This window comes from Leuciscus leuciscus (genome assembly GCF_965113295.1).
Source record: "Leuciscus leuciscus genome assembly, chromosome: 1".
Classification (NCBI taxonomy): Eukaryota; Metazoa; Chordata; class Actinopteri; order Cypriniformes; family Leuciscidae; genus Leuciscus; species Leuciscus leuciscus.
In genome coordinates this window covers 76865217-76937305 of record NC_138725.1, presented here as the reverse complement: position 1 = coordinate 76937305, position 72089 = coordinate 76865217, and the positions used below count along the sequence as shown (strand labels likewise).

At 37.2% G+C, this 72089-nt stretch overlaps 5 protein-coding genes and 1 long non-coding RNA gene across 10 annotated transcripts in view; 3 read left to right on the top strand and 3 right to left on the bottom strand.

The window, feature by feature from the left end:
* Nucleotides 1-724, bottom strand: part of LOC309497039 — a 5725-nt gene extending 5001 nt beyond the window's left edge. Inside the window, exon 1 of the long non-coding RNA XR_014205317.1 lies at nt 1-724. This exon is cut by the window's left edge and continues 4834 nt beyond it. This is a non-coding gene — a long non-coding RNA (uncharacterized lncRNA).
* The window catches only part of LOC309505717 (uncharacterized protein), a 9276-nt gene extending 5772 nt beyond the window's left edge, over nt 1-3504 (top strand). The window contains exons 4-5 of the mRNA XM_082179178.1: nt 2512-2705; nt 2793-3504. Of these exons, the coding sequence (XP_082035304.1) occupies nt 2512-2705; nt 2793-2961 (363 nt within the window). The 3' untranslated portion in view covers nt 2962-3504. The remainder of the gene's footprint in view (nt 1-2511; nt 2706-2792) is intronic.
* Nucleotides 3505-8441: 4937 nt separating this feature from the next.
* On the bottom strand, nt 8442-15278 carry LOC309511832 (inactive serine/threonine-protein kinase 19-like). Of its 3 annotated transcripts, none has more exons than XM_082187158.1 (6): nt 14591-15278; nt 12557-12705; nt 10252-10487; nt 8933-9030; nt 8762-8850; nt 8442-8630 (listed from the first exon to the last, which is right to left on the bottom strand). In XM_082187158.1, the coding sequence occupies exons 1-6, from the start codon at nt 14679-14681 to the stop codon at nt 8535-8537; spliced, it is 759 nt and encodes a 252-aa protein (XP_082043284.1). In that variant the 5' UTR covers nt 14682-15278; the 3' UTR covers nt 8442-8534. The 3 variants fall into 3 exon arrangements, with proteins under 3 accessions (XP_082043284.1, XP_082043282.1, XP_082043283.1); XM_082187156.1 differs by having other exon boundaries at nt 8703-8850; nt 14591-15249; XM_082187157.1 differs by having other exon boundaries at nt 8703-8850; nt 12557-12702; nt 14591-14905.
* Nucleotides 15279-15542: 264 nt separating this feature from the next.
* Nucleotides 15543-24221, bottom strand: LOC309510671 (uncharacterized protein). 2 transcript variants are annotated; one of them, XM_082185543.1, is made up of 11 exons: nt 23792-24221; nt 23317-23434; nt 22089-22320; nt 21445-21721; nt 21192-21369; nt 21007-21083; nt 19763-19943; nt 19429-19677; nt 19176-19347; nt 16064-16200; nt 15543-15964 (listed from the first exon to the last, which is right to left on the bottom strand). In XM_082185543.1, exons 1-11 carry the CDS (start codon nt 24065-24067, stop codon nt 15822-15824), a joined length of 2040 nt encoding a protein of 679 aa, XP_082041669.1. In that variant the 5' UTR covers nt 24068-24221; the 3' UTR covers nt 15543-15821. The 2 variants fall into 2 exon arrangements, with proteins under 2 accessions (XP_082041669.1, XP_082041670.1); XM_082185544.1 differs by having other exon boundaries at nt 21445-21718.
* Nucleotides 24222-26882: 2661 nt separating this feature from the next.
* Nucleotides 26883-40342, top strand: LOC309511169 (5-hydroxytryptamine receptor 3A-like). Its single transcript, XM_082186277.1, has 10 exons — nt 26883-26971; nt 27057-27119; nt 32355-32506; nt 32604-32648; nt 33609-33715; nt 36959-37128; nt 37390-37508; nt 37922-38132; nt 38390-38560; nt 39658-40342. Exons 2-10 carry the CDS (start codon nt 27065-27067, stop codon nt 39936-39938), a joined length of 1311 nt encoding a protein of 436 aa, XP_082042403.1. The 5' UTR covers nt 26883-26971; nt 27057-27064; the 3' UTR covers nt 39939-40342.
* Nucleotides 40343-48079: 7737 nt separating this feature from the next.
* LOC309511093 (5-hydroxytryptamine receptor 3A-like) lies at nt 48080-58098 on the top strand. 2 transcript variants are annotated; one of them, XM_082186140.1, is made up of 10 exons: nt 48080-48146; nt 48245-48307; nt 48435-48568; nt 48707-48751; nt 48934-49040; nt 50899-51071; nt 51223-51347; nt 54059-54269; nt 57233-57379; nt 57489-58098. In XM_082186140.1, the coding sequence occupies exons 1-10, from the start codon at nt 48134-48136 to the stop codon at nt 57812-57814; spliced, it is 1344 nt and encodes a 447-aa protein (XP_082042266.1). In that variant the 5' UTR covers nt 48080-48133; the 3' UTR covers nt 57815-58098. The 2 variants fall into 2 exon arrangements, with proteins under 2 accessions (XP_082042266.1, XP_082042265.1); XM_082186139.1 differs by having other exon boundaries at nt 57486-58097.
* The last annotated feature ends 13991 nt before the right edge of the window (nt 58099-72089 follow it).

Here is a 72089-nt window from a genome sequence, read left to right as displayed (position 1 = left end):
CGCGAAGCAGCCCATTCAGGTAGTTTTTGAACTAACTTCTGGTTTTCGTCACAGTCATTTAAGATTTGTAAACTTGCAACATGAGGTATGGCATCTTGACAGGCGTTAAGAAAATCCGAAAATTCTCTAAGTCCAATAGCATCCTTTGATTGAATTTTTGGCCAATTTGCAAGCTTCTGGCGAAAAGCACGTTGAATCACAAATGATTGACCATACCGTTGATCTAATTTACTCCAGGCATCCTTATAAGCTTCGTCGTCACTCCTGTAGAAGGTACCATCCAAGGTCTTGCGTGCCGATCCACCCACATACCTTTTTAGATAATAAAGTTTGTCAGCAGCAGATATATTCTTTCGATCAATCAATGACATGAAGGAAGCCTTCCACTCAACATACTGAATGGGATCACCATTAAACACAAAGGGCTCTGGAGCTGGCAATCTGTTCAAATTTATGCTGTCTTGTAGGGCTTGAACAAGAAAAGGCAGTTCATTTTGAGATGGTAATATATCGTTAGCAGGTTGGCTAGAAAAGCTTGGAGGCAGGCAATGTTGTTCTCTGTTAACCCGGTTTGTTGAAGGATTATCAACTTCCTGCACTGCTATCCGATTATAGGCCTCGAACCTTGCCTGTGCTACTTTTAAATCCTTTTCCGCCTGTAACTGCTCTAGTTCACGTTTCTGAGCATCTAGGTCTCTTTCTTGTCTCTCTTGCAACTCGTGAATTTTCTCCTTCCGTTTATTTTCTTCCATCAGCATTTTGTACTCCACTTCCTTTGCCGCCAATTCTGCAGCTGCTTCGGCATGTTTTGATGCTACACATGAAGATGCAGAACGATGACTTGACCGAGCACTAGACTTATGGCTAATTCGAGAAACAGTAGAGCCATAGATAGAACGAGCATGGCTAGATTCAAGCAAATCCTTCAAGTGATGTTTTACTTGTTCTACATCAAATTCATCAATGCCTGATATTCTTTCATAAGCAACTTTTATTATTTCTGTTGTCACGGCCTCACAAGCATCAATACGACGTCTCATTTCAGTAGATGGCGTGACATAATTTCTAACTTCAACATAGATATGCATAACTTTCTCCTTTTCCTCTTCCAGAGTGTCAATTAAAGTTGCTAGCTGGCTCTCAGTAATATCAGACTTGAGTTGATCTCTAGCCTTACGTGCCGACATTTTCCATTGTTCATACATGGAAATAAGCTTTCTTTCTTTCTTCTGAATTTCATCTTTTTGAAATGCAAGCATTTTTTCTGTAGGATTTCGTGGACGAACAGAACGTCGAGGACCTTGAGATTCTGCTAAATCTTCTTGAAGTTTACTTTTAAGTTCACTCAAAGTTTGTTCTTTAGCCTCAATTGTCTCTATTATCTGTTGTCTCTTTAAACTCGCTGTTGATGTTTGATACTCATGATTAAGGGTTTCAATATCATGTTGGAGACTATTAATCAACCCTTCACATTCAACAATATCAACACAATTATTTGACTCAGTCATTTAAAAAATTACCAGATTAACACACACAATAATATGTCCAGCACAGTTAAAAAGTCATTTAAATTACAAAACAGTAATCATGTAGCCTCAAACATTAATATCAAGTTATTGTTTTTTAAATAACCCCTTTTAAAAACAAATATTTCCTTTAAAAATCGTATTATCTCTTCTTCAAACACAAAAAGGGATTTGGTCTTTCAAAATGCTTTAAACATTTCAACCCTTGTATTAAACTTGAAGAAAATGTCTATCGTTGGTTAAATGTTTCACCTTAATATCCTTTTACTGCTGTAGAAGTGCGTAGAGGGATAAATGTCACCTGAAGAAGAGCACAGTCTTTCGCAATCCGTAGTGTATCGTTTAGTCCTTGATTTCAGCCGTAGTTATCCATAAACGAACCACATTTGACCATCGGAAATCGACCTGCTGCCCGTGAACATCCACTTAAAGACCCGTCGGCATGGACACCAGTCATTAACGCAGCAGAGTCGAACGACGAATGGCCAAGCTCTTACTGTAGCTACCCCACTTGAATGATGATCAAATTACTCCTTAAACTGATGTTTCCATTAGCGTTTTATTCGTGACACTCATGTAGACACCGTAAGAGCTACAGCAAAAACACAAACAATAAAAACAAACAAACACTGTCACTCCAACACATTAACCAACATCACAATAAAACTATACAATTACAAAAATGATAAACATTACACTTAGTTTACCTTATAACCCTCAAATGGGATGCACAAAACTTCATGGGGGGGAAGAAAACCGTCATGCAATAAGCTGCGTCCTTCACGAAAGTGTGCGCACATACACATAGCGGAAACAGAACGTGCTTTATACACATGTTGGTGCACGTTAAGGCCGTATCATAATAAAAGTCCTTCAAAATAACTATACACATAGATCGGTACAGACCTTATAAATTCAAACAAATTAGCAATCATTTACATGCATGCTTTTTTTTCTGTACATTATATTTCTATATTATTTCTAGGAGCTGTGGCTTGGGCTCCTACATCATGTGACAAATGAACACAGGTGGGTGCTGGGAAGCTGCCAGCATGCAGACTTAAAATCTGGTGGAACTCAACAGTGGCTTGAGCGAGGCTCCATGACACATGAGGCCCTGAAGAGCATCGTTAGAATCAAGCGGTGGCTTAATGAGGTCCACAAATATCTCAATTTTAGGTAATTTTTTGAGTATATACACATACTGTAGATAGAAAGTTATTTTCAAAATCCCACAAAATGTCTCTTCTCACACACACCCCACAGGTCCACTGCTGATCTGGAGTCCTTCCAGAACCATATTTTAATGTACGCTAGCAAGCGCACAGCATTTAGCCCTCCTGTCTTTGAGGCCAGGATGCTCCTTGCAGCGATGGACTATAATTACCACAAGGACCGCCCAGAGTTGTGCAAATCTGATGGAAGCAAACAGTAAGTGACTTGCTCATATCTACATGCTATTGTTTTATACCAGATTACAACACCATTTAAGGGATACTCTACCGAAAAATGAAAATTCTGTCATCATATACTCACTCACCCTCATGTTGTTTCAAACCTGTATGAATTTCTTTCTTCTGCTGAACAGAAAGGAAGATATTTAGAAGAATGTCAGTGATTTTCCATATACAGCAGCTGGGAATAACACGACGGTTACCCAGACCCAGTGACCCATGCTGCCAAAAGATGTATTGACGATAAACAGCATGCCTAAATTGTGTGTTATCATCTCCTGGCTCTCTAACTTCAGCTACCACCAACACATCATTTCTGTAATCTCTGTGAATACGCAAATAACCATCTTCCAGACAATACAGATCAAAATGTGCCAATTTGCTGATGCAGTTGTCAGGCCCCTGGCCACAGCATTTCCTTTCAGCGTCTGTGGCCATTTCCCTGCAGTTCCCACAGGTGCACCATGAAAGAGCAGCATTAGGTGGGGTTGTGCTGTCCAATGGAGGAAGTGCATCAAAAACGAATCCAGGATTCCGGGAGAAGACCTGGGTTGCTAGTGCTCGTATAGCCTCACTTCACTCATGCCCTGAATGAGTGCCTAAGTAAACAAACCACAAAAGAAAATGTGTTATTTACATTTGATTAAAAATAACAAAGATGCTAACATTGATTCAAATGGTGACTACTTATTACAAGCCATAATTTTACTAGTCTATCAAATGTGTAGCATATTCTGGAAACAAACCTCTGTCCGGACCCTTCGGTCATTTTGGATCATCTGAACTCTGTTCTCTTCCTCTGCATCTCTGCCTCCTCTCCCTCTCCTTCCTCTGCTGCCAACTCCAGCACTTGGACCTGCATTATCTCCTCTTCCACCTCTCTGACCTCTTCCACCTCTCTGACCTCTGTCACCTGGTCCATCTCCTCCCTCTAGATTCTCCCCTTCTCTCTGCTCTGTGTCTCCTGGACCACTGTCACCTGTCTCTCTCCCTTTTGCTCTTCTTTTCCTTTGTCTGCGCCTCCTCTCGCCTTCCCAGCTCTCATCAGCCTCACTTAGGACAGCGGGCACCTCATAACTGAGGTCTGAATCAGGCTGCAACAAGTGAGAGCAGTACAAGTGCTAACTCAAAATAAACATTCTCTACCTTTTAGGCTATGTACTATGTTAGTGTTGGTTTGGAAGCACTAGGTGCAATTCCAAGAGAAAATAACTTTTTCTAATGTCCATAACACTAATGAAAAGCACAGTGTAGCCTATGATGTGAAAAATTTGGGCCACTTGGAACGTTTTGTAGCCTACTTGTTTTTCATGCAAGTTCTACAGCCAAAAATAATAGAATGTCATGTAATCTTTCACATCACATATTTTAGCGTTATGGACGTGTGATGCAGGGTAAGTAAAAAAATACAGCTGGCCACTTTCACTTATAGCATCAGCTAAATGAATAGTTGTATCTTTGATATTGGTTACACATAGTGACATAGGCTTGTGCTTGTACTTACATTAATGACAGATACATAACGTTACTAGTTAGACTAACAGCTACCGTTCTGTCTGTCACATACGAGCATACATCTTTACGATTATATTTAACTAATGACAATTAGTACATTTTTTAAATACATAATTACTTATCAAAATATCTCTCATGAAGCATAAACATAATTAACAGAAAAAAAACTTACTGTGTACGTCTCGACGTCACTTGCCATTGGAAGCTCATTGAAGCAGCCTACGTTTCTGCTGAATCCTGCAGCTTATCTGGCAACCTCGAGTCAGGGGGTTATGGCAAGCCGTTTTAACATTTAATCATTTAAACCGACTAGTCTCTATTTTCATGCTACTAGTACTTATTTTTTAGATACTAGTATCTATTCCATTAAGTACTAGTACTTATTCATTAGCTACTAGTGCTTATTCTTTAGGTACTAGTGCCTATTCGTTAGATACTAGTGCTTATTCTTTAGGTACTAGTACTTATTCAATAGATACTAGTACTTATTTATTAGATACTAGTACTTATTCATTAGATACTAGTACCTATTAAATAGATACTAGTACTTATTCATTAGATACTAGTACTTATTCATTAGATATTAGTTCTTATTTATTAGATACTAGTACTTATTCATTAGTTACTAGTTACTTATTATTAGATACTAGTACTTATTCATTAGATACTAGTACTTATTCATTAGATACTAGTACTTATTCATTAGATACTAGTACTTATTCATTAGTTACTAGTTACTTATTATTAGATACTAGTACTTATTCATTAGATACTAGTACTTATTATTAGATACTAGTACTTATTCATTAGATACTAGTACTTATTCATTAGATACTAGTACTTATTCATTAGATACTAGTACTTATTCATTAGATACTAGTACTTATTATTAGATACTAGTACTTATTCATTAGATCCTAGTACCTATTAATTAGATACTAGTACTTATACTACAGGGCCGTTGAATGCTTGAATCTGATTGGTTGACGAACGTTCTAAGGTGTGCATTATTTTCAGGGAAACGCACGGCTAAAGTAGTTCCAGGCAGGTCTCGACCGCATTACAGTTCCATATCACTTCGCGTAGTCAACTCTAATATCGGAAAATAGGATACAATTCATAACAAGAAAAAGCATTTCGCCCCATGCGCTTGATCTGCAATCTTCAATGTCTAGCTTCACAATCAATAGAAACATGCAGTTTAATTTTAATAAATAAAGTATATAGTCCTATCTATAACCAATAGAAAATTAAACTGAATATAGGCTAAATAAATGGATAGTCCTGCAGCACGGATTTTTATTGCAGATAATATAACAAATAAATAATTATTGATAGGCCTACTTGTTAAAAGGGCTTTGTGTTTCATTTATTTGGCTATAGTCTACTGTCATCTGTCAATAATGAAAAAAAGAATGAACGAATTAATTACAACGAATTGAATTAATAAATAAATAATAATATTGACGCACATGCTTTTCTGTCTCATTATTGCAACATCTCTCTCTAATAACTGCATTAATAACTGCAAACTGCAGCGGCTCAAACCTCCATTACTAACTCTACCTAACCCTAACCCTAACTCAGCATTAGTCTGCTATCAGCGGCTCAAACCTCCGTTACTAACTCTACCTAACCCTAACCCAGCATTAGTCTGCTATCAGTGGCTCAACCCTCCGTTACTAACTCTACCTAACCCTAACCCTAACTCAGCATTAGTCTGCTATCAGCGGCTCAAACCTCCGTTACTAACTCTACCTAACCCTAACTCAGCATTAGTCTGCTATCAGTGCCTCAAACCTCCGTTACTAACTCTACCTAAACCTAACCCAGTATTAGTCTGCTATCAGCGGCTCAAACCTCCGTTACTAACTCTACCTAACCCTAACCCTAACCCAGCATTAGTCTGCTATCAGCGGCTCAAACCTCCGTTACTAACTCTACCTAACCCTAACCCAGCATTAGTCTGCTATCAGTGCCTCAAACCTCCGTTACTAACTCTACCTAACCCTAACCCTAACTCAGCATTAGTCTGCTATCAGTGCCTCAAACCTCCGTTACTAACTCTAAAATGACGTTTTGGAATTAGCAACGGAGGCATGGGATTAGATGCGTAAGAAATTAAGTCCTACATACAAGAGCATTTTAATGACAAAAACTTTACAAACGTCTTGAAATACTTAATCTGAACAATGTTTCGAGGTGTGGTAACTGTAGTATAAGCGGAATAATTGACTTCAGGCCGTTGAATTATTAGAAAATTCAACGGCCTGTCGTCAATTATTCCTTACTTATAAATTAGCTACTAGTACTTATTCAATAGATACTAGTAACTATTTATTAGATACTAGTATTTATTCCAAATGTTACTAGTAAGATTTTTTATTTTACTAGTAAGATTTTTTATTTTACTAGTAAGATTTTTAATTGAACTATCCAGTGGCCGTTCTGACTAGTCATAACATAAGACGAGTAAAAAAGCAGTTGTGACTAGTAAAATAAAAAATCTTACTAGTAACATTCGGAATAAATACTAGTATCTAATAAATAGGTACTAGTATCTATTGAATAAGTACTAGTAGCTAATTTATAAGTACTAGTATCTAATTAATAGGTACTAGTATCTAATGAATAAGTACTAGTATCTAAAGAATAGGCACTAGTACCTAAAGAATAAGCACTAGTAGCTAATGAATAAGTACTAGTACTTAATGGAATAGATACTAGTATCTAAAAAATAAGTACTAGTAGCATGAAAATAGAGACTAGTCGGTTTAAATGATTAAATGTTAAAACGGCTTGCCATAGTATGAATGTAGTTGCGGATATCTGAAATGTTCTTTTTGACTAGGCAAAACTGAATTACAGATATCTGCAACACATATCCAGTCTAGCTGTTAAATGTTAAAATGGCTTGCCATAGTTATCAAGAATTAGCATTGTTACTAGTAGAAATCTAATTCCTGATATCAATAACTATCATTTTAACTAGTGAAAATGTAGTTGTTGATATCAAGAATTCATATCCTGCGAATGATTAAAAGTCAAAACGGCTTGCCTATTGCCATTCCCAGGATATAAATTGTTAATACCAAGAATTATAGTTTTTACTAGTTGAAATTCAATTGTTAATATCAAGAATTATAGTTTTTACTAGTTAAAATTCAATTGTTGATATCAAGAATTATAGTTTTTACTAGTTAAAATTCAATTGTTGATATCAAGAATGAACATTTTTACTAGTTGAAATGTAATTCCTGATATCAAAAATTGCCATTGTTACCAGTAGAAACATTATTCCTGATATCAAGAATTATCATTTTAACTAGTGAAAATTGAATTGTTGATATCAAGGATTCATATCCCGGAAATGAATAAAAGTTAAAACGGCTTGCCATACTAGGCTGGCTTGAGGGAGAGTAAATCATGGGAGAATTTTCAGTTTTGGGTGAACTATCCCTTTAACAGCAAGTGTTCATCACTAATGCACAATCATCACTTAATTATCTCATTAACTTTAACTCTGAGGGCCTGTTTACACGAAAAAATTTACCATTCGTTTACACGACAATGGTGTTTTGGGGCCTGAAAACGCAAACTTTTGAAAACGAATTTCAAAGTGCAAGTTTCTGAAAATGGTCTCCGTGTAAACAACAAAAACGTGAATCTCTGAAGACGATGATGTCATGCACATGTGTATTACGTGTCCAGTCTATAGTGTTTCATCGCCATCTACTGGCCTGGCAGCAGAATGCAGCGTTTTTAGCCGTTTTCACAGATCTGTGTGAATGGGGATCGTTTTGATAAAGTCTGTATACGAAAAACTTCTCTGTTTTAAGCATATCGTTGTCATGTAAACGTGCCGATTCAGAGTTACTTTAACACTAATTTAACTGGGGATTTTGCCAAAGACAGCAGACATATGAAAAAAAATTTCATTTGACAATTGCGGTTTGGCAAACTTTTATTAAATATATTGTGCACCATTCATTCTGCTGTTTGTAACCAAAATAATATGGCAATAAATACATTATACAGTTTATTCAATTCTGTACAATCCAAGGCAAGTGGGTGAAGCTGTTAGTTGATGTTTCCGTCCACGTATCGTAATAACGTCCCTGATGTTGTCTGTACGCTACAAACACACAAAACAATAATCAGTCATCAGATTACAACTCATATCTATTGTTTCATACAGCGGTCTTACCATTCTACTAACTCTGCTCCAACTATATCATGAATGTGATACTTCATCTGGAATTTAACCTGTGAAGTTGTGCGGCGTCCCTCAAGTTCAGTCTTCAGGATTTCACCGTATCTGGATTTCTTCACCATGCCCAGAACAGTTTTCCGCCCTGTTGTAAAATCGGATATAATCCAGTAGTACTTGTTAAAAGTGCTGATCGTGAGTCTTGTGGTAAACACACACACACCTACCCTTAATGAAGTACTTAATGAATTTGCCAGAGTTAGGGATTGAAAGCCACCAGCTGCCAGCGTCCCGCACCGTGAGGACGCCCGACTTCACCAGCTGCCTGCGAGACAGAAACCATCTTTAGATGAAGTGCCTGAGACAATGAACGACACTTGTGTGCTTTTGTTAACTAGCTTGAAAATAAGAAACTATAGCTGCGTTTCCACTGTTGGGCCTTGAGATCTCTTTCGCGATTCCAAGCTCAAAACTCACGTTTCCACTGTCACTTCCGGGGCTTGATCAGGCCTCGTCAGGGCTCCTCTGGGCCAACGGCCAGGGGTTTTTGGCCCGTCGAATACCTTAGTCCAAAGCGGGCCAACTCGGGCTTGAGTTTACCTGAGTCTGGAGACGGCAGTGCCGGATGATTCCATATACCAGCTAACATCAGCTTTAAAGACTTTCAAAATCACTTTAGCTCAAAACTCACTTTCATGTTTGAATACCTTCTGTTTGTGATCCGATGTGGATTCTTGATCACCGCAGAAATATTAGACAAAAGACTATGTGCAATAACCATTACCATAGTAAACATGGTAAATATGACCACGTGAAGAAATCAGACAAATCATATAGGCTATCACAATCATGCATTTATTTTATCTATCGTCTCTTTATACAGGACTGTCTGATATCCATATTTAGCTCCACATATGTCGTAAAATAACTTTATTGGGAGAGAGAGCTAAAGCTCCTCAGGTCGTATTTTTGGTGGCATATTTGTAGAAATGATCATTCTTTCTAAATGTGATATAAATACACTGTCCTGTGACTAAATAAACAGACACGACTGAATAAGTAGCTACGCGTGTCCTCTTTATTGTGTGACAAAGGTAAACCACTTTATTTCAGAGTGACTAATGTGCAGTCTTGACACAAATTAATTCATTATGATCAATGTATCACTTTTTATTGTAAACCTGTGCTTGGGTTTTTAAATCTTTAAGTAAACCAAATGCCAACAAACGTTAGCTTTTATCATGATTGATTTGCGATCTCGTTAGTTTCCAGTGATTTCTTTCTGATTAGTGTTCTGATAAAACTTCCATTTGTTGGTGAAATGTAAGGGTTTGTGTGTCGTTGTTCCAGAGAGGCGTGTTACGAATGGGTTTTAGTAAAGCGCTGAGGAGCTTCAGGCCCGACTGTGGAGACGCAGTGTGTTTTGGGCCTGGTGCTCCAGGTCTGAGGCTATTGGCCCCGCCCGGCCCGTTTAAAGCCCCGGCTCGCACTGGCCCTGCAGTGGAAACACGGCTAATGAACAACATACCAACATTTGTGTCCTTACGTGATCTCAGAGTCCGTGAAGTGGAACTCCTTCAGCATCTTCTCTTTGTTGAAGCTCAGATCGGAGCAGCCGGGAATTAGTTTATCCAGGAATTTCTCCACAGTTTCCAGCGTTTCTCTTCCTGCTTCCCCCTGCTGGACTTTGGCTCTGTAGTCTTCAGCGAACACCAGAGCGAAAGCCTCCGAGTCGAAGCCCAGCTGGAACATCAACAGCTCGCCGCTCGCCCTCAACTCATTCTGAGCAGGAAAAGGAGAAACACAGCTTATTAGTCTGGCCAGCCAGCAGTTAGCCAAGGGGTAATCAGGCTTACTTTTCAGATTCAAATTAGACCAATCTACCTGTTTGAGTGACTTACTTAAACCTCATCCTTCCCTCGGGTCCTTTTGACCCGAAACAAACTCTTAAAAATTGTTCATTAAAGGGGTCCAAGACTTTTGTTGCACTTAAACCATGAATACACACAAAAAACAAAACAAACAAAAAAACGAATGGATTTGTGGTTGAAATGTAAAAAAGTAACAAATCCTTCCCTCACAGGTCAATTTGACCCCCTTAGGAATGAATGGGACGCGAGGAATGCTTCAGTACATAGAAAAACCTAAAAATGCTAAAACTTTATTAAAAGATTGTTGTTGTTTTTTCACAAGAGGTCGGCAAAGACACCAGATATTTTAAAGGTCCCATGACATGAAATTTTCACTTTCTTAGGTTTTTTAACATTAATATGAGTTCCCCTAGCCTGTATATGGTCCCCAAGTTTCTAAAAATTTCAATCGGTGTAAATCGAGCTTTTGCTATCTTTCTCTGCCTTTGAGTAAATGGAGGCTCATACGCGCTGATCTTGAATCTCCTCCTTATGACGTCATAAGGAGGAAATGTTACCTCCCCTGTCTCTGCTTTGCCCGCCCAGAGAATATTTTCCGCCCATGAGAAAATGCGCTAGGAAGTAGGAACGCGCGCGCGCGATTTTAGTTTGTCCATGAGAGATATCATGGCTTTTGAGCGAGCGAAGCATAACAATTGCTCAATAATTGGATGTACAAATGAACACCGAAGGGTCAATACAGAGCTGGGCTTGCTGAACGTCTGAAACTAAAGTCTGGATCACTCTCTTTGGCTCAGCTACACACCTCGGACAAGTAAGTCAACTAATGATATATAAGTGTGTTGCTTTACTGTTTATGGTTACCTAGATTTTACACGTAGAATGTGGCTGTAACATTAGCTATGCAGTTTATGTGTGTGAATACACACTCTGTAACGCGAGTGTTGTACACGTCTTTGTTATTTGGATAACCGTTTTCCTGTTGGTTATATGGTGCGCGCGATATCCGCTTTTCAAGATCGCAGAGCTTGATGTAATTGTAATAAGATAAATACAGACGTTACAGATCTCTCATGAAAAGGCAACAGTAGGTTCGCGTTAGCTACATGATGATAACTGTAAACCATCCAAATAAAATACCGTATCCAGACATAATATTTTAAACTGACCATTCGGAAACGTCCTGCTGGAGCCGCTGAGTTGCAACTTCTTCATCCATTGCTTCTCCATCTGGATCAGATTCTGTGTCAAACTGAAATGCTTGAAAGACTGCGTGTCTTCGTGCCATTGCAATATATCCAACGTAAACATGCACGCCACGGTACCGTTGCGGAAGATGGTCAAGGCCACACCCACCCTCCACCTTGCGCCGCCTTTCTCCTCCTCATTAGTATTTAAAGCTACAGACACCGAAACGGCCTGTCTGAAGGAAGCTCATTCTGGGACTGGCTTGTAGTGGCTATAATTCTGCACCGAGGCTGAATTTTTGGAAAGAGATTTCAGATACAGTACTAGGGACCACTAAGGCCTATATTAAAGCCTACAAAAAGTAGCATGTCATGGGACCTTTAAGCTTAATTAAAAGGGTTATGCATGAAGTTGTGTTATTTTAAATTTAAGTTGAAAGAATGTGATGAATGTGCTTAAATTACTGTATTTCTACTATCAAATCTAGTCATTTAAAGGTAAAAAAATATATATATCTTCCAAAAATATTGCATTAAAAAATAGAAAACATCTATCAAAATGAAATAAAATAAGCTGTCTGGACAAAAAAAAAAAAAAAAAAAACATAATTTGAGGCTTCGGGTCATTTTGATCCGCGAGAGAAAGATGAGTTACAAAGTGCGAGGGAAGGATGAAGGTTGACCAGTTTAAAAAAAAAAAAGTGCTATTGGCCACATAATTTATGATGGATTAAATAATCTAGCACAGCGTCTACTGTGCGAAGATGAATACTTTAGCACGAGCGGATCTCACCAGCTGCTTGTCCACGGAGGTTCTGTCGCTGTGTAAACTGTACAGCTGGTGTTTCAGGACCACTGGAGGGAGACTGTCGTTGAAGAGTTTGCGTGGAAACAGTGTCATGAGGTTCTGCAAGCTTGAGCGGATATCAGCTGCTCCTTCTGCTGAACAAACACCTTTATTTCATTACTTACATCAGATTCACATATTTGTGTTCATTTAACTCAGAAATAGGTTGTATAAAATGGACCCCTGGTTTCACAGACAAAGGATTAAGAAAGTCCCAGACTAAAATTAGCAGTTTTAACTGAAAGCACGTTTATAAAAGCTACTTAAATGTCCTAATTGAACTAAAGCCTAATCCTGGCTTAATCTAAACCCTGTCTGTGAAACCGGAGTGGAATGTAGTATTTCAAGCCTGTAATAGCATGTGTATCATACAGAGATGGCAAAAGTACTCACTTCTCGTACTCAAGTAGAAGTACAGATACTTGTGTTAAAAAATACTCTGGTAAAAGTAGATTGAACTACTGATTTAACTTAACTCAAGTAAAAGTAACAAAGTACAGGCTTGGAAATTTACTTAAAGTATAAAAGTAAAAGTAGCCTTGCGAATGATAACCATTTTTTTTTTTATGCAAAGCTACCTGGACCACACAAATGTTACTAGAGTGCAAGCTGAGAAACTTAAGTGGATATGGAAAAAAGGTTCTTTATATGCCACTACCTACATTTTAAATGGATGTCTGCCAATAGGCCTAAAACATCACATAGCCTATATGATTATTGTGACAGAGACTGGGACTCCAGGTTAATACGATTCTGACTGAGTAACGTTAGCAAGATATGAATTCAATCGTGCTTTGTCGGACAAAATGGCGGATTATGATTGGTAAGATCGCCTGTCAATCAAACTCCTTTCGAAGGGTTGATGACGCAAAAATAATAACGACTCCACTGAAATTATTTGAAACTAAAGTAACGAGCCAATTTTTTAAAATGTAAGGAGTAGAAAGTACCGATATTCATGTTAAAATGTAAGGAGTAAAAGTAAAAAGTCGGCTCAAAAATAAATAGTAAAGTAAAGTAAAAATATCTGAAAAATCTACTTGAGTACAGTAACGAAGTATTTGTACTTCGTTACTTCCCATCTCTGGTATCATACCATATTATTATAAATATAAAGAAATTTACAACGGCTTCGAACGCGGCTAAACCAATCAGAATCAAGGACTGGAACTATCCGTTTTATACATTTATAAAACGGATAGTTCCGGTCCCTGATTCTGATTGGGTGAGCCGCGTTCGAAGCCGTTGTAAATTACTCAACTAACACACAGCTGTGACCGCATTACATTAGTGTTACTGCGCAACTGCCGTTTGTGATTCTTTGTTGCTGCATGTGTTGCTTAGCAACCTCTTTGGAACTACATTGCTTGGCGGAGGAATAAATGTGTTATAACGTTATATAATTTTGTTGCTGGTGTTTATTTTATGAATAAAATAAATATTAAAATGAATATTTTTATGGAGTAACCGTTTTATAAAAGCAATAAGCCCATTGAAGCCGTGTTTTACAGTGGATTTAGAACAGCTAAGGGGGTTTTACTCCGCTCCGCGTCGTGCCTAACAACGCCCCTTAGCTGTTCTACATCCACTTTGCTTTAATTTACATGCTTTAAGATGCTGGCAAAGCCATTAAAATATTTACTTTTCAGATAGTCATATGCGTTCATACATTATATTTAAATGTAACTTAAAGTAGGGCGGGGCTTGATTTTTGATTGGATGGTTGTGGTTTGCTATTGGTGGATCTCATGTGAGTGACAGGTTTGCCGCGTCACACTCACATTTTCACAAAAACAGTTGGAGAAACATTGGCCGAGTGATGGTGTACATAATCAGTGAAACTGATTGCATATATTCATATTTATATCTGGAGCCTAACAGAAGTAATATATTAAGGAGGACAGACGTTTTTATAATTTTATAATGTCTGTTTAATGTTAAGTGTTTTTGATCTGCGTGAGGGTAAATGACAGATCTTACCATGACTGTCTCCGGGAACAGTGTCAGCTGCGGGTCTGCGTCTCTTCGTCAAACAGAAAGTGTCTGCGATCAGCGCTCGCTTTCTGCTCATTTCTCACTCTTTACAGAGATCATTTATCTGTTTTCACTCATATAGCGGCTGTTTACTCACTGAGAAGAGCGCTTAACCGTCTATACATGACATATACAAACACGGGTTTGTTCTCAAGAATATCTTCTAAGAAACTCTACTGTTGTAACTCGAGCTCGCATGTTTGTTCCACAGTTCATCTAACACACACACATCAGCTGACTGAGACTCTTCTTCGTTGGTTTTAGGATGAATGAGCGCGTCTGCTGCCCTCTGGCGGACTGTTTTAAAACAACACGCTCACGCACAGATCTGATTGTTCCAATAGTAGAATATCCTAATATATATTGAGAAGAAACCTGTGTTTCGAGCATAGGCTGTAAATCTCTCTCTCCAGCGACTGCGAGTTTGATTGCGCACTCCTTTCTTTTAATTTCCCGGAAGTGATGTAGTCGATGATGCATGGTTTACGTCATGATTGCTTTTTAATAATAAAACCCAGTGAAAAACGATATCTTTCAAATAGTATACCCAGAAAAAGGTGAATTGTTTAACCCTTTCTTTCGAATTATGTTTCAATACTCTTATTATTGAGTTCTTAAATTATGATTTTGAACATGTTGTTCCATTGGCTGGTGGACGCTTTGTGTTGCATCACGGGAAATTGTTCGCCACAAAACTTTAATGGAAACACACGGCAACATGAATGTTCATCTAGATGCCGTTGACTCGTGTGGAGTGACGTGTCCCTCACCGTCACTGAGACTCACCGAGTTACTTTTACTTCCCTGATTGCTCAAGAATTGATATGAATATTATAATAATAATATATCTTAAAGTGATGGGATGTTCGGATCAGTTTACTAACGTTTTTTATCGATCTCATTCTTCAAAATGAACGTTTATTTTTTAGAGTCGTGACAATCTTTATTCTGTATCAACACAATCATCCAGTGTTTAACTCTGAAATGTAAAATAAAAAATAGTAAAAACAAAGTGTGCTTTTCAACCCAGCAGGCAATGCAGACACTTGGTCAACAGGACTTTTGTGAGCTGGTGCTGGGGTTTCCTTGGAAGAAGTGTCCGTGTCGGGAGTTTCCGGATGCGTTCAGGGCAGTACGTCGGGTTCAGACCCCCCCTCGACTGAACCGTGACATATGCTCAGTAACAGCCTCCTCCAGGGAAGGCCTGTCGAGCTGAGCACAGGTCCTGGGGCACTGGAACCCGCTGGACGGCATCCACATAAGGAAGGGGGTCATGGATGATCTCCTCGAACACCAGTCGCATCAGGTCTAAGACATAGCCTGTTGTGTGTGAATCGATAACAGTTACATTTAGTGCCTATACAACTGCACATTTTGATTTGTTGTTTGTAATAAAATATATATTTATTTTAAACTTACAAATTGTTGGCTCTGTCTTCACTTGTTTGACCCTTTTTGCCTTTGGGAACACGAGTCTGTTCATCCTTTTCCCCATGGCTGTCTTCCGTTGTGGGCGCTCAACATTCTCATTGAAGTGCATGGCTGCAAGGTACAACCTAAACCAGACAAAAGACATTTTGTTACGCAATAGCGAAAGTCACGTTTGTATACACACACTCCTGTTTACTCACAGCAAAAGTATTTGCTAAAGCTGTAATGCTGTGTCAAAGCGGTCCTCTAACCAGAGTATTTACAAGTGCCTTTCAGTTAGAGCAGCCTAAGTCCTTGTGTCCAACAAAGCGGTTTTTTTACGCGGCTGGCTGTTTTTTACAGGTCGCCAAGAGTTGAAGAATGTTCAACTCTGGGTAAAACGCAGCGCTCATCACTAGCCGCGTTTCCATTACCCTTCAAATTGCGCAAATTGAAATTGCGAATTGAAAATAGAAACACGTCAATTTCGCCAAAACTCCCATTTATCGCAAAAAGTTTTCCCGCTCGCATGAGGTGGTTTTTCAGGCAATTCGTAAAATAAATATTTAGCAAAACTGCAATGGAAACAGTTTTTGCGCATTTACAGGTCAGCTGACGTTGATGACGCGGTGTGTTTGGACAGAATACGAGACAGATTTCTTAAGAATTCATATAAGACAAAAGAATGACAGGATTAATGGATTCTAAACCTCAAATAAATGCCACCACAATCAAGACCTCGAAGCAGAAATGAGGGAGAAACACCCAGAAACTCCTCATATGTGCCGCTCACAATAATTCATTACATTTATATAGCGCTTTACATAGAAGGGGGGAATCTCCTCAACCACCACCAATGTGCAGCATCCACTTGGATGATGCGACGGCAGCCATATTGCGCCAGAACGCTCACCACACACCAGCTTACTGGTGGAGAGGAGACAGTGATGAAGCCAATCAGTATATGGGGATGATTAGGAGGCCATGATGGACAGAGGCCACTGGGCAAATTTGGCCAGGACAAGTATAATAAGGCCACACAAGTATAATAAGGGTCGTTCCTTACCATTAATGCTTTGAAAACACACACACATCTCCTTGGATTAATAATAATGGCGAGTGCAGTGGCTGGGATATAGTACATAATCCTACCAACGTCCGTTACCATGATTTTCCGGGTCCGGTGACATGCCCCCACGGAAGAAAATGTTGAAAAATAACCCCTGAAATGATGACTTCTGGTGAATATTGTGGAAACTAATTGATACATTTAGATAAATATATTTCATACATTATAGCATATTATAATACAACTTATATAACTTATTAGGCCTATATATTTATAGAATAGCAAAGTAGGCCTAATCAATATACAATCAATATACAAGACTGAACCACATAGATGTGAAATATAAAGGCTATCATGATCATTCTGCCAACAATGAACCATGGATTTGTTTAGTTTATAATACGTTTTATTTTTAACTTAAACAAATACAACATATAACATTCAAAACTCACCGGCTTAGACTGCATTTGAAGAAAAATAAACACAACAGTATTCATTGTCCCTCACGCATTCCAGCCACGGGTAGTCATTTTCCCATTCAATTCTATATTTTTGTGCTCTTTTCTTTCTCGCCGGCTGCTCGGAGGCGCTCGGAGGTAGTCATTTTTACATTTCCCGCTGTTGTCACTTGTCGTCATCGTTGCTACGATACGTGACTCACAATGACTGAAACGACCAATTAAAAGGGCATTCTCTGATGATGTTTCAAGATGTTAAAAACGCTACGCTGATCATAGACAAACAGAGGGAGAAATTAGTATCTACCGCACCGTCTGTTTTTTTTTTTTTTTCTTATCATAGCCAACAAATGTCTTCGTTCATAGTCTGACTTATTAGAAGCTATGTGTCTGTCATGGATTTGCACTGAACTGATTCTCAAAAATACGGAACAAAGTGCGTTACGTATCAGTTCAATACGGAACAAGACTTTTATGTGTCAAATACGGGACGATTCCGTATTATACGGAACGGTTGGCAACCCTATCCATATCATAACAAGCAAAGCGAACTCAACTGAAAAAATGAATGTGCTCGTGCGCTGCCAAAACGCTCTCAAGCGCCCTTACCTAGGTGTTTTCAGCTTTGGTGGACACACGGCCTAAAACTGAAATGATTTTCATTTTGATGGCCGGCAATTAGGCCTAATGTCTTTCACACCAAATGCGAATAGCGCGTCAAATTCGCATCTACCGCGTCTAGTTGGACGCTTGAACATTTTGAATCCATTTGTGCGTCCAGGCGAAATCCGCTTGTCTGTTTGCAAGATGGCTGATCATGGTTGATCGAGCATTCATCGAGAGAGTTACCGCATCGGAGCGAGGATCACCCTTCAGGACACCAACTACAGGCTCTCTATCCCAGCTGCAGAGTGCCTGTCCATCTGTCTTCGGTTAGAAAATTTATATGAAACTTTAAATACAGTATATTAAATATTCAAAAACGATCAATGTTTTTCAAACTGTGGTACGGGTACCACTGTTGGTGCTCTTTCTAGTGAAATTCACTAGTATATACTCACTTTCTAGTGATACTCAGTTACTTGTTATTGAATATTATATTATGCTATATTGCTATACTCCGGGCGGGAGTTTATCCCGTCACTTCACCACGTGACAGCAGTAAGCAGGCTCCTGATTGGTTAACGCGGCGCGAACAGACGGCAAATTTCAGATTTTTCAACTCGGGCGTCAGACGCGGATTCGCGTCAAACGCGTGAATGCACAAAAAGCACCAAATAAAATAATTTGTGCGTATCGCGCCAGACGCTCAGTTCGCGCGAACTGGATGGGCGAATGAGGCGAATTCACGTCCACCGCGCCGCACTAAACGCCTCATTCGCGCCGCAGGACCTCCAGACGCACGTAAATGCGTCTTTACATTGACTTAACATTGAAATCACTCGCGCCAGATGCTCTATTCGCGTTTGGTGTGAACGCAGCATTACTCATGTCTCACAAAACCAATTTCTGCAGATCATTTGTCCCCCCATTCACATTTGCCTTTATAAAGACTTGTTTAATGCATGGTGGGGTTCTTCTGAACTGTGCATACCTGCATAGCATTCCAATGAAGGAGAAAACAGCATTTTTTGGAGCAAACCTCTGGATGACACCGTGGAATGACTCCACAGTTGATGTTTGGGAATGATGGCTAAGCTTTGCAACATCAGTAAGGAACCGCTTGTTGGTTAGGACCTTGTCAAGTCTGTTCAGAGCAGAAGAACCTACGAGAAAGTACATTTCAACTGTTATTTAAAAACATGAATATTGATGAACATGTGTAATCATTGCTTTAGAATACAGACCTGGTTGAAACCACTTTCTACGGTCCTTTGAGGCCTTTGGTTGATGTACACACTTGGGGAAAGCTGGGTCAGAGTGACTGTGGACATCTTGAATGTGGTTCGACACGGACTTCCATTTCGCTACCTTTTCTGCTCCGGAGACGGAGCTCGTGGCACACCAGTACAGGTGGTTGATGATGCTTTTATGCCACTTTCTCACCAAAGCACAGTCCTTGTCTTTGCCGATTCGTTCAAGCTTCTTTGACAACCCTAATGAAACGAGTTTACATGCCAAACATGTATATACAAGATATACAAATTGTTGAGTGAATATATAAATAAAAGGTCACATTACCTTTTGCTACATGCCAAACATGGTAGTAGTGGGTGATTTTACGATCTCTCAGGAACTTTTTGATCTGACGGTGACGATCTGTGATAATACAGTCCAACTTCACACCACTTCCAAGTAGGAGGTCCAAGCTTCTCATAAGACCCTCCTTCTCCATGCATGAGCTTCCCCCCACCTCGTTGCTCTGTGTAGAAACACACACAAGAGGTATCCATGAACTTTCTTCCATTCTGTACCATAACTGAGGATTGTGTACACACACTAGGGTGACCAAACGTCCTCTTTTGCCTGGACATGTCCACTTTTTACTGCTCTCCGTGGCGTGCGGGGTTTTTTTTTTTTATAAATTCATGAAAATGTCAGTTTTTTTTACTGTTTTTCATGGGACCATTAAGTGTGTGTGTGTGTGTGTGTGTGTGTGTGTGTGTGTGTTCATCTCAGCCTCATTGGTATGTCACTGCTCGTCAATGTCAGAATATTTGAAATGACCAATCAAATCAAAGTAGGCGGACTTTACATTCACAGAATTTTAGCAGCATGACTCGACGCTTCAGTTTATGGTCAAGTGCGAGATAAAATTTAAGTAATGTTTTCGTTTCGGTCGGGATTAGTGTCAAATAAAGGTGCTAGCGACCTAGAAGCCCACATAAGGAAAGTAAAGGCTACAAGAGAACATCAGGAGGGTTGAAATAGTTTTTTACTGAAATAGTGTAGTAGATTTGAAAAAAAATTTTTTTTTACCTATTGCCATGAAAAGAAATAGTGTCACGTAAAAGGCGTTATAAAAGCTAAACTATTATAATTTTTTTATTATTCTATTGTTGCGGGCCAAACGTTGAATGGGAAGGATGTATTACTTTATGTATTAAAGTACAATAACTTAGTTGCTAGGTTGTGAACGCATTTGTCAAGTATTTTTCTATGCATTCACCCCCCAACCACACCCCCACCCTTAGCCACGCCTCCTCAAACCACACCCCACCCATTAACCACACCAAAACCACGCCCCCAGCCATTAACCACACCCCCAAAACCCCATCCCCACCCATTAACCATGCCCACCGTCCTCTTTTCTGAAAACTAAAATATGGTCACCCTAACACACACACACTTTTCTGACCATTTCGACCACATATGCATTGATAAGACGGATAAATCTACTGACAGGGTTTCCAAGGACACTATTGTCAGTACTACTTGTGTATACGCATGTGATGTATTGCGTTAGTCCTAATGATTTCAAATACCTGCACAAGCTGTATATCTACGATTTCATTGGCCTGCACATCCATCATTGTGTAGCTCCCATACTTCGCAGAATATCCTACAAAGTTAAATGATTTTACAATAAATATTCTCACTGTAGGGCAACACATCACATGCAATTGTTGGTATAATGCAAACACATTCAAACGGAAAGAAAACTGAGTACCTGGTGAGTCTACCCGCATATCACCCCCGAGAATGACGTTTTTCGCCTTGCTCAGCATTAGAAGCTTCTTTGATTGCCATTCAGTCCAGCTGTGGATTACAGCCGGCTCCAGAAACGTCCTGGCATGTCTTCTGAAGGCATCATGAGTATGTGTTCTCAGCCGCATTGCCTCAAACATCTATAAAATAATTAAAAGTACATAATTTGTAAAGGTTAGACAAACACATAATGCAGGGGACAATGATCACGGTACCTTTTTCATCTTCGGAAATGAAGCTCCACAAAAGTAGATGGCAGCAGACAACTGAAGCGTGCCCGCAGGGATGCTGCCAATCACAGGCTGACTCTTCCACTGTCTGAAGAACTGGCAGTGAGGGCACAGCTGGTCAATGGCTAAGAATGACCCTCTTCTGCGTGGTCGTACATCACAGACCCTTGCGCACACAGGGCAGGTCTTGAACAGGATGAGGAGGCATTGCTCAAAAACAATGTATTTGGCATCGCCATAAGATGACACTGGTGGTTCACTACTAGAGATTATGAAGAAACAACAACATTGTCCATCTCAGTCAAAAATCCACAATGCACAATCTGATAACAGTCACAATTTACAGGATATCGAGCAAATGTTCGTTTATTTCAATAATTCAAATTAAAAGGTGAAACTAATATATTTAGTATGTATAACTATATACATATGCATGATTATACATTTCAGAGGGCCATTTCTGTATTTAAAAGCCTTTTTTTTTGATTGATTTCATGTAATATTCTAATTTTCATTAACTGTAAGCCATAATCATCAAAATTATAACTTTTGCACGATATTCAAATTTTTCGAGTTTCACCTGTGTGTAAACAACACTGCTGCATTGTGAGAGTTGTAACTTTGCTTACAAAAGCAGAGATGATTCTGTCTCCGTTGTAACTGACTGTGTTGAATCTTGAGGATCAGTGCCTACATTGGAAACATCCTCCCACACCTCCTCCTCCTCCTCTTCCTCTAATTCAAGGCGTGGTCTCTTTGCTGGCCTCGAAACCTTCAAAGGAGTTGAAGATAATGGTACATAGTCTGAAGGAGCATCTGTTCCTACTGCCACACTTTGGCATAGTACTGTCGTCTGTATGCCTACAGAGGGGGGAAGGGAAGGGTGGGGAAGAGACAATTATGGCGCTTTTCCACTGCGTGGCACGGTTCGGCACGGTTCGGCACGGCAGAGTTCGGCTCGCTTCGCTTTTCCACTGCGTGGTACGACTCGGCTCGGCTCGGTTCGCTTTTGCTCGGTTTGCTTTTCCACTGCAGTTAGCACTGCTTCAAAGTGGGCAGGATTATAGACTGATTGTTGTAGTTGCGGCAACCAACTATAACCAATGTCTGCACTTCGTCCACTGACCACGATTCAGCCATTTTTTTTCTTTTTTTTCTTCTTCAAGCAAGTAGTTTTAAAACAGGTGCTACAGCGGTGGCTCTTCGCTATTTAAATCTAGCGGGTTTGGTTTCTCTTGTCGAAAATACAATGACGCTGGTAGAGATGATTCTGTCTGACCAATCAGTGATCTGCAGTTTTCTCACGTCCCAGTTTAGTATCGGTACGGTACGCTTGGAACCTCAAGGTGGTACCATTCAAAGCGAACCGTACCATACCATACAGTGGAAAAGCATTAGAGTGGGGTGTCTGATGGACTGCTCAGTGCCTAAATACAATATACTGCAGTGATACAATAGCATTGAAAAGGCATCTTCAACACAAAATGTACTACTCAGACATATTTTTGGTATAAACCCATTCCTATCTTTTGACCAAATAATTTGCACCAGCCTCTCCCGCTAAAAGGCAATTCATTTGATTGAGACTAGACCAATCAATGATATGACAAACTGCAATCAGAGATTACACTTGATGAGAGACTATGATTAGTTAGCTAATTTGTTGTGAATGACTCACGGAATTGCTATATGTATCCAGTCATCATAGTAAACATGCATGGAAACACTCCCTTGCTAACACAGACACACACACACACACACACACACACACACACACACACACACACACACACACACACAATCAAACAAACAAACACCTCTTGTATCTCTAAACATAATAATGATTAGAAATGACACCTTTGCTTCGTAGATGAGGTCTCAGTGTTGTTGCAGACAGCTGTGTTCCTCGCGATGCCAGTCTGGGAGGATCTGTTTGACAACAAGCGTCTTTCGTGCGTTGTGATGTAACGTTACTCTGAAATAAAAACGTGCGAATAAATCCAGTGCATCTAAACTACTAATGAATAAATATTTCAATTAAACATTTACATTTATTCATTTAGCAGACGCTTTTATCCAAAAGCGACTTACAAATGAGAACAATAGAAGCAGTTAAACTGTACAGTAGGACAACAATATGCAAGTGCTATGACCCTTCTCAGTTTAATCTCAAGTTTTTTTTTTATAGAACAGAATAGAATGGAATGGAATGGAATAGAATAGAATAGAATAGAATAGAATAGAATAGAATAAAATAAAATAGAAAGTGTTCCAAACCGTCACACTAACTGTACCTGCTAGAACTATAGCATTATTAATAACTATTGCTTACAGTTTGCGGTAGTGATGTCAACATGGTCGGAACAGCCCCTCTCTTCAGAAGTAGCCGCGCAGAAAAGCCTTCTTGAAACTGTCCAAGGTTGTCGAAACAGTCTGGGGTGAAGTGGTTCGAGCATACTGACAATTTCATGTTGAAGCTCACAGGGATCTTGTTGTATAAAAACATCAACCATGCCCGTTGAATGTTTGGTTCCTTGGGAAGACAATGAAAAGTGCCAACAGCATTCCCTGTACAGCCGGGAACACTGCAGTAACGACCGTGACTCATCTGGAAGATCCTTTAAAAACGTCCAAACTTTCTTATTATTGTAATTCCAGAAGCAGTAAACATAGCGCGCCGGCTAAACCTGGATACTATTGGACCGCACGACCACCACCATTGATAGAACTTCCTGGACCCAGAAAGTGGGCGGTGTGTATGCAAATGAAGGGGCGTGACAAAGGTACAGACCAGATCCAAATAAGGAAATCCCCCAAGTGTGACGTCACATCTGAGATGATGAGAGATCCGACCCAGAGACGTTGAAAAACATAATATTTAACGGCTCTGATCCACCTTTTACAGCTGCAGTAAAAAGTTTTGAGATTTTCATATTCATTCTGAGATGCTGTGTATGGCCATTTTACCCACCGAGCTGCTGTTATTCAACTATGCCAAGGTAAACTTGGTTTTGCATTCTATCACCCCTTTAAATTGGCTTTAAATGTTATACTTTTAACAGGCAAATTCCCCGAACACATCCACCTATGCAATCTTGATCATATGCTGAATTAAGAAATCATTATAATGCAGTCAAAAATAATTTACAGTGAATATAAAAAATTACTTTACCTTTTGTCACGTGACAGACGCAATGGACGATGGATCAATGACCCATCACTACTGTTTTGATGCTTATTTTTATGGGATTTTGTTCTATCATTATCATGATTGAATGTTCCTTTTGCAAAAAAAATGATGTGTAATATGGACATTTCTACGAGTTAAGTGCTGCTAACAGAATTTGTTAATAAAATGTCACTATAATATATAATCACTCGTTCTACTCGTCACGCAAATGTAATACATAATCAAAAACCAGCGGTTTATCCCATGCACTTATTATTGTTCCCCAACAACATGAATACAGCTCTGAACTGTAAACACTGCTTAGTTTTCTGAGATGCTTGAAATGGTCTTACAGTTTGTTATTGTCTTGAAATAAATATTCTTGTAGTGACTTTATTTTGTTACAGCTGGTTACTGTGTTTATAGACATAATACTTTTTTTATGTTTTACATTTTTCTATGTATTGTTCAGTGTTTTTAAAACATCCCAATTGCAGAGATTAATAAAGTACCAATTTATCTTTACTATGTAGTTCGTTATGTAAAATACATTATTGTACATTGCAAACATGGCCTAATATGGGTGAGTGTAACATCATTTATGAATGATGAAAGTCTTGACAGCATGCAGACTACAGTTATAAAAAATCTGTGCTGTTCATATACACAATATAACTAATAACTTTATAACACTAACAAACACACTGCTTTAAAACAGATCACCATCAACAATAATGAAAGCCATGAATAGTTGATTGAATGTTATTTCATATCATCATATTTAACTTTTGATAATAATTATGCATTATATGTTTTTGTTAATACGTTGAGGAATATGCTATTGTTTAATGTAGTATGTCAGATTAAATGCATGAATTAAAGGACAAGTTCGGTATTTTACACTTAAAGCCCTGTTTACAGATCGTATCTGATGAAATAGAACGGTTAAGATTAAAATTTGGACACATGCTGCTGTCCCGAGAATTTTAGGTTTATTTTGCTATTTCGTAGTAAACATCACTTCCATACAATATCAGATGTTGTCTTTCGTGAGTTTCATGTTTGTCCTGTTGATCTCCTTCTATGTTTGAAAAGCACAAATATACTTGCATAACAGCTGTATCTCATAATTCTGTCACCATTTCTTAGGATACAAAGGGCATGGAAATGACCAGCCGTATCAAGATAAACATGGTGAGTAGTTCTTGTAGCATTAGTAGTTCATTTCAAGATCTTGGGCCCTATCTTACACCCGGCGCAAAGCAGCGCCAAGCGCAACGCAAGAGTTTTTTGCTAGTTTCAGTCCGACGCAGTTATCATTTTTGGGGGTTTTATGCAGATCCAATACAAAACTTTGCCTTCGCTATGGACGTGTGACGCATCGAAAAACTAATATATGCAGGGTCTCTCTTCTGCGATTGGTAGTCTACAATCGAAATTCTGCAATCTGATTGGTAGTCTACAGTCAGTGACTGTAGACTCTCGGCCAATCAGAACGCTTAATTGTCTACGGTCACTGTAGACATTGCACGACCGTAGAAACAACAATCTCGTACCCTGTTAAAACTTCGCACTGATGTAGATGTTAAATGTGATTTCTGTGGGACTGACTAAGAAAATGTTGTCCACTTATTTTTTAATTGCATTTATAGCTAAATGTTTTAGATAGATTTGGAATGTTTAAAAGTTTACTCTTCTGAAAAATATAAAGGAAAACCCAACTTTTTGTTATTTCAGATAGATATGAAAAATGATATTCAGTTACTTGGGTTGAAAAATAGTAAGGCAAACCGCACTAGGTGGAGCTTTCATTGTGAAAACAATATATGATGTAGCTGCGTTGGCCTTTAGGACAATGAAATGTGAGGCTATTCTTTTAAAAATCTAGTTGTCTCCCTCTATGCCATCAAACGTAATTAAACCCCATATTGTTTGATATTGATAGTGCAGTGATTGTCCTCATGGCCTTGTCCTGTGCCTTTGTGAAGCACTTTAGATCGGCCTCCTGTTTGACTGTGCGACGGGTCAAAGCCCTGCAAGTAATTACTGCTCTGTTGTGATGTTTAACAATGAAATGAATGCTGAGATCTTTAAAAATCTCATTATCTATAGTCCTATAACAAGACAAGCTTACACAATATATAGGATCAAATTTAATTAGACATTTCAGGTTCAGATATTTTGTTTGCCTTGCGTAACATCATTCGTGTCATATTCAAAGAGCTGTGACCCTTTAAAAGAGCCGAATGTCCTCGTTTCCCTCAGAAACTATAAAAAAGTCACGAGTGAAGTTTGTCGGAATCTGATCCAAGTTTGCACATTTTTCAGCATTTGCTACCAAAGGTAAATGTTATCAGTTTTACATTCTTATAAAAATGGGTTCAGCTAAAAGAATGTGTAATTGCTTATTTTTGTTGTTGTTTTGTAGGAGCTGAAATGGTTCTTCAGCGCAGGATCTCTTTGCTGCTCCTCCTTTGTTCATCTCCACTTGGTAAACTCTCCATTTAAAACACTTTGTGATTTAAATACCATGTGCTTATATTTATTATTCACGTGATAAATAAGCCTTCTCAAAAGGATGAGCTTGATTTTAATAGATGAATACAGAGTGAAGTCTGAGACTTCAGAGTTTTTTCAGTACAAATGTTTTTATCAGCATATTTTGGAGTGAAATAATTGAAAATTTGACTGGAATTTTGCCTGGAGAATGTCTTAGAATTTAGTAAGTCCAAGTTCCCTTTCAGTCGTGCACGTTCGGCGTAGTCGAGTGTTTACAGCTCGTGACAGCGGTGAGCTTTCTAAGCTCTCAACTGCTGTTTTAACAGCAAAGCAAATCTCTGTTTGTGTTTGTTTGTCTGACGGCTGGTTGAGGGCGAAGAGAGTGAGTGCTTCACCGGTACAGGCTGCACCATCCCTGTCAGTGTTGCCGTGATTATTCCCCTGTGTGCTCCGGCACCTGGTGAGAGCATTTATTTCCTGAAAGAGCAACACGGGTGCGTTATGTCTTTTTCAAGATGTCATTCCACCCGTGCGTTTCTTGATGCGGTCGTTCCCTGTCCCCCTGTGACGGTCACAATTGTTGCACATCACGTGTTTGGGCTCACAGCACGCTGAAGCAGCTTTTGTGGATAGTTCGTATTCTCATTGCAGGAAAATGACTGTCTCGGTGTTGAGATCTAGACTCGCCTTTGTCCGCGAAGGTGGAGTCCCCATTTCTACACCCCACCCTTGGGTGCCGTGTGATTTGGGTGATCGTAGGATAGTGATGGAGGTTCTGCCTGGTAACCATTCCCCGTGGACTCCTCACGATTCCATCACACCGATACCAATGGATTCCTTTGTTGAGCGCGCTGGCCTGTCTGTAAGGTTCCAGAGGTTCCATTGGAGGTTTCCCAGGAGGATAGGATGCCGATTGCAATATCAGAGGGTAAGCTGGGCTCTGGAGATGATGACTCAGCTGCGTTGTCCCCTTGGGGGATTACAACGTTGCCTGAGCCGGATCCACAGTTATCAGCTATGCTGAAACGGGCCGCCACGGCTGTCGGGCTCGAGTGGAACCCTCCACCGTGTCCCGCTCAGTCGCAGTTGGATGATTGGTTTCTCGGGGCGGGCCGTACTGGTTCTCAGCCCGCAGCCCCAGTTCCATTCTTTCCCGAGGTGCATGGAGAGATGACTAGATCATGGGTGGCACCTTTTACTGTTTGAAACGATCTGGATAGTTTCTTCCCCCTCACTACCCTTGAAGGAGGAGCAGTGAGAGGTTACGTGGCTGTCCCTCCAGTGGAGCGGTCTGTCGCGGCACACCTGTGCCCGGCGGCCGTTGTATCTGGCTCGGGGAGCCTCGTTTCCCCTCTCAGGCCTGTGAGTTTTCGTCTGTTCTTATGGACGGAGTTTATAGAGCTTGCGGGCAAGCTGCTTCCTCTCTGCATGCCATGGCGTTGTTACAGGTCTACCAGGACAAATACTCATGGATATGCACAAGGGTAGTCTAAACTGTGTGCTCATGAGCAGGGTTTCCTTTGTCCGGTAATTGCCGGACATTGGCCGGAAAAAAAATTAAATGTCCGACAAAATTAAATCTCTCCGGTCAAATTGTCCGATTAAAATTGCCTAATAATCCCGCCCCCCTAACACAATCTGAATTTGAGAATAAGCCTAAAATGTATAAAGCAAAAATACACCGACCTTTTGCTATGTTATAAAGGAACAGGCTCTACCGTTTGAAAGTTATTAAACAACATCGCATGCTGCATTTCAAATAAAGCGCACGCCTAAAACGGCTGTAATATAGGCTAGACCTAAACAACGAACGAATGAGTGAGATGTTTCAAATATGGCCAGGCCCAGGCAGACTAGCCGTAAAAGCTTTTTTCAGAGGCCAGACGCGACGGACGATGGTGAATCAGGAACGCCTGAAGCCTCAGATGTCCAGACAGCTCCACCACCACCAGAGAAAAAGCAGAATCAGATCAAGACGATGCAGCGAAGTCGCCTTGCGGAGAACAAGGTTACGCGGCTTATGCGCATTGCAAGTTGTGGAGAGACACTAGCCGCGTTTCCATTACCCTTCAAATTGCGCAAATTGAAATTGCGAATTAAAAAAACGCACGATGGAAACACGTCGATTTCGCAATAACTCCCGTTTATCGCAAAAAAGTTTTTATGCTCGCATGAGGTGGTTTTTCAGGCAATTCGAAAAAGGTGGAAACAGTTTTTGCGCATTTACAGTCACCTGACTTAGAAGACGCGGTGTGTTTGAGGTCCATGTATAGCTACGCAAATAATAATAATTTAATATTATTTTATTATATTATAACATTTAATAGGCTATATCTAGAAGATGCTTTTATGCAAAAAAGGAACAAAGCTGAGCGTGGAGCGCGCACTGCATGGCACGGAGGCGCGGGCGTGACCACTTGCATTTTCCTATCAACAGTGGAAACAACTTAAAATACTCTCAAACTCTCATACAGAAAATAATAATACATTATTCTCAACTACTTTTATTTGTGTAAACTCACAATAACAAGAAAACGTTGTGCTTTTATAAAATAAAATAAAACAATCAGACACACTTTCATGATCTCCGTAAACTGGAGAGCGAGAACTGAAACAAAATATAGCCTATGTAGGCTAAAGCTTGAAATGTCCACTTTAAAACGAACAAATTCGAATCGAAAGCTAATACCTTCTGATTATGTAATCCGTATGAAAGGTGCATTTCTAAAAGCGCATCTGCTTAACAGCGGAGATGGAGATGGAGATGTGATTTTAGCCGACACTTAGAAAACAATAGCTTATTAATAATATTAATGGCTCTCATTCAGCACTGCGGGAAAAACATAAATTCCAGGTTCTAATTTGGCCTTAGAAAACCAGTAAAATCGACATGTTTTCCATATTAATTTGTGAATATTTTAAATGTTTAATAAAGGGGCAAAAAGTCATAAACAAAAATCTGAAAATTCGTCGATATTTACTTTTTTGCGCAGCAGTTGGTGTAGCCAGTTCAAATAAAATTTTTGGTGTTCAACTTTGCGTTTTAAAAAGACAACAACAACCGTTCATTTTTCGTTGTTCAAATACGGGTTAAAAAAGGAAAAACGAATGGACACAAAAGTAGCCTACATGGATCGTTTGGACAGAATACGAGACAGAGTTCTTTATTAAATTCATAAAAGAAACAATAATTAGCCTATAGGAATATTGGATTCTAAATCTCTAAGAGATGCCACAATCAAAACCTCGGAGCAGAAATGAGGGCGAAACACCCAGAAACTCCTTATATGTGTCGTTCGCAGTACAAGGGTCTTTCCCTGCCATTAATGCTTGGATAACACGCCACGTCTCCTTCCATAAATAATAATAATAATAATGTTTTAGTCGCATAACATCGGTTAATGGAAACGCAATAGTTTTTTTTTTATCGATATTTAGATAATAGCGCAAAACATTTGCGCAAATCTGTAATGGAAACGCGGCTACAGGGAAGTTTTGATTTTAAGTCGGCAGCTGCACAATTCAGCACTGCAAAACAGCGTGAAAAGTAGCCTAAAATGACGCGAGACAATGTTATAGGCCTAGTCATTTGTTTGTTCCAGTTCATTTGACAAGGAGTCATTTCACGGTGGCCAATTTAAATGTTACCAGCTAAATGAGACATACTGAGAGTGTATAATTAAGTTCGCTTAAAAAAAAACAATAGGCTACTATTCAGATATTTTATGTGGGGAAGGGGGATTGGTTTGTTAAACTATGAATGTGAAACCATAGTAAAAACAATTGCCGTTGATTGACGCCAATTGGACGTTCATGTTTTTTCCGTCTATTTGAAGTAATAAACATGTTGCTTTCTATACGGCCTGATTATGTCATTTTTAAAGTTACATAGCCTGCCTCCAGTTTTCCTCAACTTGACTAATTAAGAGGCGATATTTGACCGGCATATCATCAAAATGTTCGGAAAACGAAACCTCTGCCGGTCACTTTGACCGGCAGCATTTTTTTCTAGCGGAAACTCTGCTCATGAGTGAGCTCCGCACTGTAACTGACTTGGCTCTCCGGAGCACAAGCGTTGCGGCCTGCACGATCGGTCTAGCGATGTCCACCCTGGTGATTCAGAAGCATCATAGTTGGCTCAGCCTGGTTGATATGGCAGATGCGGACAAGGATTGGTTCCTGGACTCCCCAATTTCCCAGATTGGGTTGTTCGGCGACGTGGCAGAGAACTGCGCACAACAGTTCTCTGCTGCTCAGGAGCAGATGGAAGAGGTCCGACACATCCTGTCCCAGCGGCCCGCTGCTGCCATCACCCCGTCGATGGTGGTAGTTCTCAAGCGAAGAGGGCTCAGCATCTGGACCTCGTGGTTCGGCTCAGCCAGTGTATGCAGAGCTGGTGGATGTTATGTCTTATATACTTCCAGGTTGCACGTTATTGATGTCAGCAGCTGTCACCGGTCAATGTGATTGCCGTGATTTGATTGTGGTTTCAGACACCTGTGACACCTGAGGCGTTCCCCAAAGCGTCAATCGACACAGTGTCTCGTTCCCTGTTCTCAGGGAACAGAGATTACTGTCGTAACCTAGACGTTTTTCCACTTAACCTGTACTTCTCAACCACACAACCTTGTTTCTACAACGACTTTCAGCATGGTTACTACACTGACATGTTTATGTTTTACGTGGCGTGAAAAAGTGACACATAGGCAAAAGAGGTATGTGAAATGATAAGAGCGGTGAGACAGTAACGGATTTCCAGAAATGTGATTTAAATAGGATTTCAAACCACATGTGATTTTTTGCCATTCACACTTGCTAATTCCAATCGGATATGCATTAAATCGGATTTGGGCAGACAGTCTGAACAAACAAGGATTTCAAACCATATATGGATGTAGCTTGAAACGGATTTCATCGTATTTCGATTGTATTTCATGTTTTTTTTTTTTGTTGTTGTTGTTGCTGTTAACATTTGCTATATATGATCGGACTCCAATCGGATATGTACAAAAATGGATTTGGATTGACAGTCTGAACAAGGCTTTTAGTAGCAGGCTCATTGTCACAAATTTTCTTATTTGATTACAGGGACAGAAATAGTGCAGAATCCTATGATTTTTTCCCCCATTTGTATCATAACTGTTCTTTTTGTTCTCTTTTTGCATGTCTAAATGAGTGAACTCCCTCATTCTCCTGTGGCTGATAACATGTTTGTCTGGTTCTATAGTGTTCGCTTCTGGTAACTCCACAGTGGCCACCTGTGACCGACGCTGTCTGGCGAACGATCGGGTTGATAAAGAACTGTTCAGCGCACCACAGAACGATAACTGTACCATCGTAGTAAACATCACTTCCGTACAATATCAGATGTTGTCTTTTGTGAGTTTCACGTTTGTCCTGTTGATCTCCTATGTTTGAAAAGCACAAATATACTTGCATAACAACTGTATCTCATAATTCTGTCACCATTTCTTAGGATACAAAGGGCATGGAAATGACCAGCCGTATCAAGATAAACATGGTGAGTAGTTCTTGTAGCATTAGTAGTTCATTTCAAGATCTTGGGCCCTATATTACATCCGGCGCAATGCAGCGGCAAGCGCGACGCAAGAGTTTTTTGCTAGTTTCAGTCCAACGCAGTTATCATTTTCACGTCCTTCATTTGTGCGTGCTGGTCTGAAAACGAGGTGTGTTCTGGCACATTGTTGGCTCGTTGCTATTTTGAGGTAATTGAAAAAGACTGCGCCATTGACCAACTGAAACCTGGTCTGAAAATCTGGCTGTTATAACTGAATTAAAGCATCCAAACTAAATCTAAAGTTAAAAATGTAAGGGTCAAGAGCCCAACTAAAGCAGACACAGATCTCCATAATGGTGACTTAAACTTTGTGATTTTCTCCTTCAGTGATTCTGCTTGTCAACATCAGGTGTCTTCAATAATGCTCCATCATCACTCAATCACTCAATTATCTCATTAACTTTAACACTGCTTCAGTGTTACTTATATGAGAGTGTGGATTATGAGCAGTGTTAATTTAACACTGGGGATTTTGCTATGAAGTCTGTCATATCGGCTACATTAAATTATTACGAGAACGTTATAAATGTGTGTTTGGGACATGGCTGTTAATGGTGAGACTTTTGTTTTGTAATCAGGCTCTCAAAAATGATATGTTAATTTGGATTTAGATGTATTGGCCAATATATCGGTTATCGGTTTTCAAATATAAAGAATTATCGGTATCGGCCAAAACAATTTTGTATCCCCCTACTAATTGAGTATCCCCATTGTTATGCAGCTACTTGCAAAGTAAATAATTTACAAATAAATAATATTTTAATGTGTTAATAAATATGTACTGTAGCATGCTGTAATTGGCCAATCAGAATCAATCATTTCAAAGAGCTGTGTTATATTGTGAAACAAAATGAGAGGCTGTTTATTTCACTAAAACTTTTGGACAAATTTTCTGCCCAACAGGAATGGATGGACCCTGATCTTGGATGGATGCAGGACAGATATAGATTTCCAACAATTATTTTACCTGTTGATAAAATCTGGATTCCTGGGATAGTTTTGGACAATGTGTGAGTTGAGCTCAAGACTTATGGCACATATTCTAATAATTGACCTGTTTTAATGATAAGGTCGGAGAGATACACATTCAGTGACTGATTGCGTACTGACTTCAGTTCTGGCATGGTTGAGATAAAATGTCAGAAATGTACTTTATTATTAAGAGGCATGAAATACATTTTCAGTCTGAACAACTATGGCTGATAGCTATGAAATCATACCAGTTTTGGGTTAAGAGACACTGAGCTCCACATTCATCAACATGGCCTGGAATATAATATTTGGAAATATATCAAGTGTTAGATGGCAGATACCTTTTGCCACCATATTTAGAAACAGTTTTCTGTGGCGTTATCCCACATAGCAATATACTTTTGGCCCATATCCGGCCCACATCTGGCACATGTAGAGTGATGATCTGGCTCACAAGCAGCGTGGAATGTTGGCACTTGGGCGGCTCACTCCTGTTTGCCAGATCTGGGCCAGAAGTAGGCCATAGCAATGCCACATGTCAGCCAAGAGCAAAGAAATAAACCAGAACTGGACCTTATCTGAGCCACAAAGTCGGTGTATATTAAATATGGAGTCATCTCAGCTTTAATAAGCCTGTTAACAAGCAGAATCACTGAAGGAAAGAAGAGAACAGAAAAAGAGACGAGCAGAAACACAAGAACTACAACTGACTTCAGACACAGTCTTAGATGAAATCAACTGAAGAGAAAAGAAGACATTAAATCTGTGAAGATCTCAGCAGAGGAGGATTAAACAACTCCACAAACTGTTATGGATCTGTGAAGGAGGACTCAAATGCAGGATGACAATTAACAGCTTTATTGACAAACAGATTACACGACGAGGTGGGAGAAGGTAGAAATCCAAACAATAGGTAGAGATGAGACAATGACAACAGCAGGGCAGCAGATGTAATGAGGTGTCCGTAGGCTGGAGTGTAGATATGGCAGAACAGAGTGAGACCAGAGGGAACCAGCTAAAGCCAGACAGGAACTTCTTACAGCTTGGCGCTCAGGTATCTCAGGCTCAGAACAGGACTGCTTGCTGGACAGGACTTGGACAGGACTGGAACAGGGAAACAAGACAGAGCCAATGGCAGTAACCAGAGCACTAACAAACTTCTACAACAAAACACTAACGATTTAAGAGGAACGATACTGAGACACAGTAGTACTCTGAGGTACAACATTTAACAAACTGGCAAACACAAGAGGGAAAGAGCAAACATATAAAGGGAGCAAAGAACATGAGGAACAGGTGAGCACACTCAGACAAACAAGGACTTAACGAGGAGACAGGTGCTAACACTCAAACAAGGACTCAACCAAACAAGGGGGCGTGGTAACGGGAAACAAGGAGGAAGAGACAGAGGAGCACATGGCAAACACAAACAAAGACACAGCCATGTGTTTAAGCCATAGACTGTAAAAAATATGGACAAAGTGTCTGTGACGTCACCCATAGACTTTCTGAAGAACGGGTTTGAAGCCGTTTATGGGGGGTATGGGCGGCGCCATCTTGGAAAATCTTGGGAAACCCTAACCCCGCCCACCTTCTAACGCAGCGCGCGTCACTCAGCTTGCTCTGCTACTTCGGTTATCTCTGAGTATATTTTAGGCAACGAAATATGTTATAAAACACCATACTAACTCTTTTCGTTTTCATTTAAAGAAATCTTAAACATTATAGCCACACAAATGTGGTTCAGGCAACGCATATTGATTATATTCAACTGCACATAACGTTTGCCTATTTATAACAAAACGAAAGATAAAACACAAACCTGCCTCTTTTCATTTTAAATATAATATAAAAATATTAAACATTTTATGGTCCAGGCAATATGTGCATTTGTACTAAACAACAGATTTTGCAGTAAACAACATTACAGATCATCTTCGTTGTATTAAAATGACAACTCAACCCAGTCTCTTTTTGTTAAATTTCAGTTTTATCAATATTAGCCATTATAAAAGTATAAGTAAAAGGTATAAGAAGCTATACAAATAAAGCAAACAATTCAGTCAAACATACAAAGTCAGCGCTCTAGTCTAACCATACAGCGGTAAAGTTAAATAGCTTATAAAGTTATGAAACTTCCCCTCAGCCAAAACGATTGCCCAGGGAAAAAATTATAGATTCACGAGACCAAAAAGACGAATTATATCTCATGTTTAACCACTACAGAGACTCCAGAGTCCGCAGCATTGGCGGCAAACCTCAGAATCACTTGCCGATGAAAGGCTGCTCCAGGCGGGGTACGTGAACGCCGAGCGCCCGGTCATCGCTGGATCAACTGGATAAAATTTTCATAAATCTTTAAATAAACCACAGATTTGAGCTTTAAACAACTACATTCTCGCCTGAAAAACTCTTAAAACTACATTTCATGATACAGAAACAGTAGTATTGTATGTCAACTGTATTAAAAAATGGCGCTTCTTATGTTGTCATTCTCCGTGGCGCTGCCTTGTCAGCTGTCAATCAAGCTGTCAATCAAAGTTAACCACGCCCTTATTGTCATACATTTTAAATCTAAATACGATCTAAACTAACGAGTTAGAAAAAAATTCACCCCCCTCACAGTTGTCAGGCACTCAGAAGCTATCGAAAAATACAATAAAAGTCCATGGGACCAACCTGTAAAAACATGAATTTATGCTGTGAAAACGGACATTTTAACATGGGGGTGTATGGACATTTGCTCCCTTTTGGGACCTCCCTCTAGCGGATTTTCGATGTATTGCAGTTTTTCGCACTTCCGGGTAGGCTTCATTTTTCAGATCAGAATGTTGCCGCTTGGTTTAAGCACAACATAAACATAGATACATTAAACAGAGACAACACAGACAACGCTGCCAGGGCAGAACCCTGACACAAACAGCATTACCAGCTTCACTTATTACTAACCAGACTGACTTTATTTCTGTCAGACGTCTACAGAAGTTGTTATTGAGAATTAACAGAGGTTTAACTCTAAAGTGTTTAATTTGAAGTCACCGTAATGGTGATCAGTGTTTCCATTAGTTGGGCTCTTAACTCTTTTTATCTTTTATCATTCTTTTTACTGTTGTGACAGTGTTTATTAAACACATTTGCAACAGCAAAGAAAGCTAAAGTGAAGTGAGATCAGGTGATGATGATTATCTTTTGAGGGTTTTAAAATCTTAAATGTGAGATAAGCCCTGGTTGATTTCTGTTGCAGTTAAGATGCCATAATCTCTCTCTCTCTACGCTCTCAGAGTCGATGCGACCGTGGAGCCGTACACTAAGGACGTGCAGGTGAGGAGGGATGGCATGGTGACCCATGCGGTGGTTTTGCTCACGACAGTGAGCTGTGAAATCAACCTGTTCAGCTACCCCTTTGTGACTGGAAATTGTCCTGTGGCCATCAATGGATGGAGCCAGAAATGTAAGAAGAAAAATTTTTTTTGGGAAGTGTATTATGTGGCTGCCTTTCCATGGTTTGCCCCCAAGCACATAGAGTTATGTAAATATGGTCTATGGTAGCCTAGTTTACTTAGAAAGGAGACATGTTTGCATTGATAAGAATGACAGTGACTTAATTTAAATATCTCACGGCCTGATTAAGGTGTATCTGCAGCTCTTTAGTCAATGGCCCCGGTGGGAGTGATATTTATAATGAATATGTCCTCTTGTTTGTTTGATCTAGCTTGTGAGCTCAAACTCCAGATTTCTGATGATGTGTCTTTGGTTCCCAGTTCGGGAGGAGAATGGCAGGCTATGAACGTCACCAAACATGTGGATTCATCAGAGCGTGTTTATCTCGAAGTAACTGAATTATTCAATTCTAACCCTCTTATCAAGAGTATTGAGTTTAGAGAGTTTGTCAGTGTTACCTTGAACCCTCAAAGCAGAAGTTATCCTTAGGGGTCACTCAGCGAGCTTTAATTAATTATTTAAATGAATATATTATTATGAAGTATTATTAATATGATTATTAATAGTAATCTACATAATTTAAAACGCTAATAAAAACATAGAATCATGTAAACTGAAATCATATGTAATTTTTTCCCCCTCAACAAACACGCTGCAAAAAACAAACAAACTTTTGTTACCTTTATTTTTAAGAAGTTACACTGAAAAATCAGCTGGTGGGATGCCAAGAAACAGACAGTAATGGTTTACCTTTAATTAACCTATAATTGTTTGTTAATGAATGTCTTTTGGTCTTTGAACAGGTCGAATTGTCTATTAACTCCTTTGGTGCTGTTGTGACCCTGATCCTACCCAGCGCATTAGTAATGCTGGCTGACCTGGTGAGCTTTGCTCTGCCATTTGAAGGAGGAGAACGCAACTCTTTTAAGGTCACCTTGGTCCTGAGCTTCACCATGTTCCTCCTCATCCTCAATGATCACCTGCCCAATGGGGGCAACTGCAGCCCTCTCCTCCGTAAGTGAAACCACAGAGAGAAAGAGAGAGAAAATCTGCTCCATTTTTAAACAAAACAGTTTTTTTGGTGGTATTATGGATTAAAATTAATGCTAAAGGTAATTGAAATAAAAAAGCGTGTTGAATTGCAATAAGAAATTTGTTTATGTCACTGTCTATGCATAAAGCATTACAGCATACTTTGAATAGACATTCTTTTGATGGACTAGTATTAGATCATGAAGTGAATGGCATGTTCTCTGTTTCCTCCTCTAAAGACTATCACTTCAGCTTCTGTCTGGTGTGTCTGGTTGCGAGTATGCTGGCGTCTATAGTGTTGACACGTCTGTCTGTAGAGGACAGCTTCCTTCTGTGTAGACGACGCTCCGCCAAGATTCATCCATCAAACAACAGCAAAACACAACATGACAGCCTGGATCAGGAGAAAGGTAAGGGATGACCGGAAACACAAAGGCTCATGAAAGCTTCAAATAAAAACACTCATAAAGTCAGCGGACACTTGCGGCTTCTTTCATGAATGAATCGGCCGGTTTGAACAAATCGGTTGAATTAATGATTCACTTATTACCACTTGCTGCCAACTACTGCCGGTTTTAGTTTAATATAGTATCTTTTTTTTTTCTTTCTTTTTTTTTTCAGCATTTCATATTTCTATATCTACATTATTTAGGCAATTGTAATTGCAGTGTAAATAAATAGATTTTGATAAATATATTATTATAATTTTTTTGGGTTGATATTGCTGTCATTTAATTGGTATAACAGCCCTATAGTGTTAAATAGTGTAATTAATTAAAAGATGATCAACAATATGCAACTTTACTTTTTTATAAATAATTATAAGAGGGATACCCCAACAAAATGTCTGTGCACAGCCCTGATTGTTTATTATAAATACTGCAATATTCCATAAAAAAACAAAACAAGAATTGTCAGTTTTTTCTTGTTAACTGACTCTAGGGCGGGGCAACCTGTCACTCATATGACATCACAACAATAGCAAACCACACCCATCAAACTATCCAATCAATTACACATGGACAAAATCAAGCCCCGCCCTACATTTGTTCTCATTTGAGAAGCCGTTGATCTTGTAATTTGTCCTGTTTCTGGGCAAAACGGGACATGCAGCATTAAAAATGAATTTATAACAGCAATTCATATCGATCCATCTTTTATGCTAATAAAGATTTTATCTAATAAAATGGGTAAAATTGACCGAAATCTGCATAATTGATTGACACAATTATTTTTCAGTATCAGGTTTAAAATCTAACAGCAATCATGAATTGTGCTTATTCTGCTCAAATCACACAAAAATAACATGCGACTAGCTCTTTAAGGAAACTATAAGACAGGACTGTGTTATCATACCAAACTGTGTTTTACTGCAAAAGTGCCGCAAATGTTTAGTGAATCATTTTTTCAACTCCTTTTGATGACAGAAATGAAACGCACCATCTTTAACTGAAGCTCTATTAGGTTAACATTGCAATAACATGAATAATGTGGTATACATTCACAGATACAGGCGTGATTACAACAGAGTCTGGCGATCTGGCTTCACTCCAGAGAATAGTGAACCTTTTGGAGAACTTGGATAAAGGAGAAGAGGAGAAAAGTAGTAAAGTGGCCTTTGCTTACCGCCTGGACCGATTCTGCTTTGGCTTTTTTCTAAGCATCTACATACTTTATGTCATAATCATTATTAGCATCACCCGGACAGATATTTGTAAGGTTAATAATCTAAACTTCTGGGATAATTCTACTCAAGGAGATGACAACTTTGACTACTCGGACACATAGTCACGACCTCCTTCACTTCGCTGTAACTTCTCAGATCTGCTCTGTTTGCTGTACGTCATCTGTAGAAAACTGGCAATGATCGGAATAAGTTCATATATTACGCATTTAAAAAGCTTGGGGATGAATGAAAACAAGGCAAACCACACAAGATAGCAAGACTTGTAATTCTATAAGTAAACTCAGTGCATGCTATATGAGATGAGATGCCAAACCACTATATTCAAAGATAGAAGCATGAATTGTAAACAATTTTGTGTCTTAATCTAAACTGGCATGAGGAAATATTGTCATATGTGATACATAATGTACTAATGATGTAATTAAAATCTAAATTGTATGTTGTGGATGATTTATCAGTGCATGTTATTCCAAATAAATGACAGAATTGCTAAAAGAAGACTGGTAACTAACAGGGTAATTGTTGGTGTCTTTAATTATATAAAGCGGTCTCTCTTAAAAACGGCCCACATTTCTCGTGACTTGTGTGCTGTTGTTTCTGGTGGGCTTGTTGGAAGTAATTGTCTTGATGTCTAATTAGACTGGTTGTGGAAGTAGAAAGCTTTTTTGTTTGATTTTGTTTCTGCTCTCTCCATGAACTCCTTTCAAAAACTGAGGACATTATTCCTATCCCAACCACAGCTTTATCAGGCTAGTGCACAGTCCATATATATATACATTTTAGTAGTAAATTATAGTATTATAGTAAATTTGACTTTATTATAGTAAATTATATATATATATATATATACAGGACAGGTCAAAAGTTTGGAAACATTACGATTTTTTTTTATATATTTTTGAAAGAAGTCTCTAATGCTCATCAAGGCTGCGTTTATTTGATCAAAAATACAGAAAAAACCCCAGTAATATTGTGAAATATTATTAAAACTTAAAATAATAGTTTTCTATTTGAACATACTTTAAAAAAAGAATGTATTCCTGTGATGCAAAGCTGAATTTTCAGCATCATTACTCCAGTCTTCAGTGTCTATCACATGATCCTTTAGAAATCATTCTAATATTCTGATTTATTGTGTTGAAAATATATTAGTGCTGCCTAATATATTTGATGAATAAAAGGTTCTAATAATATAAATCTTCTTTACTATCACTTTTTATCACTTTAACACATCCTTGCTGAATCAAAGTATTGATTTATTTCAAAAAAAGAAAGAAAAAAAATGTACTGACCCCAAATGACTGACCAGTCGTGTATATTGATGTTACAAAAGATTTCCTTTTTTTCTTCTTTTTTTTCTTTTTTTTTATTCATCAAAGTATCCTAAAAAAGTATCACAGGTTATGAAAAAATATTAGGCAGCAGAACTGTTTCCAACTTTGATAATGAATCATCATATTAGAATGATTTGTAAAGGATCATGTGATAGACTGGAGTAATGATCCTGAAAATTCAGCTTTGCATCACAGAAATAAATCATCATTTAAAGTATAATAAATTGAAAACCAATTATTTTAAATTGTAATAATATATCACAATATTAAAAAAAAAATTCTGTATTTTTGATCAAATAAATGCAGGCTTGATGAGCAGAAGAAACTTCTTTCAAAAACATTACAAATAGTAATGTGTCCAAACTTTTGACCTGTACTGTATATATACATTTTAGTTGTAAATTATAGTATTATAGTAAATTTGACTATATTATAGTTAATTATAGTAATTATATATATATATATATATATATATATATATATATATATATATATATATATATATATATATATATATAAATAATTTACTATTTAACCATAATTTCACTGTATATCACTAAGTTGACATTAAACACTCTGGACAGAACATGCTTGAGGCGAAATCTAATGTACACAACTCTCCAACGATGAGTATGTTTTCCTTACAGAGGAAAGTAATCTGAGAAGACTGACTGTTGTTGACAGCTGACAGTCATAACACGATTAAATGCACTATCGTTCCCTTCATTATCATCACACAGGAAAAGCACTCACTGAAGAGTTAGCAAATATCAATCACCTGTTCTGATCTTTCCTGTGAATCGGCTCTGTTTGGAGGAAACGGCTGCTTGGCTGGACTTGGATGTGGTCAAATGAGCCATTATTGGCATTTGCAGTAAAAGCATGATTCACCCTTGAGTCGGTCCAAACTTGAGACTTTATGTCTTTATCTACAAAATGTTGAAGTAACTCTGAATCAGAGTTAAAGTTAATGAGATAATTAAAGGAGAACTCCGGTCAATTTTAACATTGAGCTCATTTTCTTTTTTGTAAATTTGGAGTGCTGTCAGTACAGAGAACAATGACAAAAATCTGTGTTGCCTACACCATGTTATCCTCTTTTTAAAATTTGCACCCTGTTGACTTCAATGGGGCACGTTTTAAACCTGCTTTTAGCCTCTTAACATCCTTGATGTGTCATTACAAGTGCCCAGCCAATGTGAGTGATTCCTTCAGAGTGAATGCGGGTGAATCTGACTGCAGTAGATGTGAAAGATATGAAGAAAAATGAAGTTAATTCAGCCAGCGCACATACCTGTATTTACATCCTGTTTTCGGTCGAAGTCCATAGTAGTCGATTGTCGAGTTCACGCGCATAGGTTTAGGATGTTAGGATGTAAGGATGTTAAGAGGCTAAAAGCAGATTTAAAACGTGCCCCATTGAAGTCAACAGGGTGCAAATTTTAAAAAGAGGATAACACGGTGTAGGCAACACAGATTTTTGTCGTCGTTCTCTGTACTGACAGCAAAAAATTGCTCAATGTTAAAATTGACCGGAGTTCTCCTTTAAGAGAAACATAAACGACAAAAAATTTACAGTTTTCTATGTTGTTTTTTGTCATTGGAAAGAACGACATATTCGGCTTTAAAGCATGATTTGAAAGAAATGTGGCAAATGTTATACAAAACATATGCCATCCTTAATTATCATTTGAATATTGACAACATTAAGCTACATTTAAAAACATAATTGTGTAAAGAGGCATGCTGTTTTGACCAATATTCTCTCTAGATTTAAAGATAGTCAAATTAACTATAACAAACAGGTTAAACAAGCCATAGCTTACTTTTAGACGTGGTGAATAAAGTTCGACTGTTCGAGGTTGTGATGGTCGTCCGATATCCGTCGCCTGTTATTATGCGTACAGCAAATCTTCTTGTATGAATATGGTCAATTTCTAGTGTTTATATCCAAAAAGAAACGATGCTGGGAGATGTTTTTGTATTTAGCGCGCTGCCGCGCTCACCGCGATGTTATGTTTTTCCTGTGCTTATGCAGCGTCACGCAATCACGCAGAATCTGATGACTGACGTCAATGGTTCCGTTGCTTTCATTTTGTTCATCAATTGATGTTGCGATGATTTATAAAAAAATGTATATCAAGTCATTCTCGAGTCATACAGTTCAAGTCAAGTCAAGTCTCGAGTCATTGGATCTCAAGTCAAAGTCAAGTCGAGTCATTTTCTTAATTTAGTCAAGCAAGTCTCAAGTCTTTAAATTTGTGACTCGAGTCTGACTCGAGTCAAGTCATGTGACATCGAAAATGTCTGGTTACCATTATGGTGATCAGTGTTTGCTTTAGTTGGTCAGTTTGACTCTTCTCTTTTTATGTGAGTTTGTGGTCTTTGTAATAATGTTTATCAAAGCACATAATTTGTTACAAAGAGAACCAGGAACGAAAATGGCTCGGTGCCAATAGTTTTCAGCATCATTAAGTAGAATAAGTCACTAATCTTATCCCTGACCAAAAGTGGTCATTTCTTTTTAATAGCTTATATTCAACAAAAATACTTTCTTGCAACAGATCAGACATTCTGAATTAGATTTTTTTTGTTGTTTTTTTTTAAGTCTTTAGACACACAGACATCAAGAATCAACATATGAATCTCAACAATGGTGACATGTTTCATGCTGCAATGCATGCTGGGAGCCACCATAGTATAAAACTCTTGGCTCCCAGCATGCATTGCGGCATAAAGCATGTCACCATTGTTGAGATTCATATGTTGATTCTTGATGTCTGTGTGTTTTGTTTTAGTTTTTTTTTTAATGCCAATATCTATTTAAAACTCTAAATTCAGAGTGTCTGGTCTGTTGCAAGAATGTCTTGTTGGTGAATATATTCTATTAATAACAAATAACCCCTTTTGGTCAGGGATAAGATTTGATTTATTCTACTTCATAATGATAAAAGCTACAGCACCTGATCATCTTTGTTTCTGGCTTCCTTTGCAACAAATTATGTATTTTGTTAAACACTGTTTTATAAAGACCACCATCTCACATAAAAAGCCAAGAGTCAAACTGCCCAGCTAAAATAAATACCGATCACCATAATGGTGAACATTTTTAATAAATCAACAACTAAAACTCTGTTAATTCTCTATAAGAACTAGCAGATGAATGGCAGAAATAAAGTCTAAATAAATGGTTATTAATAAGTGAAGCTGGTAATGCTGTGGAGTTGTTTAATACTCTGCTGAGATCTGCAGAGATTTAGGGTGCGTTTACACGACAACGATACGCTTAAAATGGAGAAGTTTTTCCTTTGAGTTTTCCGCGTACAGACGACACTATTGTCAAAACGCTGTATTCTGCTGCCAGGCCAGTAGATGGAGATGAAACACTATAGACTGAACACGTAATGCACATGTGCATGATGTCATCGTCTTCAGAGATTCACGTTTGGTAACACTTTAGACTAATGGTCCGTAGTTAACAAGTAGCTATGCAGGAAGTAATAGGTAGTACTGCATTAACACCGAACTTAATACTATTAACTAATATGGAAGCAATATTAACAGCAGTAAGTAATATCTAATTTAGTACAAAGGTAGTTCCTTGGTAGGTATTTGATTATTACTAAAGAAATATATCCTCATTGAGAACTACTTGTGAACTAAGAAAGAATAACCAATTAATTACTAATCACAAAAGTAACGTCTAAAAAGTGAACAATTGTGGGGTTTTTTTTTTACTCTTAACATGGTCATAACATTTCAGAAGCTTGTGCCTCAAATGGGTTCTTTGTGGAAACCAGTTTATGAATATTATATTCCCCCAAATACATTAGCTACATGTTGAGATTGTGACTACTACTCTTGCCAAAAGATGGACGTATGTTTATTTCAAACTTAAACATAGAATAATACTAATAATGATCATTTGTTTACAATTTTAAATAATAAGGAAGTGATGCTGACACTCATGACTGGATTAGTTCACTATTATGAGCTCTATTGAGTGTCAGTTCAATGTCTCAGACTCCAAAGACCTACCTTTATGTTACAGTAGCCGCCTGAGGAGGACTTCTCTTTAGGATATGAATATAAATATTGATGTTCTCTTGTCAAAAACAGTTTGCATCCTTAATGAAGAAATTGGCTGCATTTATGTTGCGATAATCGCAAAACCACATCTTCCAGTTTACAATGTTCGTTATAATATTACTAGTGCCTCACAGAAATGTATGCCTGTATATGTGTCAAATATAAACTTAAATAACTTGTATTACTTGTGAAAAACATGCTAACTCCTCACTAATTACTCAAGCGTTACCTTGTCATCCCGCAGGAACTACTAGTGATGTGGACCATTATTTTTATATTTATAACACTTAGTGTTTTTAAACACTTCACTATACTACTAGTGAATCACTAGTAGTTCCTGCGGGATGACAAGGTAACGCTTGAGTAATTAATGAGGAGTTAACATGTTTTTCACTTTAAAATAATGGGCCACATCACTAGTCAACGTGATCTCATGAGAATACCCGTGTATTTTTATGTAAAGTGTAGTTCTACCATACGTACATTTATTTACGTTTTATACACACAGAAACGTATAATACTGACGTATTTACAGCACTAAAACGTAATGTATTTACGTATAAACAACTTTACCGACGTACAAATTTGTACGTATTCCTATTTAACTTATGCATATTAAAATCGTGGCATTAATGTTTTGACTCTATTGCATTCAATTGTCTTATCAATTACATTTTCAGTCGCATTTATTACAGTTTAACGTTACTCAAATAATAACATTTCGCTCTGTTCGTGCCTGCTGCAAACTCGTTTCGGAGGATTAGCCTATATGGTGTTAAACAAGAATACACTTTAAAACCTTAAAAATACCTTCTTTAATCGTTTAACCATTTTGTAATACTTGGTTAATTTACCGTGAGACACAAAACAAAGGCGTTTTCTCCTATAGACCCATAATACACTAAAACACAACATAAATTCACAAAAGACATCAATTTTATGTCTTGAACTACACTTTGAAACCGTTTTCAAAAGTTTGTGTGTTCAGTCATCCAAAATGGCGTTGTCGTGTAAACGAACGACCAAAACGCATAAAAAGTTTTTAGTTGAAAGCGGTGTCGTGTAAACAGCCCCTAAATGTCTTCTTTTATCTTCTGTTGATTTCATCTAAGGCTGCGGCTGAAGTCAGTTGTAGTTCTTGTGTTTCTCTTTTTTTTTTTTCTTGTTGTTCCTCTTTCCTTCAGTGATTCTCCTCGTTAACAGCAGGTGTTCATCACTAATGCTCAACACATAATTAATCACTTAATTATCTCTAACTTTAACTCTGATTCAGAGTTACTTAAAGGGGTGGTTGATTATGATTTCACTTTTCTAGCTTTAGTTAGTGTGTAATGTTGCTGTTTGAGCATAAACAACTTTTGCAAAGTTACGACGCTCAAAGCTCAAAGCAAAGGGAGATATTCGCTTTTAAAGAAATTGCTTTTTAAGGACTACAACAAACGGCTGGTAGAGACTACACGACATTCCTCCCGGGTTAGTGACATCACCAACCCTAGAATTTACATAAACCCCGCCCCCTCAACACCATTTATAGATTATCATGACAGAATATGCTAATCAATGACTAGAAGATAACTACACATAAGCTACATAAATTCATCAACTAACCATTCAGAAAAGTGCTGTTGCTTCTACATGCTGTCACTTCTTCTTGAGTCTCTCCATCATTGTCTGAATCAAGTTTGAACATAAAAGGCTAAAAGTTTTTGAAATTTTCAGTGCATGTCTGTGTGAGTGCAAGCTGTTGAAGCTCCGCCCCCTGTGCCGGGAGCAGCAGCTCATTTGCATTTAAAGGAACAGACACAAAACGGTGCGTTTTTGCTCACCCTCAAAAATGGACAATTTTAACATGCTATATAAAAATATCTGTGGGGTATTTTGAGCTAAAACTTCACACACACACTCTGGGGACATCAGAGACTTATTTTACATCTTGTGAAAAGGGCATTATAGGACCCCTTTAAACACTCTTTAGACTGGGACCATATGCACTCTGAGCAGAGATAATTTAACTCTGGGGATTTTGCTGTCTAGCATAATTAAACCACACCATTGCTAATTTGCAAAAGGTTATTTATTTTAAATGTATCCTGCATGCATAAACCTAAAGTTTGCAAAGTTGATCATACTTCACATGGATATAGATTAGCTTTGTGCAGAATGTTTAAACTCATTTGCATGAATAATGTTTCATTATTTCATACATGTGGCTCTTATAAAAGTAAAAACAATGGTTTCATATAAATTAAAGGCAGTTAATGCTTTGTGATTATGGCGTGTAGACTGATGTTAAAGAAACATGAATATTAACGCATGTAATCATAAGGTTGCAACATAACAAAAATGAAGGGGGTTGTAGGTGAAAATATATAATAATGAAAATATAAGATTCTGCATCTGTGCAATCTATGTAACGTGGTTCATCAGGCAATTTAAGCATCTTCAGGTAACTAAACCTCTTCTGACTTTTAAAAACAGTTGGGTTTACATACAAGTATGGCTCAGTGATTATTGTCTTTGTTAACATCATGGCACATCTAAAAGCTCCGGCAAAACAAAGAGCTTGCAAATGAGATTGGTGTGTTTGTCTGGAGGATGAAGGGCCTGGAGGTACAGTAGCTGACGCTGCACTAACCGGCTTTTCATTGCCTTGAAGCCCTTTCAGGAGCTCATCAGAATCTCAAAAACTAAAGTTTACACAAAATGTGGGCTGAAATTTAATATGACCTGACTCAATTTTCTTTGTTCTTCTGTACTTTGACGTAGTATTCAAAGAGCTCCTAGCCTTTAAAAAGACGACTGATGCTTGTTCATATAAAGTGGAGACAGTTGAAGTTTGTGAAATTCTGCGAGAATATAATAATTAATTCACAATGGCTTGCAAAGGTAAAGTTTATCAGTTTCTTAATTGTGTCTTAAACTATAGATATACATACAGTATGCATATTTTCTTTCTCTTTTTTTTTGCTTTTTTTTTTTGGTAGTGTCTGAAATGGTTCTTCAACACCGGATCTCATTGTTGTTCCTCATCTTTTCATGTCCGATTGGTAATCTACTGTATTTCTATAGACTTTCTAGTGTAATTTTGAGGATTCTCAAATGTTTTGTCGACGTCTACAATGCCTTTTAATTTAATAAGTAATGTTTTTAACATGTTTAAATCTGGTCTAACAGTCTTGACAGATTCATGTAACAATCGATGTCTGGCAAATATAATAATTGCTAAGAAATTGAAGAGCGCACCACAGGGTGATGATTGTTCTGTCAACGTAACCATCACTTCAATCCAGTATGAGACAATGTCTTTTGTAAGTATGAGTGTTTTTATCATTTCTTTGTATTTTTCATGTTCGAAAATCAAATGTAAACTTATTTGTTATCAATATAATTTTTGTCAGTGTAATAATTTTCACTTGCACAAAACTGAATTCTGTCACCATGTTTAGGATACGAAAAATATGCAATTAAGCAGCCGAGTCAAGGTAAACATGGTAAGTCGATACATTTTTTATGTTTCCTTTCCAAAAAAAAAAAAAAAAAAAAAGGCACCTGTATTTTCCCAAAAAACTCATAAAGCTGCAATCCTTAACAAATGTTTGCAATGATTTTATTTTACAATGGGAAAATGTTACCTCAGAGAAAGTCTTTTTAGAAGTATATTTTCTCTCAATAGATGTGGACTGATAATGAACTATGGTGGAATAGAAATACATCTAATGCTTCAGCCGTTTTGTTACCAGTTGACAAAATCTGGACTCCTGTGTTAGTGTTGGATAATGCGTAAGTGACCTCAGAACAGATTTTTTTGTGGCATGGCATTTTTTTTTTTTTCTGTTTAGTATCTCTGAAACAAGGCAAAACTGAGGGTATAGTTTGGCTGTATGAATTTCTCAGTACAGTTTATAATGTCGTTTCAAACCTGTAAGCATCTTATGAAATTTTGTGGCTCAAAAAAATAAATAAAAAATCTCATGCAAAATACAACTACAGGTCCAGTGTTGTTTTGTCATTTTTCAAAACATTTTCTTTTGTGTTCCAAAGTATAAAGAAAGTCATAGGTTTGGAACAACATGATGATAATGAGTTTTCACTTTTGGGTGAACTAATTAAAGATTACTTAATCACAACACTGCCCTCACTGCATTGTATGCCTTCATAGCAAAATCCCTAGTGTTAAATTAACACTGCTCAGTGTTTATATAATCCACACTCAGAGTGTTATAAGTAACACTGAAGCAGTGTTAAAGTTAATGAGATAATTAAGTGATTAATTGAGTGATGATTGAGCATTATTGAAGACAGCTGATGTTAACAAGCAGAATCACTGAAGGAGAAAATAATAATAATATGTCGCCATTATGGTGATCAGTGTTTGCTTTAGTTGGGCTCTTGACCCTTACATTTTTAACTTTAGATTTAGTTTGGCTGCTGTTATTGAGTTATAACAGCCAGATGAACAAAGAGAAAATGTGATCTGGTGGTGTTGGTTATGTTTTAACATAATCTTTTTTTTTTTTTACCTGAATCACTGAACTCATTTAGAGCCTAATCTCTGAGTTAGGTTTACTTTATCGATTATAGCAGCACTGGCCTTGTACAGTATAATACTTTTAGCATTTTCAGTGTAATCCAAAGGATTTCCTAAGTTATTCTGATACAAAAAAAAAAACCTTTCATTTAGGCACACACAGACATCAAGAATCAGCGTATGAATCTCAGCAATGTTGATAAACAGCATATTTAGATCAACTCTGAACATTAGAAAACAAGCGACTAAAAAGTCACATAAAAACAGCAGAAATAAAATAAAATAGTAAGAATAAAGGAAATTAACAAGAAAATGAACCTCATTATTTATTCATGAAGCAATGCATGATGGGAGCCATGAATGAGTTTTGATTGGTGGTACCCAGAATGCACTGCAACATGCTTTATAATTGTCACCATTGTTGAGATTCACAGGCTGATTCTTGATGTCTATGTGTCTAAAAGAAGGAAAAAAAGAAAAAAGAAAAAAAAGTTTGGTTTCAGAACAACTTTACGAAATACATTGGATTACATTGAAAATGTTAAAAATGTATTATGTTATGCAAGAACAGTGCTGTTATAATCAATAAAGTAAACCTAACTCAGAGATTAGGCTCTAAATGAGTTCAGTGATTCAGGTCAAAAAAGATTGTTAAAACACAAACAACACCATCAGATCACATTTTCTCTTTGTTCATCTGGCAGTTATAACTCAATTACAGCAGCCAAACTCATTTTAAATAAAAAATGTAAGGGTCAGGAGCCCAACTAAATCAAACACTTATCACCATAATGATGATGATTATTTTTATTTTTAACACTCATTAACTTTAACACTGCTTCAGTGTTACTGTGTGTATTACATAAACACTGAGCAGTGTTAATTTAACACTGGGGATTTTGCTGTGTAGCCACTGATGACACAACTGATATAAAAATGACTGTCACAATGAAGAATATGGAGTGTATATAAATTAGCTGAGGACAGTTGAAGCTAAACATGACAAAATAAGACAGCTGGATTAATTAAAATCTTCACTGGGTGGCTCCCTTTAGTGGGACTCATGAATGGTTCAGCTGGATGACATGTTCTCTCTCTTTATGAATTCAGGATAGATGTAACCATGAAGCCGTACACTAATGATGTACTGGTGTCAAGGAATGGAACTGTGGACTATGCCGTTATCTTGTTCATAACAGTGGGCTGTGATGATATCAACATTTTCAACTACCCCTTTGTGAATGACGATTGTCGTGTGGCCATCAATGGATGGAACCAAAGAGGTAAGATGACATTTTAAGTGAACAGTACACAGAAGTTGATCATTTGTTATTAACCATTCTTCCAGAATAAATGATTAATTGTGGCAACATGGGAAAAGATATCTAAATAACTGCTAAACAGCTAAATGTTCTTTGGTTTGTGTTGATCTAGGTTGTGGGGTTTCTATCAGTCCCACTACTAACATATCTGTGGTCAAAAGCATTCAAGGAGAGTGGAAAACTGTGGATGTAAAAATAACTCAAGATCAAGAGTCTCAAAACCGCAGCTATCTCTCGGTAACTACTGACTTTATTTTTTCTATTCTTACTTTTAACACCAGTTTCACAGACAAGGCTTAAGCTAGTCCCAGACTAAAATTATTTTAAAGCAACCTAAATCAGGTAGAGAGTGTTTCACAGATATATATAGAAGATCATGATGATACTCTACTCTCTCAGAGCTTGTTCTTGTTGTCTGTAGCAGGTTACTATTATGACTTAAGAAGTTCCCACATAGCAACATTTTGACGGCCCAGATCCGGCCCACATCTGGCACATGTGGAATGATGATCTGGCCCTCATGGAGAGTGGAATGACGGCCCTTGGGTCAGGGTGGCTCACTCCTGTTTGCCAGATCTGGGCCACAACCAGGCCATAGCAATGCCACATGTCAGCCAAGAGCAAATAAATAAACCAGAACTGGACCTTATCTGAGCCACAAAACCTGTGTATATTAAATATGGAGTCATCTCAGCCTTAATAAGCCTGTTAACAAGCAGAATCACTGAAGGATAGAAGAGAACAGAAAAAGAGACGAGCAGAAACACAAGATCTACAACTGACTTCAGACACAGCCTTAGATGAAATCAACTGAAGAGAAAAGAAGTTATCTGTCTCTGTTGTGATTAGTCAACGCATTCTCATCCTAGGGCGTCATATACTGACGCTTTTTACATTTTGTCTACACCCAACGCACATGGCACCCTTTAGCATCAATATGACACGCACAGAGCTTTGTTCGGTTATGGTTAGGTTTAGGTCTGGGGTAGGGTTAGGGTTAGACCGCTAGGAGGCGCCTTCTGGCCCATATCTATCTGCGTCTCATATTGACGCTAAAGGGTGCCATGTGCGTGGATGTAGACGAAATGTCAATAGCGTCAGTATATGACGCCTTTGGATGAGAACGCGCTGGATTAGTCTACTCTGCTATGATTGGTCAGATGGCCCAGTCTGTTGTGATTGGTCTGCTCCGCTCTGATTGGTCAGATGGCCAGTCTGTTGTGATTGGTCTGCTCCGCTCTGATTGGTCAGATGGCCCAGTCTGTTGTGATTGGTCTAGTCTAATCTAATTGGTCAGATGGCCCAGTTTGTTGTGATTGGTCTAGTCTGTTCTGATTGGTCAGATGACCCAGTTTGTTGTGATTGGTCTACCACTTTCAGCGCCTATCTGAAACCAACCACCCATTACCATGTCTAAATTTCATCTCCAGATCTTCCTCAGCACTTGATATGCAGTAATACGAACAGTAGCGATGGCGTTTCATAAACAACTAAATAACACACTGCATGAATAGTAATAATAAAGGCAATCGGGTTCCTCCTCTTCGGCCACACAGACAATTCTAACATTAGTCGTTGTTGTTGTCTAGGACATCTCTCTCATGCTTCTCTCTCCTCCACTCCCCACACCCCCCTTCATGTGCATGCACACTAACCACCCAACCCCACCCCCAAATCATTCTTGTCTGTGATTGGCTGGAACACTGTTTGTTATGTTTCGTGGTCCAGGCTGAAACAGTTTGTTTTTGTTGCCGTTTGTGGAGCCTGGGCTGTCTACAGAGACCGCATTATTTTACAGTGTGTTCAGGGGACGGGCAGCTAGCGGATAATGAGGAGATGTTTGCTGTATGTGACAAAAAAACGTGTGACATTGCTTAGAGCACCTTTAAAAAAAAAATTCTTCATCATTATGAAGAACATTTTTATTATCAGAAGAACCTTTTCCACTATGAATATCCTTTTGTGAAATTAAAAGATTCCATGGATGTTAAAGATTCTGCATGGAACCATAAACCCTATTCAGACAGAAGGGTAGATGGAGTAATGTAATTTTACCACAGGACGTCTGTAATATTATTGGCCAATTCGCACGGGATAAGTTACCTCAGTAATACTACCAGAAGTGGGAGAGTAACTCGATTTGCTCATCGCCGTCACCCTCCTGTCGTCATGTGTGTGTTACACTGCTTCCTGATATCACGAGCGCAAACACATATAACCTATATTTATATAACAGTTATATCCTGTCGAACGATGTATTAATTAACTTCAGATTGGATTGTGTTGGTAAAAGGCACTTACCTAACGCTAAAAGATGTTTCGTGCCTCTAACAAGTGCTTTCGATCTTCTATCTGATCTGAATGGTGTGTGGAAAACACTTGAGCTTGTCTCAGCGTCTAGAACGCAACTGAATGCTTTTTCAAGCGTCTCCATACTTGAAAACCCATGGAAAACTACTTTTAAACATACATATTTACAGGGGGTTTATTCGCACTGGATTAGTATTACCTAAAGGGTAATTTTTCTGACCTTTTTACTGTAAGCAAAAGTCGCCGTAATATTTACTGACATTGTCCGTAATGATCACTGAGATGCACATTCGGACGGGACTAAAATCACTGAGAAGCTCTGCTAATTATTACTTTACCCCACCTCTCCATATTATACTAGTCCCGTCCGAATAGGGCTATAGATGTAAAAAAAAAAAAAAAAAAGAAGAATGTTTACAGTAACGGTCCAACATTCCATTTTTTTTTTTCAGATATTATACATATATTAACAAATATTATACATATGTATATACAATTAAAAATGTTCTCTGCACTACCATTTACTAAAAAGCAGAGAAGGACCACATTCTTACAGAATATCGTTAGGTGTTTATCTGTGTAGTGAAGACATAAATATTAAACTGATACATATTCTGTCTCCTGTCATCTATTAACAGGTCTCTTTATCCATCAGTCCTTTCAGTGCTGTTGTGACCCTGATCCTGCCCAGTGTGTTAATAATGCTGGCTGACCTGGTGACCTTTGCTCTGCCAGTTCAAGGAGGAGAACGCAACAACCTTAAGGTCACCTTAGTCCTGAGCTTCACCATGTTCCTTTTCATCCTCAATGATCACCTAGGCAGTGGTGGCCGATGTAGTCCTATCCTCCGTAAGTGAAAGAACAAAACAACAGGCCTCTTGCACACCTGTTAGTGTAGTTCTGGGCAACAGAAATAACATTTTATTGCTGTCTAGGACACATTTAGGATGGTTAAAGTTATTACAAATGCTAAACTATCCTAGAATAAACAACTAAATTAACAGAGCAAACTTTACCAAGGATACACAGGTAACTGCAGCAAAGACTAAGACATGACTTCAGCATGTAGCGCAACAATCCGTCTACATATATGTGGCATAAAATGAGCATGCAAAGATATGTGGGAAGAGAACACAGTGAATAGGGAGGAAAGCACACAAGGACCAGGTGAGCACAATTAGTGAAACAAGGTCTATAATAACTAAACGAAGGGGCGTGGTAAAGGAAAACAATGAGGCAGGACTAGAGGAGCACATGGCCAACATAAACAAAAAAAAAGCCATGTGCTCAAGCACAAAATAAACATAGAAACATTAAACAAAGACAAAGGCAGAACCCAGACAGTAAGAAGCAATTTAATATTATTTAGCAAAAATGTTGCCACTGTCTTTTTTAGTGTGCGTCATGAGATTAGGCTCAAATCTCTGGAAACCTGATATTATGTTATGGAAACTTGTTTCCGCCACAGAATAAAACATTTTAAAAGATAATTGCGACTTTTTATCTCACAATTGTGATTTACATCTCGTAATTCTGACTTTATTTCTCAGAATTGTGAGACATAAAGTCAGAATTGCAAGAAATAAACTCGCAATTCTGACTTTTTTTTTTAGAATTGTGAGATATAGTCAAATGGACTTTTTTCCTCAGAACTGCAAGTTTATATCATGCAATTCTGACTTTATTCATCCCAGTTGCGTGTTATAAAGTCAGAATTGCGAGATATAAACATGCAATTCTGAGAAAAAAAGACCATTTAACTTTATAACACACAATTGCAACTTTATATCATGCAATTCTGACTTTATAACACACAATTGCAACTTTATATCATGCAATTCTGACTTTGTAACACACAATTGCGACTTTATATCACACAATTCTGAGATAAAAAAAAGTCAGAATCGTGAGATGTTCTGTGGCGGAAACAGGTTTTCCATACCATCTAGCTGAACTGTGAAGTTGTAATGAATTCCTGAACTAGTAGGTGAAACAATAAGGAGCTTTGTCTTGTTTCATAAAGGTGTTCATAAATGTGTGCACTCTGGAATCAGTGGTGGAACTGTTGTTAGCATAGCAGTGGTAAGAAGAACTTTGTGAACAGATGATACACAGCAAAATCCCCAGTGTTAAATTAACACTGCTCAGTGTTTATATAATCCACACTCTCAGAGTGTTATAAGTAACACTGAAGCAGTGTTAAAGTTAATGAGATAATTAAGTGATTAATTGAGTGATGATTGAACATTATTGAAGACTACCTGATGTTGACAAGCAGAATCACTGAAGGAGTTATAACTGCCAGATGAACAAAGAGAAAATGTGATCTGATGGTGTTGTTTGTGTTTTAACAATCATCTTTGACCTGAATCACTGAACTCATTTAGAGCCTAATCTCTGAGTTAGGTTTAATTTATTTAATATAACAGCACTGTTCTTGCATAACATTATATATTTTTTAGCATTTTCAATGTAATCCAATGTATTTCTTAAAGTTGTTCTGAAACCAAAAGTTTTTTTATTTTTTTTATTTTTTTTATTTAGACACATAGACATCAAGAATCAGCCTGTGAATCTCAACAATGGTGACAATTATAAAGCATGTTGCAGTGCATTCTGTGTACCACCAATCAAAACTCATTCATGGCTCCCATCATGCATTGCTGCATGAATAAATAATGAGGTTATGAGGTTCTACAGGTTTATTGGTTATACAGGTTATGAGGTTTATTTCTGCTGTTTTTATGTGACTTTTTAGTGGCTTGTTTTCTAATGTTCAGAGTTGATCTGTTGATCTGAATATGCTCTTTATCACCATTGCTGAGATTCATACGCTGAATCTTGATGTCTGTGTGTGCATAAATGAAAGGTTTCAATTTTTTTATTATTATTATTATCAGAATAATTTAAGAAATCCTTTGGATTACATTGAAAATGCTAAAATTATTATACTGTACAAGGCCAGTGCTGCTATAATCAATAAAGTAAATATAACTCAGAGATCAGGCTCTAAATGAGTTCAGTGATTCAGGTCAATATAATTATTATGTTAAAACATAACCAAGACCACCAGATCACATTTTCTCTTTGTTCATCTGGCAGTTATAATTCAATTACAGCAGCCAAACTAAATCTAAAGTAAAATATTGAAGGGTCAAGAGCCCAACTAAAGCAAACACTGATCACCATAATGGTGATTTATTATTATTATTTTTCTCCTTCAGTGATTCTGCTTGTTAACATCAGTGGCCAGTTGCATAAACTGTTAAGACTAGTCTTACAAGTTAGTCATCCAATTTTATTATTTAAAACTGTTAATAACTTTATGTTAAGTCAGTAACATAAAAACGTAGATTGGTCTAATTTGACACCGAACAGTAAGACTGATTACCCCTAACTAACTTCTAGTTGATCATAGTTCTTAAGACACAGTCTTAACATAATGGCTATGTTTATGCAACTGTCCCCTGGTGTCTTCAATAATGCTCAATCATAACTCAATTAATCACTTAATTATCTCATTAACTTTAACACTGCTTCAGTGTTACTTATAACACTGTGAGAGTGTGAATTATATAAACACTGAGCAGTGTTAATTTAACACTGGGGTTTTTGCTGTGTAGGTCTTATGTGCTACATGTATATATTGAAAAGTGAAGGGGCCCCAGCACTGAACCCTGAGGTACCCCAGTGGTTAGCTGATGTGACACTGATTTTTACATAATTTATAATACTGTACAGCTTATATTTTATTAATCTACAATTATGCAGTGATAGGTAAAATATTGTTTGCTCTGGATTTTGCTCCTAAGATTATCACTTCTGCTTCTGTCTGGTCAATCTGGTGTTGAGCATGGTGATGTCTATTGTGTTGACACGTCTGACATTAGATAACAGATTCCTGCCTTCAAAGAACATCAAAACCCCCCAAAAAACTGCCAACCTCGGTCAGGATGAAGGTAAGAGAATACTAAATACAGAAAACATAAAGAATAAATAGCTTGTGTGTTCATGCATTTATATATATATATATATATACATATATCTATGTGTGGTCTCCATTAGCAGATGCTGGTGTGATTACAACAACAAAGTCCAGTGATCTGGCTTCAGAGGTGGCTTCCCTCCAAAAAATTGTGAACTTTTTGGAAAACATTGACCAAAAAGATCAAGTGGCAAATAGCAACGAGGCTTTTGTTGACCGCTTGGACAAAATATGTTTCTGGTTTTTTTTGTTCATTGACATAATTTACGTCATCATTGTTGTCGCTGTCACAAATACAGGGATTTGCAAAGAAAACAAGAAGATTTTCTGGGATAAGGAAGATTTGATGGATGATCATTATACAAGTGACAACTATACACAAATGAATAATGATTATTATTTTTACTGATTTGATTTTTGCACAATTCTCATTGGTGATTTGGATCTACAACATTTCTGTATGTGATGTCCATGAAACAGAATTTGATTTTATATTGTATTTAAAACTTTAGATTGTGGATTTTACATATTAATTTACACATTTATTTGAGGAATTTCATTAACTATATCATTAATAAAGGATATAGCTAGGAGATTTATTGTTTTTATGTTGGACACTTACAATTACTCTTATACATTTACATTTATGCATTTGGCAGACGCTTTTATCCAAAGTGACTTACATTGCATTTCAAGGTACACATTTACATTCTTATCAATTCTTTTCTATAAGTGTACTATTTCAGTCATTCTCTGGACAGAATTGGCCCACTTTTTCAGTTTATAAAATTATACATTTAAGTTGACATTGAGCAGTAAACATTCAGTACGCAACTAGTTATATAATCCTACACTGTAAAAACATATGTATTTTTACAGAGAAAATGTAGTAATATTTAACAATGATTTCACTTTTGTTGTATATAAAACTGCTAACTTTCCTTAAAAATACAGACATTCAGACCACTGAAAAAACAAGCCTTCTTCCTTAAATGAAGGTGAATGTCATGAAGTTTAAAGAGGCTACATGCGATTTTCTGAAATTTAAACTCGCGACTGACACCTGTGGCCAAAAAACGGAACTGCTCTTCCTTTCTGCTCGCTCTCGTACGTGCACACTTCACAAGTCATCCGCTGCAAAGAAGTCAACATTATGTTTACAGAGGTAAGAACAGTCAAATACATATATTGTTTGAGAAACTAAGGCTGAGTCCCAATTCGCCTACTTATACTACGACCTAAAAGTATGTACTTTTTTTGTGATGAAAAAGTACATACTTTTGAGTGTGTAGCAAAAGAGTATGCACGTTCTGGGACATACTTCGATGACGTCATGCAACGTAAACGAGAACGTGGTTGCCTAGTTACGCATACCGCGACTGTTAACAAAACATTTGACACTTCATTCATTCTTATATATCCAATAAAATTTTATTTACTATTCCCATCTTTTTTTCCACAATACATTTACAATGTGTTTTACCAAATGTAGGAGTGAAGCAGGGCATCGTCGTAGATCAACCAAACGCAGGTCGTTTGTGAGGCTGCTGGTTCTGACGTTTTCTGAGTTAAAATATTTAAAGTTTATAGTGTATGGAAGCAGATTAGTCTCAAATATAATTCACGCAAAAAACATGATTCACAAATGCGTAGACAATTTCACATGCATGAAACCTAATTCACGTGCACAAAAAAAAAATCCATGTGCGTGAAAAAAAAAATATATTCACAAAAAGCAATTCACATGCGCAAAATAAAATTATATACTCATAAAATACATTTCACAAATGCAAAACACAATTCGTAGATATACAACTGTGCACAAAAACCTTTGAATGTTTAAAATGTAGGAGTGTATTCTTGCATTTGAATGTGCAAATCGTCATTCACTTACGAATCGCCTTAGATATGTGTGTGTGTGTGTTTTTGAGACTTTGCTGGCAGCATAACACTCGTAACACAGAGCAGTCGTACTCTTTAGCCAATCAGATTTAAGCTTATCAATCGACCAATCAGTATCACGTGAGGGCGGGCCTACCTACATGTTACGTCATCAGCTTTCGACCAGTTCATGGCTGAGCAGAGGTAAGTGCAGTTAATCGTTCATTTCTGTGTTAACTGAAGTTAAAGAAGTTTGATATCAGTTGAAGCAATAGTTTATGAACTATTAACTGATGTAAGCAAGTGTTGTTGTAATCAGATGTCCCATATCGTGTCAAAAATGAAGAAGAATGATGCTTGTTCTGTTGTATTTTAGCTGAAGGTACAGACAGCTCTCACAGCTACAATCACGCTAATGATTGCAAAACAATCATCTGTGGTCAATACCCATCGAGATTGTTCTTTAAATAGTGAATAGACCTATTTTAATGAGCAACCAGTGTTTTTTGCCATTTGTGTATGATGTTAAATTATTATTAACACTTGTTTCCCTGCATTTTATCAGGATTACTCACCTTTGGTGTGACATCTGGATAGCAGTCACGAACATCTTAATTCATGTTGTTTCTTAATTCTCTTTTATACTTTTTTATTTATTTTTTATTTATGTCTTAATTGGTAACACTTTATTAAAACGTTTCATTAGTTAACATGAACTAATAATGAACTGCACGTGAACAGCCTTTATTATTTTTTGTTAATGTTAACATTTACTAATACTTCATTAAAATCTTGTTAACAGTAAATGCACTGTAAACTAACAATGAACAGCTGTATTTTTAACTAATGTTAATAAAGATTAACAAACACAGCAACAAATGTATTGCTCATGGTTAATACATGAACTAATGTTAAATTGTACCTTATTGTAGAGTGTTAGCAATATATTCAACATGCATTTCCTTATGTTTTGTGCTGTATTGTCATTGCAAGGTTTTTAAATAAGGTTTTTTATTGTCATCTTAAGGTCTCAGGACAATATTGTGAAGCATTAATTTTACTTTGCCTAGTAAAATAGGCAAATCTGATTTTATGCTGATGAGACAAAGGTACTTATCATAGAGAGGCAATTAAGATTATGCGACTAAGATTACTCAGTAAACTCTATTCAAATACCATCACTTAATTTCCCACGTCCTCTGTCTGCACCTCTTGTACTATAGGGTTTTAGTACTTTAAATATCAGGACAAAATCTTATATGTCCTAACAGAGAGGTCTACTGATGACCGGACTGAACACAATTCATTTTTTAACTTTTCACTTGATGTATTGCACTTATATTTATATACTCTAAAAGCAAAGAAGACTCTGACTGGATCTCACAACTCCTGAAGAGACGTATATTTCTCTGTACTGAATATTGTGCTTCACAGTTTAGACTGTCAGTTCATGATCTTCATATGTAACAGGAACATTAATCATGATCAAGTCATTTTATATATTTTATTCCCAAAGGATTCAGAAACTTCAAATTGAACTATGTCTGAATCTTTTAATTCTTACAAGAACATTTAATAATGCATGCATAGCAAGGCTTTATTCCTAAAGCGTGTACATATAGTCCGCAGGAGACAAATTAATACAGTAACAATGCATCACTTTCAACCACTTGTTGAAACAACTGTCAAAATGGATGGCTTGCAACATGACTGTTTTCAAAGAATTACAGTAGAAATGGTAAGATCACAGTACTGGTTGTCTGCAACTTCATACATCATCTGTCTTGGAAATCTGAAACAATAAAACTACATAATAAATGCAGATCAAAACATGTCTCCTATATATGCACGTCATTACATACATTATCATAGACTGAATGTGTGGTGGACAGGGCATTAAAATCCATCAATACTAAAAATAAATGTTTATATTCACATGTGGACTAAACAGCAGTTAATAAACTATTGCTTCAAATGATCTCTAACTTCTAAACACAGAAATGAACGATTAACTGCACTTACCTCTGCTCAGCCATGAACTGGTCGAAAGCTGATGACGTAACATGTAGGTAGGCCCGCCCTCACGTGATACTGATTGGTCGATTGATAAGCTTAAATCTGATTGGCTAAAGAGTACGACTGCTCTGTGTTACGAGTGTTATGCTGCCAGGAAAGTCTCAAAAACTCACACACACACACATATCTAAGGCGATTCGTACGTGAATGACGATTTGCACATTCAAATGCAAGGATACACTCGTACATTTTAAACATTCAAAGGTTTTTGTGCACAGTTGTATATCTACGAATTGTGTTTTGCATTTGTGAAATGTATTTTATGAGTATATAATTTTATTTTGCGCATGTGAATTGCTTTTTGTGAATATTTTTTTTTTTCACGCACGTGGATTTTTTTTTGTGTTCACGTGGATTAGGTTTCATGCATGTGAAATTGTCTACGCATTTGTGAATCATGTTTTTTGCGTGAATTATATTTGAGACTAATCTGCTTCCATAATAGTGTAACTATTGTTTAACGTATTTTATACTTAATCTTATACTTAAGTTATGTATAATACTTAAAAATACCCCGATGAAAATGAACCATGCTTTTACTATAGTAAAAGTGTAGTAACCATGTTTCTTTGGTTGGACTGATAAAGTTAACATTTGTACAGCCACAGTATTACTACAAATAAGTCAGACAGAAACATCAAAAGAAATACATAAAAAAGACACTTGCATGACACTGTACTAGAGCCTTTTTATTTATTGTTTTGTAGCCTGCAATGAGGCGCTCAGTATCTTCATCGGACCCTACAAGATAAACACGGTACTTTTTTGGCACAACATAAACCCATTAATATTACGAGACAATAAAATATAACTTTAATTAGGGTTAAACATTTGAATTCTTACACTTAAAAACTGAGGGCGCATCTCCGCTGCAGCATCCAACTGCCTTTACATCACCACCATCAGCGCAAAGCTCCTCCCTCCCGCACGCAATGGGTTGTGGGCAATATTAGCCGTTAGAGTGTGCATTGATCTGCACTTCGAATTCTAACCGGAAATAGTAGACCATCCGGGTATCTTTGGAATACTCATTTCAACATACTACGATTTGGGACGTACTAAATCTAGTTTCGCATACTATTTAGGACGGATAGTATGCGAATTGGGACGCAGCATAAGTTTGTTTGCTGACTAGCGGTGGTGGCAGAGTGATCTGAAACGTTTAACATGAACGCGCTTGACGTCACATCCGCAGACAGCGCGCGAAAAATCCGACCCGACAGAAAATAGGAAAAATAGGATACAGGCTTATAGGTGCACCCACTGTGAGCTGACAAGGTGTCAGTATGCTCATCAGGAGATGTTTGAGTCATAAATGGTCAAATAAAAAGGCTATTGTTACGTTTATTTTGGGGAAAAAGTTGCATGTAGCCTCTTTAACCTGAGATGGCCACAAATATATATAAATATAATTAAGTGATGATTGAGCATTATTGAAGACAGCTGATGATGATAACAATAACTACAACTTTCTTCAACCACTGCCTTAGTGTAAACGTATCCTAAATCAACTGAGATTAAAAGAGGTTAAATCTCTCAAGATCTCAGCAGAGGAGGATTAAACAACTCCATAAACTGCATTACCAGCTTCACTTATTACTAAGCAAAATTATGCCCAAAAGACGTCTTTTCAACATCTTTGTCACAAAAGACGTCCACTGAGGAGCCAGAATGAACGTTTTTATGATGTATTTTTTTAACACGTTCTGCACGTCCGATATAGACGTTCATGGACCCTTCGTACAAGGTTAAGGTCTCATTTAGATATAATCAATACTGTTTCTGGAACAAATAAACACTCTCAGGATGCATTCAATTAAAACTCATGTTTATTTCAATATAATTTCCATTTGTAATTGCAACTCACAGACACTTTGTGTTTTTCCAAAAATCATGAACATAAAGGAAACATCTGCAAATCACACATCTTTGGATCATGAGAGAAACCAGATCTGAAGGAAAGACTCTCTTAACCACAGACAAAAAATACAGATACTTTGTAAATGTACTTTGTAAATAATGAGTATGAAGACTTCGTAACCAATTGTTCAGCACTGTTTTATCTTTTGCTGTAGTTTCACAGTGATGATAATGTGAATGTTTTTTTTTATTACATTTGTGATAAAGGATAAAACACTGGATGAGGACAGTGAACAAAGCATAACATAATGATAATCATTATCAAAACATAACCAAAAACTAATTTTTTTATTTGGCTTTTTTGCCTCAAGAAATAAAGTCAGTCTGGTTAGTAATAAGAGAAGCTGGTAATGCTGTTTGTGGAGTTGTTTAATCAGATCTTGAGAGAGTTAATGTCTTTTATCTTCAGTTCTTTGAAGGCTGTGTCTGAAGAAAGTTGTAGTTTGTGTTCTTATTACTCTTTCGAAAGATGATTGAAAGAATGTTTCAGGAACATCACACTAACCTTTAAATAACATTCTAGTAACATTCAGGAAACAGGAAATTTTTATGTTCTTGGAATGTTAGAAATCAACGTTCCTAGAATGTTGAATTTTAAATCAAAATTAAGTTGAAAGAACGTTTGAGGAACATTATACCTTTTAAAACACGTTCCTCTAACGTCAGGAAAACTGGACATTTTTTATGTTCCCAGAACCAACACTTAATATTTTGGAGAACGTTCTTATAACAAAAGTCTGTTAGCTGGGAATGCATTACAAGTAACGTGAGTTGCGTAATCAGATTACTTTTTTTCAAATGTTTTAAAAAAGTAACGCATTACTTTTGAATTCACAACAAAATATCTGAGTGACTTTTTAAATAAGTAACGCAAGTTAGGCTACTTTGTTTTCCCATTTTTTGACCGACACTTCATCAGTCCATATGTTGAGCGAAACCAGGAGTAAATGCAGAAGCGTTTGTGAAAAGGTCATTTCAGGCAATATCTGTCAACAATGTCTATGGTAGAAGGGACAGTGTCAGGCAGTCGTTGTTTCACACAGGGCTTTGGGACCCCCTCTTCGGACCCCCCTCCAACTTTAGAAAGACAAATATGATGTTTGTATTATTAACCCTATATAGCTTTGAAATGGAACAATTTATTGACAGTTTATTGATATATAAAAGACTGATGTGCGAAATATGATACTCAACAAAAAAACATATTCATTAAAGGGGTGGTATAATGCACAAGACGTAAAATAAGTATTTGATGTCCCCAGAGTGTGTGTGTGAAGTTTTAGCTCAAAATACCCCACAGATATTTTTATATAGCATGTTAAAGTTGTCACTTTTTGAGGGTGAGCAAAAACACACCGTTTTGTGTCTGTTCCTTTAAATGCAAATGAGCTGCTGCTCCCGGCACAGGGGGCGGAGCTTCAAGAGTTGGCACTCACAAACATGCACTGAAAATTTCAAAAACTTTTATCCTTTTATGTTCAAACCGGATTCAGACAATGGAGAGACTCAAGAAGAAGTGACAACATGTAGAAGCAACAGGACGTTAGTTGATGAATTTATGTAGCTTATGTGTAGTTATCTTCTAGTCACTGATTAGCATATTCTGTCTTGATAATCTATAAATCGTGTTCAGGGGGCGGGGTTTATGTAAATTTTAGGGTTGGTGATGTCACTAATGTGATGTCTCTACCAGCCGTTTGTTGTAGTCCTTAAAAAGCAATTTCTTTAAAAGCGAATATCTCCCTTTGCTTTGAACTTTGAGCGTCGTAACTTTGCAGATGTTGTTTCTGCTCAAACAGCAACATTACACACTAACTAAAGTTAGAAAAGTGAAATCATAATCAACCACCCCTTTAAGCTAAGTGAATATATATATATATATAATAGTAGGAACATACTGATTAATGTAGTTAATCACGATTGAGTGTTGAATTCTGTCTGGTTAGTGCTGATTTCTATAATGGCTGCTGTCGTGACTGCAGATGGCAGTACGAGCTCAAAGCTGTGTGTAGAAACATCTGGAGAGCTGTAAATGAACAATCCCATTCATCTCAGGAAAATCATGGATATCATGACAGCACTGTTTGGCACACCACAAACACACACATATAGTCTCAAAGCCCATATATTGTCATTATCCTCTGAAACAAATGTTTAGTCAGTTCAACTTGTACTTGATGTGGTAACGTCTACAATTACTGGGTTTGTTGAAATGAAATACAGTAGTCAACATTCGAAGTGGATCAAAACCTTTCATCAAAGTTATACGTGAATTTTGAACAATACCCGTTCTTGTCTAAGGACAACTTTGATGAACTTCAAATGTTGACCACTGTATTTGATTTAAGATTACTGATTATAATTGAATTAAACCAACCTGAAAAAAAAAAAAAGTTTTACTGAAGCATAATTGTCTGTAGATATAACCTAATTTTTGAAGTTTGTAACTTCTTTTTTTGTTTTATAAGATGAAAATCATTTTCCACCTTAATGGAAATAGATGTAAAACATAATTCATTACCTTTGTGTTATTGAAGACATTTTTACACACAACTTAATTTAGCTTACTCCAAATTAAATTAGTGTAGTTTGGTCAACAGTGTCATTCAACATCACGGTCAGTGTATTTAATGAACTACTAAGTAAAGACTAGAGTAAACCACATAAAATAACATTCAATCCCTAAATGTACTCTCCTAATGCAGTCCCTTGCAAAGCATGCTGGGAAGTTTCCAGCATGCTTTGCAAGGGATTGCATTAGGAGAGTACATTTAGGGATTAACCCAGATAACAGAGTTTTGTTATAAGAACATTCTCCAAATATTCAGTGTTGGTTCTGAGGACGGAAAAAACATCCAGTTTTCTTGACGTCGTTGGAAGATTGTGTTTTAAAAGGTATAATGTTCTTTCAACTTAATTTCGATTGAAAAATCCAACATGCAATTCAACAATTTTGAAAAGTTCAAATTTCAAAATTCATTTCTTGAATGTTACTTATGATGTTTGAAGGTTAGTATGATCAAGAATCAGCATATGAATCTCAACAATGGTAACATGCTTCATGCCACAATGCATCCTGGGAGCCACCATAGTATAAAACCCATGACTCCCAGCATGCATTGCGGCATAAAGTATGTTACCATTGTTGAGATTCATATGCTGATTCTTGATGTCTATGTATTTAAAAAAAAAAAATCCGAAAGTGTATTTAAAAATGAAATTTAAGATTGTCTAATCAGTGCAGACAAAATATAGTTAAAGAAACTCTATTACTATCAAATAACTGCTTTTGATCAGTTATGAGTTTAGTCAATAATTTTTTCTTTACGATAGTTACAACTTTTTCATTTGATCGTTTCTGTTCATGATTTATTTTGCAACAAATGATGTGCTTTAGCAAACACTGTCAAAAAACCCATTAAAAGCAAAGACTTATAAACTGCCCAACTAAAGGAAACACTGATCACCATACATTTTAGATATTTTTGTTAAAATTTTAATTCAATTAATTTGATTCATTCTTACTCAATTCTTATTTGTTCAATTGAATTAATAATATTCCTTGTAATCTGTTGCCACAATTTAATTGAGTACATATAGCGTATTAATTTTTACAGTGTCGTGTGCTTTAGACCTTGCGCTTTCACCCTTAAAATAGGACCCTAAGTGTTATTCTATGTGTTTTTCAGTAGAACCCATGAAAGTTTAACTTATATAAATCTAGGTCTATTTGGTCATAGAGAAAAAAAAAAAGGAAAAAAAAGTGTTATTATCACAACATAATTTATACATATCAATTTTCCTCAAAAGTCTTTGTCAGTAAAAAAGTTACATATGTGTCAACTTTTTCTGGAGGTTGGAGAAGAAAATAACCGTAAAAGGCAAAGAAAGAACAGCACGATGTAAAACTTCATTGGTTTTCTTCTATTGTTGCAGAAATAGAGGTGCAGTAACAGTGTGGACTGCGTTCAAAGAAACAAACCTAATTATTATTCTTAAACACGGTAAATCAGGCAATTAAAAACAAAAGCACAATGTAAGCATGATCCTCTCGAGAAAGAACGGGATCAAACTAAACTGAATGTTGGCAAGTTCATTTGTGTAACAAAAGGGGAAAGAATTAAGATGATCTTTACTTACAAACATAATTTACACAACAATATTTAGTATTGCATCAGTCTCCTGTTGTTAGAGTATTACCCAAAAGACTGTATGTGGTTATAGTATAACAAATGAGCATAACTTTATTTTATTTCCCTATATACTCTGAAAGCAACAAATAATCATTTACAGTGAAATGAAAAGAAAGGAAAAAAGGCTTTTTGAAATGACTGTATTTAATGGCTGTATGACTGTACGTGTTGCAATATGAACAAATGTCATAAAAGCAGGTTAGTGACGCATTGTGTCTGATAAAAATGAGGAAATTGCAGCAATGTTGGCACATAAATGTGGATTCATGTAAACTCTGACTGAAAGTGAAGGAGCGGGGCATGACTGTCTAGATAATATTTTATGAATAATAATAATAATGATAACAACAACAATAATAAAAGTTGAATGGCTCCACAAAGGATCTGTGTCAAGAGAAAGAAATGCAGATATTCATCCTCAGTAATAATAATAAATGTAATAATTAGGGGGTGAATTCAGGTTGATTTAGGACACTTTTTGACATTGAGATGACTGGAAAAAGTGTCCCAATCAACACATTTGTAGATATTTTTTAATTTTGTAAAAAGAGTGCGTTTTACAGAAATAGTATAGGCTAAAAGAATATGTAAAAAAAAAAAAAAAAAAAAATTGTAATTAATTAAAAATGTTTAAATGTCTATTAAATGATTTTGAACTTAACATTGACTCAAGTGCATTTTTACATGTAACTTCATAATTATTTCTATAGTATTTCAAATATGGTTAAAGTGTACTGTTGAATGTACTGACAAGTGTTTATGGTAAAGTAAAATTAATTTCTATTGAAATGTGTAAAATAAATTTGCAATTACAAATTTGTAATGATGACATTGCGATTTAGTACATTATAGAACTTTAAATGTATTCAAAATAAAATAACAACTTATAAAATAATAATCAAGTGCTTCACGTCAACACATTAAAATACGTGCACTTATTTAAAGCATGGCAAAGGTTTATTAAAACATAATGATTTAATATGTAGTTTAAGTAAAACTTTAAATTTGACATTATTATGAAGTGTATGGCCTTTTATTTCATTAATATTTTATGACAGTTTTAAAATTGAAGTACACTGTATGTTGAAGTGCACATTCAATACACTTAAGCACACTTATTTTTCACAAGAACTTGCAAATTCATTTATAAGATATTTTGAACATTATGAATTATCATTAACAAAGATGATTAAATGCTGAATAAGTGAAGTTCATTATTAGTTCATGTAACGAACCTCATTGTAAAGTGTTCCCAAAACTTCCCAAAAGCAGAGCAGAAAATGTGAAAAATCTCTGTTTGACCCCATTTATGACTTGATCAAATGAAAATATATTACATAATGTAGTCAGGTTGATTCATACAAATAGCCAAAGATTTCAGTGTTGTACACAGACATAATCGAGCATCACTGAACAAGCTCTGGTTGAAAAGCACAACACAATAGCATCAGACCTCTGATGTTTCCTCAGCTGTTTCACACTTTCCCCACACAACACACCCTCAAATCACAGTCATCATGACTGTCATCTTTATTCTTCCAGCTCCATCATGAACAGCTCACTTTATTAATGAATTATTAACCGAATACAAACGCACAAGCTCACCTTGAGCCACAGCTGTGACCTCAGTAATATCAATTACTTTATGACTCCAAAATAAACTCTTTAATGTTCCTCAATAAAGATCTTAAGTGGGGTTGTAGTGCTTCCTTGTTAAGAACAATCAAAATAGCTTTAAAATCAATGATTACATAATTATGAGTATTTGTCATTTAGGGCAGAAATCTTTTGTTTTTTAAGTCAACAGATGCTTATACAGACCCCATGAAATCAAGGTTTGAAGCCTCTATTTTAAGATTTACAGTCTTTCTCTTTGAACCTGACAAACAAAACAACCCAAAAATATTCATCACCATTTTAAAATGCTCATTGAGAATGAAAATGTCCCTTTCCCCTATAGCAATAGCAACAACAAACAAAAAAAAAAAGGTCCCTCCCCAGATCCCTCTCTTTTAAGAGGAACTATGTATGTCAAGAAGAAAACTTGTCAAGCCATTCTTTGTGCTCTTTTCGAAGAATGTTCTTTTTCAAAACGCATTTTGAAATCGGTATAAATTCAGTGGTTCTGCTTGTTAACAGCAGGTGTTCATCACTAATGCTCAATCATTACTTAATTAATCACTTAATTATACAATTATCATGCTGGGATCTTGAAATGTTCTATAACTCAATCAGTTTGAGTTCTGTTTCAGTCATTGTGTCCACATAACTTTCAGTAATATTTGAGTGCAGTGAACTCAGTTTTATTTAGTACAAATATCTGTTAGGTTTAACAGTGTTCTTACCTCCGAGACTGTGTTATGATCTATATGACCCTATTATTTATCATTATCATTATTGCTGATCACTGTTGATATGCTTTATTTTTACTATAAAACTCTTATGACAAACATGTCTTCAGATATCTTCAATTGTTGCGTATACCGAGTTTCAGCGGACACGTTTGTGAAGGACTTTACTCAGACACATTGTGCGAGCTGTCTCTTTAACACCGCGTGGGTTATATACATGTTGCTGCTGATTGGCTGACATTTTTGACACACCCACCAAACAAGAGAAGGCGTATCTCAAACCCCGTTGCATACCGTTTCCAGGAAACATCTGTGCATCATTAAATGTGAGCGAATGTTTGACTATTCCTTTTAACTCTTTAATGAAAGCAATGTTAGAGTCCGTTAGAATAAAATCAAATGTTTACAATTTATTATGTCAAGTAAATGTATCATGCCAATTTCATAATCAGTTCAAAGATAATCAATACAATAACACCGAATGCTCTGGAATAAAGAGAAAAGATGCGAACCCAACATTAGGAAATACATGATGCTGAGAGTCTCAGGACTCTCAAAATTCACGGGCTGATCTGAGGTACAGAATCGCCCCGATCTTCTATTTGCATTCCATTATATAGACAGAAACTTCTTTCACATGGAAACATCTGCTAACGATGGGGATTTACATTCAGAGTTGACACCTTTTGGGAGACCATTTGCCAGGAGACCACCTTCCTTTGTATGCCAGCTATCTCTAAACTCTTAAAAACCTTATTACCTTTTGTTTTACTTATTTGGGAATGAGACATTTGTACCAGTCGCACTGAGACATTTCAAATGATACCAAACATGTTTAATACTCGATGACAATTATTCACATTAAAACATATAGATTCTTGGGTGAGTTTTGGTGATCTCAGCATGAGGGAGAAGGAGTGGGGAATGAGGGGAAGAAATGTAGATTAGGATGATTCGGAGGTGAGACTTTCGTCTCGATAGTGCACAAGGGGAGTTCAAATGTTAATTTCCTTTGTTCTCTCAGAGAGTAGCTTTCTCTTCCAGTTCTTCCAGTTTTTCCAGTCTTACAAGTGTAAGATAAACAGACACAAATGAAATAAGTTCACAGTAATAATATGCTCACATTATTAGTGCATTATAAATATTAGTTTAGAAACTTAAATGGCAGCTGGTCAGTTTAAGGCAGATGAGTTTGGCAAATGAAATGAGTGCACAGTATTTTTACAGTAACATACTGTAGATTGCATTAAAGAACTGTACAATTAACAATAAAATACTGGCCTTTTTACCATTATACCATACAGTATTTTACCATTAATTTGCAGGACAATGTTTTACAGTGTAGATAAAACCAACAAGTGTCAAAGACTCTACACAGTCTACAATATAATCTGTTCATACCGCATTGCATGCTGGGTTCCTTCATAGTACACATGCTCTGTAGAAATACAGTATGATGTTGTTTGTTTACAGTAATTTTTGTGTTAACCGTAAACTCACAGTCAAAGCAAGATCTGTTTACAGTACAATTGTATAAACCTGACTAAAATGGCCAGTAAAGTACTGTAGATTTTACAGTAGATTTCTGAGAGTGCAGTTCAATACAAGATAAGTCCTACTGTGAAATTACCGCAATTATTAATCTGGAACAAAATATAATATTACACAAAAAAATTGACAGTGCAGCCATGATCTATCATCAAAGTTGTGATACAGTTCACATATTCATATTTTCGTTAATTTAACTATGGATTTACAACTAAAACTGGATGCATTCTCATACAACAAATCATTCAAGTTCTATAGCACAGATTGTTTCAAAGTAGCTTTACAGTTTCCATTACAGATTTGCGCAAAGCCTTTGCGATTTTTTTCTAAATGTCGACAAAAAACAATTGCAAAATGAGGGCGTTTCCATTAACTGATGTTATGCGACTAAAACTTTATTTTTCCTCTCGCAATAAGTAAAATCATTCCAAAAATCATGGTAACTGACGTTGGTAGGTTTCAAGGGGGTAATCTTTCAGCCGGAAACTGAAGCTTCCCCGAGGGCTGCCATTGTTTAGCGGACCATCACCTGCTGTTAGCATTCCATTGACTCCCATTCATTTTGGTGTCATTTGACAGTGAATAACTTTACATCTGAGGCGTTTAAAGACTCCATTTGTCCATTATTTATTTCTAAAGAAACACGAAAATGTATAAAAGGCTCCATTACCTTGTATCATACGTTATGGCCCCGTAGAAGCAGTTTTTGTAAAAA

What these genes read in the sequence shown, in the direction of transcription:
- LOC309511169 (XM_082186277.1), top strand. Translation starts at nt 27,065, where the DNA reads ATGGTTCTTCAGCGCAGGATCTCTTTGCTGCTCCTCCTTTGTTCATCT. An exon ending in GGGATAGTTTTGGACAATGT is followed by an intron (nt 33,716 to 36,958) that starts GTGAGTTGAGCT and finishes CTACGCTCTCAG; the next exon opens with AGTCGATGCGACCGTGGAGC. An exon ending in CAACTGCAGCCCTCTCCTCC is followed by an intron (nt 38,133 to 38,389) that starts GTAAGTGAAACC and finishes CCTCCTCTAAAG; the next exon opens with ACTATCACTTCAGCTTCTGT.
- LOC309510671 (XM_082185543.1), bottom strand. Translation starts at nt 24,067, where the DNA reads ATGAGTCACGGTCGTTACTGCAGTGTTCCCGGCTGTACAGGGAATGCT. An exon ending in TGACATCACTACCGCAAACT is followed by an intron (nt 23,435 to 23,791) that starts GTAAGCAATAGT and finishes TTTTTATTTCAG; the next exon opens with AGTAACGTTACATCACAACG. An exon ending in ACCTCATCTACGAAGCAAAG is followed by an intron (nt 22,321 to 23,316) that starts GTGTCATTTCTA and finishes CCCCCTCTGTAG; the next exon opens with GCATACAGACGACAGTACTA.
- LOC309511832 (XM_082187156.1), bottom strand. Translation starts at nt 14,681, where the DNA reads ATGAGCAGAAAGCGAGCGCTGATCGCAGACACTTTCTGTTTGACGAAG. An exon ending in CCTCCGTGGACAAGCAGCTG is followed by an intron (nt 10,488 to 12,556) that starts GTGAGATCCGCT and finishes TTTCCTGCTCAG; the next exon opens with AATGAGTTGAGGGCGAGCGG. An exon ending in CATTAAGTACTTCATTAAGG is followed by an intron (nt 8,851 to 8,932) that starts GTAGGTGTGTGT and finishes ATTTTACAACAG; the next exon opens with GGCGGAAAACTGTTCTGGGC.
- LOC309511093 (XM_082186139.1), top strand. An exon ending in AGTATGAGACAATGTCTTTT is followed by an intron (nt 48,569 to 48,706) that starts GTAAGTATGAGT and finishes CACCATGTTTAG; the next exon opens with GATACGAAAAATATGCAATT. An exon ending in CAATGGATGGAACCAAAGAG is followed by an intron (nt 51,072 to 51,222) that starts GTAAGATGACAT and finishes GTGTTGATCTAG; the next exon opens with GTTGTGGGGTTTCTATCAGT.